This window comes from Centropristis striata, chromosome 7 (genome assembly GCF_030273125.1).
Source record: "Centropristis striata isolate RG_2023a ecotype Rhode Island chromosome 7, C.striata_1.0, whole genome shotgun sequence".
Taxonomy (NCBI): domain Eukaryota; kingdom Metazoa; phylum Chordata; class Actinopteri; order Perciformes; family Serranidae; genus Centropristis; species Centropristis striata.
Window position 1 is genome coordinate 38974959 of NC_081523.1, and position 72089 is coordinate 39047047.

Consider the following 72089-nt stretch of genomic DNA (forward strand, 5'->3'; position numbering starts at 1 on the left):
TGATGGCAGTATGTGCCTGCAGGTGACATGTACTGTTAACTCAGTGCCTGATGCAGATAGATTATGATTTATACACTCATTATTATGAAGGAAATCACTGAATTTCTCTCAGAAATGCTGTATTTTTCTGTTTTTCTTCTAAGTTTCCGTTGTTGGTAACACTTTAGATTAGGGAACACATATTCAACATTAATTAGTTGCTTATTAGCATGCAAATAAGTAACATATTGTCTCTTAATGAGTCATTATTAAGTAGTTATTAATGCCTTATTCTGCATGGCCTTATTATACAACCAGTAAGACATTAACTAAGAGTTTTCCCTCAATAACCTCAGAATTATTGATTATTAGTAGTAAGTGAGGAAGTTGTTGTATATGAATTATGATCTTAATATGCTTTACTTTGTATGGACTTTATAAGTCTCCATGGAAACGGCAAATAGCCACCTTCTCCAGACCTTTGACTGACTGGTGGCTCCTTTTGGATGATTGATGAGGATTGGTGGATTATAATGTCAATCATTACTCTATAAAGTGGCTCACTTTGTACCAATGTTAGTCTACCAGTGAACCACCCAAAAGGCCGTTTCCATGGTTTCGTTCACCGCTATGTAGAGATTATAAAGTCCATACAAAGTAAAGCATATTAAGATCATAACTCATATACAACAACTTCCTTACTTACTACTAATAATCAATAATTCTGAGGTTATTGAGGGAAAACTCTTAGTTAATGTCTTACTGGTTGTATAATAAGGCCATGCAGAATAAGGCATTAATAACTACTTAATAATGACTCATTAAGAGCCAATATGTTACTTATTTGCATGCTAATAAGCAACTAATTCATGTTGAATATGTGTTCCCTAATATAAAGTGTTACCTTGACTTTATAGAATACCTGCAGCTTATTTGTGCCTATTTATTGACAGTGTATCTTATGAGTGTGCCTATTTATGGATGTATTGTAGTTGCCGATGACGACCAGCTGGTGGCAGTATGTGCCTGCAGGTGACGTGTACTGTTAACTCAGTGCCTGATGCACATAGATTATGGTTTACACACTCATTATTATTAAGAAAATCACTGAATTTTGATCAGAAATGCTGTATTTTGTTTCTGTTTTTTTACAGCCAAAATGCCTTGTATCGCTGGACTCTAAAGCTATATTTCTTACTGCATATTAATGAGGAGATAAACTTCTCCACTTGTTTGTTAGTAGATCAGTTCATTATAATGTATCACTGTGATTCTGTGCTGCTGCTACCTCACTGATACTTTGCTGTGCTGGAATAAATGCTGTTTCCTTCCACACAACATGAAAGTCTCGGGCAATTATTGAACACAAAATATGTTTTTAGAGATATATTCATCACAATCATGCACAGGACAATATGCTATAAAATATATATGATGCATTAGGCAGAAGGTCAAACACTAAAAGTATAAGTAAGTCAAGTGGATATGCATTATGTTTAGGTGGAAGAATTGTTTAAAAACTTTATTTCAGCAAAAATAAAAGACATGTAAGACAGTTGTACCAGTGAGTAACTTGTTCTTAGTATCAAGAGTTAAAGTTTCTGTTTTTGTCCAAAGTTTAACAATATATTTTCAATTATTCATATTATATTTTTATATTGTTTATATAGATAAACACATTTTGGGGCTTTGTATTAAATATATGATGTTAGCCGACTATTGTTATTGATGCATTCAAATGTAAATCTGACGTCACGTTTTATGAGCATTTCAAGAACCTGCTTAAAAAATTGGACACAAAGAAAGAATGTATAGTTCTGGGCGATTTTAATTTAAATTGGACTGAAAAAGCAACCAGAAAGAAGCTAAAAGCACTTACAAATCAATTTGACACAACTAATAGATGGACGCACAAGAAAAACAAATGTCTCAAAAACACAAATTGATCTCATCTTTATAACAAGCCTGAGAGAATTACTAAATCTTATAATCTTCTCACTGGTTTGTCGGATCATAATATGACTCTTATTGCAAGGAAATTGACAAAAAACAGGGTTATCTACCAACAAGAGATAATTAAACACTCATATGGAATAAGGAAACAAGACATGGAGGCATTCAAGGAAGAACTAAGTCAAACTGTCTGGAGAGATGTTTTGCTCACAGATAATATAGAGGCCTCCTGTGAGTCTTTTATAAGCACAATAAACAGAACTAAAGAAAAATACATGAAAACATTTAAAAATGGACGGCGTAAAAATAACCTACCCTGGTTTAATGACCACCTGTGGGACTTGATGAAAAAACGTGATCTTGCTCTGAAAGTAGCACTGAAGTCTAAATCAATTGCAGACAGACACATTTTTACAAGCCTTCGCAATAAAGTAGTGAATGGATTAATGAAATGAATACAAAGTTTTAGTATCGATACTTTTTTGAGATTCAAAAGATCCTTCTCTCCTACAGACATCAGGCTGTCTCATTCTAACAGAGATTCTACCAGACTAACTGAATTTACCCTCAGGATAAATAAAGTCATTTAGATTTGCTTTGATTGATTTTGATTTGATTTGATTTTTTTGATTGTATCTGTGGTAAAATGACATGCAATAGCTCCTGACACCCTGAGGGCACCACAGTCCATAGACACTTTTAAAAAAGGACTAAAAACTTTCCTTTTTAGCAAAACCTTTGGTTCCTCCCATCTAGATGGTTTTTAGATTATGTATGTATGTTTTCTGTTTTTAGCTGTTTTTTCCCCCTTTTTTTATCCTTTTTATAATTAGACTGTTATGTTTTTAACCTGTAGCACTTTGAGATTTCCTGTAATGTAAAGTGCATTACAAATAAAATGTATTATTATTATTATTACCTCGGTTAAGTCATGGTCACCTCACATATATATATATATTTTTTTTAAAAAGTGTTTCTTTTTCTCTTCTTCTTTTCTTCTTTAACATATAGCACTCCTGTAGCAATGACAGTTAGCTCTTAAAGTTATGTACTTACTTGATTCCTGTGGTCTATGTCTAGTACCTTCAGGTTGAATGCACTTATTGTAAGTCGCTTTGGACAAAAGTGTCTGCTAAATGACATGTAATGTAATGTAATGTAATGTAATGCATACGTGAATATGATGAAATGACATGCTTTGTCTGTCGGGGCCAGTATTAAGATTATAAATTAGTGAAAGGTTGAATAGCATAGCATCAATCAACAGTTGGTACTGACTGAGCTCTCTGACTGGTGAAATGAACAGCATGGCTGATGGTTAAAGTGATTCCTGCAGCAGAGAAGAAGAAGACAGCTGCTGCTGCTGCATGAGTCAGCAGCGTGCTGAGCCGGCAGATGGCTGCCTCAGCCAACCTGCACCAGCTGCAGCAGCCAAACATGCTACCATGTTTACCACGCTCTGCAGGTTGTTCCTCTGGCTGGCAGTGAACTAAAGTCTTATTCACAGGAACCAGGAGATGGATACTTTATGTTGTGCCATTGTTGGCCCTGTAGATCCTGATAATGTAATAAATTTCCAGATAATGTAATAAAAATCTGCACTTGAGTCCATTGAAAATGTAATAAAACCTGATAATGTAATAACTTCCCGATAATGTAATAGAAATCTGCACTTGAGTCCATTGAAAATGTAATAAAATCTGATAATGTAATAATTTCCAGATAATGTAAGAAAAATCTGCACTCGAGTCCATTGAAAATGTAATAAAACCTGATAATGTAATAACTTCCCGATAATGTAATAACCCCGATAATGTAATAAAAATCTGCACTTGAGTCCATTGAAAATGTAATAAAACCTGATTATGTAATAACTTCCCGATAATGTAATAAAGTGCATTTCCCAATAATGAAATACACTTTTTACCAATAATGTAATAAAGTATAACACCAAGCACCTTTAGATTTCAAGAAGCTGTTGAATGCATTCGTGTTGTCATGGATACCTCGTTTGTGAAAAACGGATGAACGGGTCAAAAGTCAATAAACATCTCATAAACATTCAACTTTGACCTGTTGGTGGCGCTAGAGCTCTGGAGCTAGAGTTGATACACAGTATCACCACTTGAACCCAAGTAATGGGTGGTCTGCTGTTAAATTATTACAATATTGGGGAATTATTACATTATCAGGACTTGAGAAATGAAGGCTAACCTGATAATGTAATAACCTCCCATTAATGTTATACTTTATTACATTATTGGTTAAAAAAAAATGTATTACGTTATTGGGAAATGCACTTTATTACATTATCGGGAAGTTATAACATTATCAGGTTTTATTACATTTTCAGTGGACTCAAGTGCAGATTTTTATTACATTATCGGGAATTTATTACATCATCAGGTTCTACCGGTCCTTTATCAAAAAGCTCTTAAATCTCTCAAATGAAACAATCTCAGAATAAAAAAACTTTTTTGTTGAATTACTTACAATTCTAGGCAACTTTACTTTCAACCTCTGAAGTCCAGGAGATTTTGGTTCAAATTTATCAACTTCCTATGCATTATTTCTGTCTCTGTTTATCATCTTTCAGTCTATCCTTACATTACATGCATGGCTCCTTTTCTCCACACAAACTTGGCTATCAGTCAGATTTTTCATTTTTTCAAATTATAGTACAGTATAAAGCTGCCAGGAACCCAAAATACAAACAAAAGACACAGGTTTCTATGGAAATGTATCTTTTTTTCTTTACTTTAATTAAAATCTTTTATAATTGCTCATTTTTGCCAACCATCTGATTGTGGCTTTTTAAAATTTTTTTATCATAACCTTGGTCAATAAATAATGATGCTTTAGAAACATAATGAACGGTTCCAATTTAATATATTTTTCTTTTTTGTTAATGCATCCTGTTTATGTATGTGACCAAGCAATTTAATGCACCAAGAAATTATTGATTGGAACAAAAACACATGTATTAAAATCATTAAACAATATGAATTAGGTAAAATATAAAAGTTAGTTACATAAATGTGTCGTATAAATCTCAATTGTATTTGATTTAGTTACATAAATGATACTCTTTTGGTTGACTCAATGGGATGGGCATTTTCTATGTAAGTGAAATAAGTAAAGCTGACATAAATGTTTGAACATAATGAACGGATCCAATTAAATATATTTTTCTTTTTTGTTAATGCATCCTGTTAACGTATTCCTAGCACCACACGGTAATTCTACTCCTCAAAGAATTGTCACTAGCACTTATTGATGCACTAATTATTATTGCACTATACCTTGATTGTTTGTTTTTACTCTTCCTGTAAGTCGCTTTGGATAAAAGCGTCTGCTAAATGACTAAATGTAAATGTAAATGTGACCAAGCAATTTAATGCACCAAGAAATTATTGATTGGCCATAAGCCATAGTTACATAAATGTGTAATATAAATCTCAATTGTATTTGATTTAGTTACATAAATGATACTCTTTTGGTTGACCGAATGGGATGGGCATTTTCTATGTAAGTGAAATAAGTTAATCTGACATAAATGTTTGAACATAATGAACGGTTCCAATTTAATATATTTTTCTTTTTTGTTAATGCATTCTGTTAATGTATGTGACCAAGCAATTTAATGCAGTAGTTCTCAACCTTTTTGAGTCGCGACCCCCAATTTAACATGCATGTTGTCCGCGACCCCCACTCACTGAACACAATCTCACACGCACAGTTCAGATCACCCAAAAAAGAAACAAAATGACCACAAAAAGACACAAAATGACTAAAAAGACACAAAATGACCAAAAAAGACACAAAATGACCAAAAAAAGACACAAGATGACGCAGAAAAGAAACAAAATGACTAAAAAAAGACAAAAATTACTAAAAAAAAAAGACACAAAATGACTAGGAAAAGACACAAAGTGACCAAAAAAGGAAACAAAATGACCAAAAAAAACCCCACAAATTGACCACAAAATGATCAAAAAGACACAAAATGACCAAAAAAGACATTAAATGACCAAAAAGACTAAAACACATGAACACTTTAACACAGTGGAGACAGAGCTGACTTCCAAAATGATTTGGCGACCCCCAGAAATCATTTCACGACCCCAATTGGGGTCCCGACCCCAAGGTTGAGAACAGCTGATTCAATGCACCAAGAAATTATTGATTGGAACAAAAACACATGTATCACTTAACACCATGAATTAGTTAAAATCTAAAAAACATAGTTACATAAATGTGTAATATAAATCTCAATTTTATTTGATGTAGTTACATAAATGATACTCTTTTGGTTGACTCAATGGGATGGGCATTTTCTATGGAAGTGAAATGAGTAAACCTGATATAAATGTTTGAAGATAGTAAAGAGACAAAGTGTTTATTCCATCCTGCAGCGCTCTCCTCTCCTCTGCTCTGCTCTGCATAGACTTTCCATTTGTCTGTTATTTGTGAGCCTTCTGTTCCAGTCTATTCATTTCCCTCTCTGACTGAGTGGGAGTTTATGCTCTGGCCCAGAGCTCCGCTTTGTTCACAACACTCCCACCTCCTGCTGCATCTAGATTCTTCTGATCAGCACAAACACACTTCATACAGTCATCATAAAGCATTATATCATGTGACGCAGTAAACACTGGGGGGCCTGGAGGGTCTTTAAAGGCAACACAAACATATCTATGGACATAAATAATCAACAACAACAAAGTGACAGCTCTTCATCAGTCCACAGTGCTGCTGCTGCTGCTGCTGCTGCTGGCTCCGTGTGGGCGGAGCTACAGCTGATCACTCTGGTTTCTAAGACAACACATGAAACATGCATTTGCATTGTGGAGGCTTGTGTGAGCGCAGCGAGCTGCAGACGGGAGTTATCTGACAAGAGTTTGCAGCAGCGGGACTTCCTGCAGAGACCAGCACCAGCACCACCACCAGGACCACCAGGACCACCAGGATCTATGATGCACGGAGCCTCCGTCTGAAGCACAGCCAGCCGCGGACTGATCTATGTAAGACCCGCTTTGTTTCTTCTTCTGCTGGTAGAAAGTTGTGGAGGAATGTCAGGAAGTGTGTTGATGAAGCTGCTTTATGAAAAGAAAAACTGTGGGGACATTTGATATCTGCGCTGCGAGGTGATTGTACAGAGAGTAGAGATGATCAGCTGGATGTCTCCAACACACACTATCATCACAGTGCGCACTGGTGTCCAGTCTAGGGTCCGGCACCCCTCAGGGGTCCATGAAATGAACACCAGGGGTCATCAGCTACTGACATGCAGGAAAAGTAGGCATTTGAAAGTGAGATTATGGTTATTATTCAGTAAATTCATAAATGATGACATTGCCAAATCTGAGTTAATATGGGAGCAAAAATCACAATGTTTAACTGTTTTTTATTCTTACAGTAAACAAATCAGTACTGTAAACACAACTAAAAAAATCTGTTTATTTTTTATATTTTACAGTAAATTAACCAGTATTGTAAATAAAACTAAAATCAGTGTTTAATGTTTTTATTTTACAGTATAAAAACAGTACTGTAAGTAAAAATACAGTAGTTCTACTGTAAATAATAATTACAGTAAGTTAGTTGTTAATTGCAAGCTGTTCATCAGAACACTAACTTACAATCGGTTATTCAATGCAACATCCGGGGTCTCCCAAAAACATCATACATATATAAATACACCTGGTTTTTAGTGCAAATCACTTGATTTAGTCACAGTGCGCAGTGGTGTCCAGTCTATGGTCCGGCACCCCTCAGGGGTCCATGAAATGAACATCAGGGGTCATCAGCTGCTGACATGCAGGAAAAGTAGATATTTGAAAATATTAAGTATTGTAAGTATTGTAGAAACAAAATTCATATTTTAAAAATGGTCTAGAAACATAAATGGCATTTCAACTGGCTTTCTCAGCTTGTCTAGACAAGCTGATAACAGCTGTTATATAAATAAAGTTATTACTGTAAATAAAACATGCTCAGTATATTTTCCAGAGGGTTAAGAGGCATGTTGTATCTGGTGGTGTACCTACACTCAAAGGCATTTTGTCAGCTTTACTCATTTAGATTACACAGAAAATTTCCATCCAATTTAGTCAATAAGTAATAATAATATCAACCAAAAAGTATGTAATTAAATTAACTATAGCTAATGTAGTTGACCTGTCAAGAAGTGTGTTGATGAAGCTGCTTTATGAAAAGAAAAAGTGTCGGGAAATTTGATATCTGCGCTGCGAGGTGATTGTACAGAGAGTAGAGATGATCAGCTGGATGTCTCCAACACACACTATCATCACAGTGCGCACTGGTGTCCAGCCTAGGGTCCGGCACCCCTCAGGGGTCCGTGAAATGAACACCGGGGGTCATCAGCTGCTGACATGCAGGAAAAGTAGACATTTGAAAGTGAGATTATGGTTATTATTATTCAGTAAATTCATAAATGATGACATTGCCAAATCTGAGTTAACCCATTGACGCCTAAAACTTCCTGTAAAATCTCTGGGCGAATTTAAAATAAGCCCCTAAAACCTGAAGTTTTTCTGGAAATTCAACAGAAGTGTCAACGCTTCTACTAAATAATAGATTTTTCAGCCTCTGTAGCAGATAGAAATGAAATTCAAAAAGTCTTTGAGAGCTTTTACAAATATGACAAAATGACATATCCGCTTTCCAGGCTTCAATGGGCTAATGGGAGCAAGCTGTTCATCAGAACATTTACTTACAATCAGGTATTCAATGCAACATGGGTCTCCCAAAAACATCATACATATATAAATACACCTGGTTTTTAGTGCAAATCACTTGATTTAGTCACAGTGCGCACTGGTGTCCAGTCTATGGTCCGGCACCCCTCAGAGGTCCATGAAATGAACATCAGGAGTCATCAGCTGCTGACATGCAGGAAAAGTAGATATTTGAACGTGAGCAGCAGGGACAGGAAGTTTGTCTTTATGGTTATTATTATTATTCTGTAAATTCATAAATGATGACATTGCCAAATCTGAGTTAATATGGGAGCAAACTGTTCATCAGAACACTTACTTACAATCGATTATTCAAAACAACACGGAGGGGTCTCCCAAAAACATCATACATATATAAATACACCTGTTTTTTTAGTGCAAATCACTTGATTTAGTCACAGTGTGACCAGGGACCCTGAGGGCTGTCCTTATGGTTAATATTATTCTGAAAATTCATAAATGATGACATTGTTTAGTAATGCACCAGTTACAATTTTTTTCACTCATTACTAGAGGAAGATGGACTACAGTAAGACTACCCTAGGTTAACTAATGCTACCTATAGATCAGAAGACTTTGAAAAGATTTGGAAAAGACTCCTGAAAACTATCAGCTCACACCTGCTCACATCTAAAGACAGGTGTTTAGAGTTTTTAGTCTCACACTGAGATTTTAGACGGACTGTCAGTCTTGCAGGGAAACTATTTACAAGACTACAACTAGATTCTTTTAGCAGTTTTTACCTACAGTGTATTTTTTTCCTCATCATGTTCTTAGTAAAAACTTACAAATGGAGGAGAAGCAGCTTTTGGCTCCAGCTGCTCTAGTGTGTTCAGTGGTTTGTGTTAAAAACCAACAACAACAAAAATTAGAGGAGAAGACGCCACAAAATGCCCCTCACAAAGCTGAAAAAGGGTTTTCTGACATGAAAAGTTGACTATTTTACAGTAAAAATAGATATAAGGAAGAATAAAGGAAAGGAACATTTAGAAATTAATTCATGATATACATTTATGTCCTATTTAATTATAATTTAATTAATTGAATAATTATATTTATCAGCTATATCAACTTTCATTTAGTTAATCAAACATTAATTATCGATTATTTATTACTTACTTATGTAGGCCTTATATTTATTTATACATTTTAACTGGCTCTCCTTACTGTTCTCTTTACTAAGAAACATCTAAATATATGACATCACTATATTTTTATTGAGGCATTATTGTGATGTTCCTTTTCCTGTGGAAGTGGTTTTACTGGTTTTACTGGCTGGCTCATCTGTTGGTTGGTGATTGTGTTACGTCACTGAGACTTGAGATAATATCAAACATGTTTGATATGATCCAAACCCAAGACGAGGAAAAGACTGATATGAAACAGAGCAGATTGGTTTAATACTTTTTTTTCCCATGACTGTATTTTTGGTCATTGTGTGTCTTTTTTTTTTATCATTTTGCATCTATTTTTGGCAATTTTGTGTCTTTTTTGATCATTTTTACATCTATTTTTGGTCTTTTTTTTTCTCTTATTTGATCATTTTTACATCTATTTTTGGTCTTTTTTTTCTCTTATTTGATCATTTTTACATCTATTTTTGGTCAACTTGTGTCTATTTCGGGAAAAAAAATGTCATTTTTTGGTAATTTTTAGATCTACAGTCATGGAAACATTCTTGATAATAACCAAAATCATTATGAAGAAAACCATGTTGTGTTACGTCACTGTGACAAACCCAAGACCAGGAAAAGACTGATATGAAACAGAGCAGATTACTACCTTTTTTTTACTAAAGACTTAGCATTTAATCTGGGAATGGGGAAATGGTTTGGTGTAAGCCCAACATTAAGCTACTTAGAAAAAGTAGTGAAACTACTTCATAAAAAAATGATCAACTGGACGATATGTACATATACCTCAAAGCTAATAAGTTCAGAAAGTTTTTTTTAGCTTATTATCACACACAGCATATAAAGGAAAGTGTTGCATCATACTTGACTACAGATGCTGTTGTTGGAGTATATACTGATATAATATATTTTTTATACCTACAGCATGACATTTAATAGGTAGTTTACAATCTTTTCCCGCACATATTCATATCTTATGACACAAGTAACAATATCTCAAAGATGACTTTTTATAAAAACACAAAAAGATACAAAAGCCATGCATTTCCTCACCACAAACATTGCTGCTATGTGTTGCTGCCAGATTCAGCTGCATTACTGGGCTCCACCATTAGCAGTTTTCATGTTTATTTTCCCTTTCTTTATGTGTATTTTCCCACAAGACCCATTAACAACTAGACAAAAAGATTTTCAGATGTAAAGATTATAATGTTTTCCTTTATTCACAAGCTCACTTTTGAAAATAAAAGGCTTCAATCTGATAGCATTTGTGTAAACAAATCTGGCTTTGTATTATCTGACCACAACTAAAAGAGTTGAGAAGAAATATTTACCTGACCTACACTGCAAAAAAAGCCAACTTGTATTTTTTGGCCTAAAACAGTGATTTAAGTTGGTAAAACTTGGAAATATAAATTATTGACATTTAGGGCAATAATGTAAGTTAGCACAACAAAGGAAGCCAGTTGTCTGCTCAAAAACAAGTTGGTGAGTTGTTGTTACTTATATCTTTAAGTTGGGGTTCACAACAAGGGACAATAGTTCTGATAACTCTTATTTCTTTGTTGGGAAATGCGGGAAAGCGGTGACATTTGGTCATTAGCGAAAGCTAGCGGCTAACTGATGCTAGCGGCTAACTGACGCTAGCGGCTAACTGATGCTAGCGGCGCTGCTTTTTACAGCTACAAGAGTAGCCATTAGCGTATCAATGCTAACTCAAAAAAAAAATGTTAAGTTCAAAAATCTGAATTCAGAGTTGAGCAAACTCAAAAACAAACAAACAAACAAACAAACTTTGATAAAATTTTAAGTTGGACAATTTAACTAAATATTTTAAGTTTTGTTTTTGAGTTTGCTTAACTCTGAATTCTCAATTTACATTGTAATAACTTGTCAGCTAATGTTGTGACCACAATTTTGAGTTAGCATTGATACGCTAATGGCTACACTTGTAGCTGTAACAAGCAGCGCCGCTAGCATCAGTTAGCCGCTAGCATCAGATAGCCGCTAGCTTTCGCTAATGACCGCTTTCCCGCATTTCCCAACAAAGAAATAAGAGTTATCAGAACTATTGTCCCTTGTTGTGAACCCCAACTTAAAGATATAAGTAACAACAACTCACCAACTTGTTTTTGAGCAGACAACTGGCTTCCTTTGTTGTGCTAACTTACATTATTGCCCTAAATGTCAATAATTTATATTTCCAAGTTTTACCAACTTAAATCACTGTTTTAGGCCAAAAAACACAAGTTGGCTCTCTTGCAGTGCAGCTAAAGAGACAGATATTCAACCCAGGAGTTTGTGGAAAAAAGAAACAGCTAAAAGAGAGAGAATGTTACACTTCAATTCATCAGGCGAGCAAAGACACAGCTCCTAATGAAGGAATAATAATGTTGCTCTGTGTGCAAAGAGGGAAGTGATACATCAACAGCAACACGACAGAATGTGCTGAACAATTAATGCTGTTGGTAATTAGTGTTTAACCAACTGACAAATAGCAAACATGAGGCCAAATACACTCCAGTGGAGGAATACAGTTGGTGTCTGAGCTTAATTGTTGTGGGAATGTGTGTGTGTGTGTGTGTGTGTGTTTGGGTGGGTAGACTAATGGGTTAATCTGTCTCTTTAATTGCCACACACTGTAAATAATCGCTGTGAAATCAGTTACAGTTATTTACTGTATTATTCAGAGTTCATCACTGTGTTTGATTTTTACAGTAAAATGCTGTATAATTTACAATAAAAATTAGTCCTTGTGACAAAATTACAGTAGTTAAAACATTACTGTAGAAAAAACACAGAAGAAAGTGTAGTACTATGAAAAGTAAAGGAGACTAGTGTATTTTTCCATTTTTATCATAATTTTGATCAGAATAAGAAATATAGTCCCAAGAGATTCTACCAGACTAACTGAATTTCTCCTTGGGGATGAATAAAGTAATTTTGATTTTTGATTTTATACACTGTAGTAAATTATTATGTAGTCATTTCATTTTACGTAATATATTTGATAAAATGTATTAAATATAAATGTGTCCTTTATTTTGAGGCAGTTGTTTAAGTAACTTTAATATAAAAATGTTGATATGATAAATGTTAAATGATAGAATCTACTTATTTTGATGACATTAAATATAATCTTTATGTGTATGTAATTCTAAATCAAGAGAATTTTGAATTCATCCAACACAATAGAATTAGTCCGTTTTTAATTGACGCTTAACACTTCCTGTTAAGTTTTTTATTAACTCAACTTGTAACGTAGTTAGAATTAATTAATAATATTGCCTGCAATCTGTTGCCTCAATTTTATTGAGTCGTTATTATCTTTTATTACAGTGTACAAATGCTGTTTAAATAATTAACTTTAAGTAAGGTTTTTCATACAAAACACAGAATGGAAATCAATTGTAAAAGAGTAAATATATTAATATTATTTCCTTTAGTGTATAGAGTAATTACTTGCAATTACTAGTTATTTCTATAAAAAGTAATGATGAAATTATTATCAAATTAACAGCATTGTTTACTGTGCCATTTTGCCATGTACAATACCATTAAATATCACAATGTTTAACTGTTTTTTTACAGTAAACAAATCAGTACTGTAAACACAACTAAAAAAATCTGTGTTTATTTCATTTTATTTCATTTTACAGTAAATAAACCAGTAAAAAAAGACACAAAATGACCAAAAAATACACAGATTTACCAAAAAAAGACACAAAATTAGAAAAAAGACACAATATGACCAAAAAATACACAGATTTACCAAAAAAAAGTAATTAAAGGGACCTTAATTAATTCATATAAAACTCATGTTAAACTTTAATTTCAAGGTGAGGGCCACAAAATATTGCCACGAGGACCGCAATTGGCCCACGGGCCGCAAGTTTGAGACCCATGAACTAGAAGTGTTACTGCGGCAGACTTTGTGATGATGGCAAATATGTTATTGTTGTCCAATGAATTGATCTAATATCTAATATCATGATGAAACACGATTCCTGCCCCTAATCTTGACAGGAGATATTACGGCCCTCTCTCTAAACTTACTGTGACTTATTTGAAAGAAACTCCATGTGATGATGATCAGCCTTCGTGTCAGTTTGCAGTCTGTTTGTGTTGTTTTGTGTCTGTGCTGTTGCTCATGTTCTGTTGCATGTGTGTGGTTCCTCCTCAGTGTCTGCAGAGAGACCTCGGGTTTCTTCCACCATCCACAAGATGCATATGAATAGCTTATTAAATCAATGGAGTAAGTATTAACACATTTTGAATTCTTTTTCATATTGTTTACACTTCTGACAGTAAATACATACATTTCATGTATAACACTGTGTATTTACCCGACACCTACGTAGGTGACACACTAAAGATATCTGACACTGAAGTGAGAATCCTGTGTGTGTGTGTGTGTGTGTGTGTGTGTGATCTGTGCAGTGCTGCATCGCTTGTGTCTCACGTCCACAAGCAAATGCATGTGTTAGTGTGTCTTTGATGCAGTGAGGCTGGCAGCAGGTGAATCTGCTGTACAGTCATTGTGTTTATCTCAGCATCCTGCCTCTGAAGGTGTCAGAGCAGCGTCCTGTTACCCTCTGCAGCCCTCAGTGTTCACCACATCCTGCACAGGAAAAAGAGAGAATCTAGTAAATCTAAAGCAGTAGTTCTCAACCTGTTTGAGTCGCGACCCCCAATTGTTATTGAACAGAATCTCACATGCACAGTTCAGATCACCCAAAAAAGAAACAAAATGACCAAAAAAAGGAAACAAAATGACCAAAAAAGACACAAATTGACCACAAAATGATCAAAAAAGCTACAAAATGACCAAAAGAGACACAAAATTACCAGAAAAGACACAAAATTACCAAAAAAGACACAAAATTACCAAAAAAAAGAAACAAAATGACCAAAAAAGACACAAATTGACCACAAAATAATCAAAAAAGACACAAAATGACAAAAAAAAAAGACATTAAGTGACCAAAAAGACTGAAACACATGAACACTTTAACACAGTGGAGACAGAGCTGACTTCCAAAATGATTTGGTGACCCCCAGAAATCATCTCGCGACCCCACTTGGGGTCCCGACCCCAAGGTTGAGAATAGCTGATCTAAAGAAGTAATCAAAGCTGCCCCCACAGGTCACAAATAGGAGTTTGGATAGCTCACAAATCTCACGAGACAGATTTTTAATGTGACGAGAAATATCGTCGAGTTTAATCTCACAAGTTCTCGTGGCACGAGAGTCACACCCCTATAATTAACACAAAATATTTTTTACATTTTTCAAATTAACACAAATATTGTAAATATCAAGTTTTCTTTCATAATGTTATGATGACAGGTGTTGTCACTGCCCCATCACCTTTCAACCAATCATGTAGCTCCTGCATCTCTTAGCTATTTAAAAAAAACCACTACACGGTTCATGCTTGCTGTTGGCTGTGTAGGTTGCAACAGGTCTTTGAAAACAGCCTTGTCTCCCTCCGTCCCTCAGGAGTTATATGCAGACTTATTGGCATGTTAGTCTAGACGGAATTGTCCAAAAAGTGATAGTGAGGAGCATTTATTGGTACGTAAGTCGTAAGTCGGGAACCGGCCTACTTTACTTATTTCACGGGTGCAGAATCCAAAAAAAATGGTTCCCAAGCGAAATTTTTTATTTTTGACCTTCTCATTTGTATATCAAATGGCCACCAAATTGCCCATCTTGCTCAGTCGTTGGACCATTTCCCCTTAGTTTTTTTGTAAGTAGGCAATCAAGATGAGGAAATTAAGTTTCTGGACCTATAGTCTAGGGTCAGAGCAAGAATATAGTGGAGGCTCAGTGTCTTTTATATATATATATATATATATATATATATATATATATATATATATATATATATATATATGCAAAATACCAACTGGAACATTTAAAATAGTTAAAATCTCACCTTAAAAGTTGGTATTTTGCATATATATATATATATATATATATATATATATATATATATATATATATATGCATATGTATATAAACTTAATTTCCTCATCTTTGATTGCCTACTTACAATAAAACTTGGGGAAATGGTCCTACGACTGAGCAAGATGGGCAATTTGGCCGCCATATTGACTTGCATATGAGAGTCAAAAACTCTAAATTTAGCTTGGGAACCATTTTTTTGGGGATTCTTCACCCTTGAAATAAGTAAAGTAGGCCGGTTCCCGACTTGTACCCATAAATGCTCCTCACTTCTTATAGAAGTCCTTTTTTCTGAAATCCGTCAGGACTATGTGTGTTTTTTTACTTTGACATCACAGAAACTAAAACTCTAGTGGGCCTGGGACGGTACTACCTGCATTCAGCTGCTACTACACCACCGCTACCTGTCACTGATGATGTTGACTTGCTGCATTCGTAAATGTTGGTTGTCTTTCTTTATTTGGTGCATGGCCACTTTCTTCCTACATAAGCTGAACCTGACAAACAGTGAGAGTTGGCTCAAACACTGGAGGGGGTGTTGTACAAAGACAGCAGAAGGAACACAGATACCTTGTGTTGTGCTGTTTCCACATTTTGCTGCACAGTTTCTAGCCCACTCACTCACCCTTCTCTACAAGTGATGTTGTTCTTAAACAGTGTTTTTCTTCACAGAAGAATATAGAGTGACACATCTCCCTCTGCCAATGTTTCCACAAGCAGCCAGGGTGTCAAAAAATACCCCTGTAGACTGTCTGCCAGTGGATATATGAGTACAGTCAATCAGTCAATCCGGGTGTTAAAAAGCTTGTGGCAGACCTGAGCTAATGTCTTTTGAGTTATTCAATAATTCAAGAAGGGAACATGCATTTTTCACTTCATAAACATTCAACTTTAGGAGACATTATCAAGGGTTGTAAATGTTTAGTGAGGTGTAGTTGTGATCATATGACCAATGTCGCTGTGACTTTGACAGCTAGCAGCTCTCCTATTTCAACATGCCATATTTATATACAGTAGCTAGCCTCAGCATGTTATACTGCACCTGGTGCTGCTGTGGCTCAGCAAAAAGTTTAGTGCATGTCATGTTTTTGTTTTACTTAACCCTTTGATGCACAACATGGGTCTAAAGTGACCCGGCAGAGTTTTTATGTTCTATATCTTTGCAATAAATTATTTTCATCATTCAGTATTCCAGGTTTTCCTCAATTAGTTTGTTTTTGATCATCATACATCCTAATGTTAAGTTTTCCTTTATTATTTTTTTAATAAAATCCCTTTTCGTGTCACTACTCTTCTAATGCACAACATGGGTCAAATGACCCATATCCATTTTAGTAGCTTGCTAAGCTAACTACTTAGCTCACTTCTTGGCTAAGGATTTAGCTGAGTAGCTTGCTAAGCTAACTACTAAGCTAACTTCTTGGCTAAGTAGTTATCTTAGCTTTGTTTCTTCATAAAGTATGAGAGGCAAAATGGAAATAACGATCAGTTGTTATCAAAAACAAGACATTTAAAAAATATTTGGAGTATTCAATCAAAAAATAAGTTGATATCAAAACAGAGCGCAGAAACACACAGCAAGCATTAAATAACATGGAAAATGAATGTTGGACATTTTTTACCTAAAGAGGTGTTAATATGTTGATCAAAGGGGATCATCAAAGGGTTAAAGATCTGAAAATCACCTGCTAAGCATTAAAGCAGCCACATATTCCTGTAATTATGTTGATATACCTTCAGCTCATTTAGGAGAGACTAGAGAGTGAAGTAAATTTAAAATATAAACACGTGATGTGTGATCATTTCAACAGATCATATGACACAATTTGGTCTTGATAGAAAATTTTTGGTGCTTTAGAGCAGCTATTCTCAACCTTGGGGTCCCGACCCCAATTGGGGTCGCGAGATGATTTCTGGGGGTCGCCAAATCATTTTGGAAGGCAGCTCTGTCTCCACTGTGTTAAAGTGTTCATGTGTTCATGTGTTAATGTGTTTTGGTCATTTTGTGTCTTTTTTTGGTCATTTTGTGTGTTTTTTTTTGGTAATTTTGTGTCTTTTTTGGTCAATCTGTGTCTTTTTGTGGCCATTTTTTTTTTTCATTTTGTGGTCAATTTGAGTCCTTGTTTCCTTAATTTTATGTTATTTTTGGTCAATTTGTTTCTTTTTTGGGTAATTTTGTGTCTTTTCTGACAAATCCCAAAGTATCAAGTTGTTACTTTCCAAGGAGTCTCTGGCTTGAAGCTGACTGTTACACACTCAGGAGGTCAGAATGGACCTTTAAACTGATAGCAAAGGACTTAGATTTAAAGTAACAATAAAATATAAAAACTATATATATACAAGCACAGACAGAGAGATGTTTTAGTTGTTGTCTGCTTCATTATTTGTCCAAAATTCGTCGTATCAACTGAGTTTGTATGATCTGAACTGTGAGATTCTGAACTGTGAGCGAACAGACGGACAACATGCATTTAACATGCATTGACCAATTGACCATTGACAAATTGACCACAAAATGACCAAAAAGACACAAAATGACTAAAAAAAGACACAAAATTACCAAGAAAAGAAAACAAAATGACCAAAAAAGACACAAATTGACCACAAAATGATAAAAAAAGACACAAAATGACAAAGAAAAGACACAAATTGACCACAAAATGATCACAAAATGACCAAAAGAGACACAAAATGATCACAAAATGACCAAAAGAGACACAAAATGACCAGAAAAGACACAAAATGACCAAAAAGACACAAAATGACTAGAAAAAGACACAAAATTACCAAGAAAAGGAAACAAAATTAGCAAAAAAGACACAAAATTACCCAAGAAAAAAGACATTAAATGACCAAAAAGACTAAAACACATGAACACTTTAACACAGTGGAGACAGAGCTGACTTCCAAAATGATTTGGCGACCCCCAGAAATCATCTCGCGACCCCAATTGGGGTCCCGACCCCAAGGTTGAGAACTACTGCTTTAGAGCATAGAGATAACACAGGGACATGTGTAATCAAGGGGCATCTACCCTTGCTAGGGAAAAGTACATAACCTCCACCCCTCCCATGCATCACTGTGTCCACAGCTGTGACGTGGTCCCCGTTGGAGCCTGGTGTTATGGATGTAACAGTAACCACATGGTAATAGGAGTTGTACCACAAGCCACAGCAACTCAGAGCCATAATCCAATGACAGTTATCTATTGTAGCTCAGAATGTTTCCATCCTCATGGCCGTCACCACTTTGGTGTTGTGCAGTCGAAACAGTAAACATCGTACACAGTACTCTTCATCCTCTAAATCAGCTGTTCTCAACCTTGGGGTCGGGACCCCAATTGGGGTCGCGAGATGGTTTCTGGGGGTCGCCAAATCATTTTGGAAGTCAGCTCTGTCTCCACTGTGTTCATGTGTTAATGTGTTAATGTGTTTTAGTCTTTTAGGTCACTTAATGTCTTTTTTTGGTCATTATGGTTTGTTTTTTTGGGTCATTTTGTGTCTTCTTAGGCCATTTTGTGGTCAATTTGTGTCTTTTTTGGTAATTTTGTTTCCTTTTTTTGGACATTTTGTGCTTTTTTTGTCATGTTGTGTCTTTTTTTGGTAATTTTATTTCTTTTTGGGTCATTTTGTGTCTTTTTTGGTCATTTTGTGGTCAATTTGTGTCTTTTTTGGTCATTTTGTTTCCTTTTTTTGGTCATTTTGTGTCTTTTTTGGGTGATCTGAACTTCTGCGTGTGAGATTGTGTTCAGTGAGCGGGGGTCACGGACAACATGCATGTTAAATTGGGGGTCACGACTCAAAAAGATTGAGAACTACTACCCATTTGTTTGGTTTGGCACTTTAATGTAGCATACAGACAGACAGTACAGACAGAAAATAGAACATGCATCTAATTAGCTTCTGTGAAGTAAACAGTGAAACCTGAGTTAAAGCCCAGTAGATGAACACAGTGAATGAGGGCAGTGGAACGGAAAGACACAGAAGAAGAAATGTATAATGTATCATGACCTCAGTTTCCTGAGGATTGTTTAAAGGAAAGATCTCGAGGAGAGCATGTCTGTGAACATGTAAAAAAAAGAAGCAGAACAGAGCACAGTTCTTGTGCTGCAGAAGTTGCTTCTGAAACCTCACTACACTGAAAAAAAAAAAATTTTTTTTGGCCCTCTAATAATTATTTCAATCATATATATAAATTCTACAAAGAAATACGAATTCAGTGCTTTTACTTTAAAATATCAGTTTTTCATGTGGTGCATTACTTTGTGATTGTTTGTTATTATGTGTCCTCAGTTTTGTCTGTAAATTGAATCATTTGTTCCAAGTAATATTCACTAAACCAGTTAATTGGTTTAATTAGTTGATATTTCTAAGTAAAATGTAATTGAGGGACATCAGTGAATCTGCAATTTACTTGTGTATTTTCATAAAAAAAATTAGTGGTTCTATTAAATAAATATTACTTAGAAACAGCCTGAGTAAAGATTACAAACACTTTCTGTGTGGAAAAACTTGCCTTGCTTTTTTAAGTAAATGTCACTCCAATTCTTTTCAGTGTACGATAGTGAGGTTAACAGTGTGTATAACTGGATATTATTATGCCAGTGCAGTGGTTTGAAATGTTTGAAAGGCATCACAGCTGAATACAAAATGTAAAACTGAAGTGTTTAAAGGCTAAAGACAAAATTCATCTGAAGAATAACAAGTTGCATTTCATAAAACAATAACTTATAAGGCAATATATCACATCTTGAAAGAGTGAACAGTTTTTTATATTTGGCACACAGACAAAAGCTTGGTTGTTAAATAACACCAAAGAATTGTCCAAAATGAGGCATACAGTACAAAGTGTTGATAACCAGTTGGACTTGTATTACCTTTTTCATTTAACCCTTTGATGCACAACATGGGTCTAAAGTGACCCGACAGAGTTTTTATGTTCAATATCTTTGCAATAAATTATTTTCATCATTCTGTATTCCAGGTTTTCCTCAATTAGTTTGTTTTTGATCATCATACATCCTAATGTCAAGTTTTCCTTTATTCATTTTTGAATAAAATCCCTTTTTGTTTCACTACTCTTCTAATGCACAACATGGGTCAAAAATGAGCCATATCCATTTTAGTAGCTTGCTAAGCTAACTACTTAGCTAACTTCTTGGCTAAGTATTTAGCTAAGTAGCTTGTTAAGCTAACTACTAAGCTAACTTCTTGGCTAAGTATTTAGCTAAGTAGCTTGCTAAGCTAACTACCTAGCTAACTTCTTGGCTAAGTAGTTATCTTAGCTTTGTTTCTTCATAAAGTATGAGAGGCAAAATGGAAATAACGATCAGTTGTTATCAAAAAACAAGACATTTATAGAATATTTGGAACACACAGCAAGCATTAAATAACATGGGAAATGAATGTTGGTCATTTTTGACCCATGTTGTGCATTAGAAGGGGTGTTAATATGTTGTGCATCAAAGAGTTAAACAAGCATTTGACTGAGAAATAACTTTGACAATGATGGGTTCAGATTATTTAAAGTCATCATAAAGTCACTGAATTGATAAGTGGAACAGTGTATGTCTTTGACAATAATGTCTAATAAATCCACTGCAAGTAGCCAGGTTGACACAAAAATCTTAGCACCTCTTAAGCTCACTAACTAACTAACTCACATTATATCTTGTTGTTAGCCATGGCCTGTCTTAATCTAACATAGAGATAACAGGTACTATTACAGTGGTTATCAACTTTCTTTGTTAACGCAGGCTTTTTTCCTTTCCTAAGAATATACAAATATAACAGCCAAAGCAATACTCTTGTTGCAAATGAGACATGCAAATGATTTTAGAAGAAAAATACAAGTGTGAATTCATGAGTTAATGTATTTATTTTAGCCCTCCATGTACTGTCAATGACGACTGTTTATTTCTAACGTGACAGCTGCACATCACAGCTGTTACACTGTAAATCAGCACTGGTCTATATTGAAGGCTACATATATCTAAATATCTATTTTGTTTTTGGCTAGTTCAGAAATAAATGATTTAAGGCTGTTACTACGTTACTATCGAAAGACAATTTCTAATCAGTATTCTATTAAAAGTAATAGCAGCTGTTCAAAAGCATAGACCAAGCATAAAACATAATGCCGAATTTTGGAATTACACAACATTTTATATGCAAGTTAACATGGCTTACTGATTAATAATATAGTGAACTGTCCATATTATCTGATATGATAGAGGACTCAGTTCAGGAGGATGTGTGGGTAAATGTGTGGGTAAACTGCACGACTCCATTCAGTGGCATTAATGTAGCATTACGCCTCAACAACTTTACATTTATATCTTATTCCCTCAGCTGAGAATCTGTTTTGATCATAGAGTGCCTGGAACATCTGTAATAGGAGACACCCAGGAGGCATCCACACCAGATGCCCGAACCAGCTCAATGTGCTTTGAAGCCAACAGAACCACATCATCTGCAAAGAGCAGACATGCAATTCTGAGATCCCCAAACCAAACCCCCTCCTCCCCGATCCTGTCCTGGCTGAGGCCAACACCCACAGAGAACATGTTTGATGTTGTGCCAAGTATACAGACACAGCTCTTGCTTCGGATATATAAGGACCAGATAACAACGAGCCCGGTACCCCATACTCCACAGGACCCCCGAGGGAAACCCCAGTCTGCCAGTCCACAGACACTCTCTGACGCCCATGTGGCACTGAAGAGGCGGCAGCAAAGACATCCAAACAGCGTAGAGAGTCTTCCGACTCTCAGGGAGAATCTTATCCATCCCTGGCTCCTCGCTCATTTTTGTCCTCAGTCACCTCTGCCTGGGAGTCTAGCCCCGAGTCTCCAGACTTTTAGTTTGAGTTCCTCAAAGTACTCATTCCACCACCCAACAATAGCCTCAGTTTGGGTCACCATGTCTCCTCAACTGCTGAAAACAGCATGGGCCAAGCCATGCTTCCTCTTCCTGAGTTGTCTGATGGTTTGCCAGAACTTCCTTGAAACCATTCATTCATTCATTCATTCATTATCTTTAACCGCTTATCTGCACTTGGGTCATGGGGTCCTAGCTGACATTGGGCGAGAGGCAGGTCCACCCTGGACAGGTTGCCAGTCTATCACAGGGCTGACGGATACATACAGACAATCACGCTCTCATTCACACCTACGGGCACCAATTAAACCTAAGTGCATGTTTTTAGACTGTGGGAGGAAGCCGGAGTACCCGCAGAGCACCCACACTGAACACGAACATGCAAACTCCACACAGAAGAGCCGCAGGCGGGAGGCGAACTCTTACTGTGAAGCGAGAGTGCTAACCACTCCACCACCGTGTAGCAAAAATCAAATTGAAAAATGCAGCATTGGTTAGTGGGTAACATTTAATAATATTTAGTAAGAGTTGAAACGTTAAATCTGCAGTTTCTTCATCTTTGTCAGATATGTTGCATATTAGATTTCAGACTGTTCAGAGAGTTCAGAGTGTTCTAACTTAGTGTTCTAACTTATGAAATATGTAGCAGTGTATTATTTGTGCCCTGATGTGTAAATACATAGTTCATGTTCTCCAACAGTGGTGTAACTCATTATTACTGCGTCAACCACCAAGCGTGGTTGACGGAGGCAGTGCCTCGGAGCTGCTGTGGCTCTGAGATGAGCGTCATTTCATTTCACTTTGGAAAACCCATGAAGCAATTAACAGCTACTGTGGCTTGGATCAGGACAGTTTAAGTGCCTGGCTTTATTGCATGGCGCTTCAGCCAAAAATGTCATGACTGCAGGGCTGTTAAAGGCCTAATAATGGCTCCTGCTTACTGCCGTGGCACAGTTGCCCCCATCACACACATACTTCACGCCTGGAGTCACTGTGACTCAGAGGTTGCTGTTTTTCTATGTCATGCACCTGGAAATAACCCATCGTTCTGTGAGTGTGGGTGCATATTTTAAAGGGTCTCAGGCAGCATACTGGATGTTAGCTTTTCATTGAGTATATTAAAGGTGACATATTATGTAAAATGCACTTTTTTATGGCTTTTCAACACGTGTCCATGGTGTCGCAAAAGACCATCCTGCATCACACAGCAGAAAACGTGTGTACCAAAGAATCACCTCCAGCTAGGTGACCATCCCTGCCCACAAACCACCTGCTGGATCAACCTTGCTGTCTGCCTTTGTGATTTCCTTGCTATCTCCGTCCTGGCAACACAGCAGGAACAAAGAGGTTGTTGTTGGCTGCAAGAACCAACAAGTCTTCTTGTTCCCCATTATCTGAGTATGTGAAGACCCAGTGAAATAACTTTATCATCAACTGAAATGTCTCCACAAGACCTGGAAAACTATTTGTCTAAAGCAGCTATTCTCAACCTTGGGGTCGGGACCCCAATTGGGGTCACGAGATGATTTCTGGGGGTCACCAAATAATTTTGGAAGTCAGCTCTGTCTCCACTGTGTTAATGTGTTTTAGTCTTTTTGGTCATTAAATGTCTTTTTTTTTTCATTTTGTCTTCTTTTTTTAAAAGTCATTTTGTGGGTTTTTTTTGTAATTTTGTGGGTTATTTAAGTAATTTTGTTTCCTTTGGTAATTTTGTGTCTTTTTTCTGGTCATTTTGTGTCTTTTTTGATCATTTGGTTCCCTTTTTGGTCATTTTGTTTCTTTTTTCTGGTCATTTTGTGTCTTTTTTGATCATTTTGTTTCCTTTTTTGGTCATTTTGTTTCTTTTTTGGGTGATCTGAACTGTGCGTGTGAGATTCTGTTCAGTGAGCGGGGGTCGCGGACAACATGCATGTTAAATTGGGGGTCGCGACTCAAAAAGGTTGAGAACTACTGCTCTAAAGGAACAGTACACAGCACTCCAAAACTGAAGCTCAGGATGGATTGATACTTGCTGCCCAATGTCAAACATGGAAGCAGTAAGTTTGACCACCTTTTGCTTTGCTGTTTATTTTGCATATTTCTGTTAAAGTTTAATATAGCATGTTGCACGGCTAATGCGGCTAGCTTGATTGTAGGCCCACATGCTGGATTAGCGTAGGAGTATATACGTACATGTAAAAAATTGTGAAGTTTCACTTTACTGTCATATGTAGAAATATAATGGAATTTGGTGCAGTTTCTGCCTCACACAAAGGAAAAGGGAGCGTGTCTATGTTCCCCAGGTTCTATGTTCCCCTCTTTTAATGAGACTGGGGAACATAGGACCCTTTTTTCCCGCTTTTCCCAAAAAGGGTCCTATGTTCCCCGGTCTGTTACTTTTTCCACCATTACTGCCAAATTCGACGGCAAATAAGCCTAACCCTAACCTTAACTCTAACCCTAAAATGAAGTCCCATCTCTACTATAGATAGTATTTAAATCCCTGTAAATTGTGTGTTTTTTTTCTGAACTTAGAGCTAGTTTATGGCAAACAGGCTCATCCTGTTTTCATATTTGAATTAGGATTTTTGTAATTTTATGTGTAAGTTAATGAGTATCAGTTTATGAGTTGTTGCTTTGGCCTTTTGTCTCTTCAGAGTGGTAAATACCCAGATTACCTCTGTTATTGGTGCAATTGATTGGGAGTATCACACAGTTTTTTTTTGTTTTGTTCTGTTTGGACTGACCACCTAATGATGTGAATCATCCTGTTTAAGAGCTAACATGTGGCTGTTCAGAAGTCACTGGTCTAAGTGTATAAACAAACATAACACACACATTGCTTTGAGCAAACATCACATTCCTGTCTTGTCTTTTGGCCAATCCTGAAGGAAAATCCTGCTGTTGAGACACGGAGCTCTGTGGAAAGATCTCACTTGGGTGTGAACTGATTTTTACTCCGAGACTCCCACAAGTAGCATTCCTTATCATCTGGCCAGCCCTGATTCCCGTTGATGGTGTGTGTGTGGTCAGACGCAGGTCAAACTGACAGCAGGTTGTGATAACGGCCCTTTACCGTAGATGTTAAGGCAGACATATTTCCTGCATGCTGTTTGTGCAACCTCACCATCCCATCTTGCAAAAAATCCCACAAAGCTGGAGCTGTTGAAGAATCACTTCTTAGCTCACATTCAAGAAAAGAGTCAGAACTGACAACACCTCAGCCAAATGAACGCTTGTTTCTGGTACATACTGTTTAAAATCCTTCCTGTGGTGTCGAGCTGTTGATACATGCGACCAGATTCTTAGTAGGTTGAATCATGACCATGAGGACCATGACGGGCGGTAAACCCAAACTACAGGCTTCACAATGTTCAGAATGATATAACAGATGGGATATTCATGTTTGTCTACAGTTTGTGGTCAGAATGGCCTCTGTATGCTGGTTTGGATGAAGCCATCTGTGGATGGAAAAAAGAGAGAAAAGCAGAAATGGAAATGGAGAGTGAGAACCAGGAAAGGAGACACAAACTGCAGCAGGATGTGTGATGCTGTGCAAAAAAGAAGTTAAAATAAAATTAGGGACAGTGTTGTAAAGTTATTTTGAGATACATACATATATTTGATTTGTAGCTGCTGACAGTGGAACATTTAGCTGCAAAAGAGACTGGAAGAGACCAAAATCAGAGCTAAAAGGAGAGTTAATATTGGGCTGACATCATTCAACTCCAACTATTACTATTGTTGCTCTTCTGTTGGATTAGCAAATAGCTAACTTTTTGCTAGCACATAAGCCTTATCTACTTTGTAACTGGATAATGTTGTGTTTAAAAAAAAAAAAAATGAGATCGCTGTTCTGAATGAGCACTTTAGTTTCTTTTTTACACCTCAGCTGTATGGGGAGATTTGTAATCGAGGGGCATCTACCCTGCCCATCAGTGAGATAGCTGGAGTCCAGACACTAGGGCTGTTTCCACTTCCGGACAAAACCTGGAATGAGGCGGGTCTCACTCGCCAAAATGCCCCTAATTTGAATATGAGCAGTCTGGAGCGGACTTTTGTCAGGCCTTTTTTCTCCCCTGAAAGCAGCCTGGTTACTGATTGGATAGATCGCTAAGCGGGATGTGACATAGTACTCTACACGACAACAACACACGCCATTTGTAAAAGCCGGCGAAGTAGTGTTGCCAACTTAACGACTTTGTTGCTATAATTAGCAACTTTTCGGCTCTTCTTAACGAGCTGCGGAGGCCGGCGGATCGCTAAGAAGAGTAAGAATGAGTCAAAGCGGCACAGTCCTCCTGCAGCAGTCTCTCCCAGCTGCAGAGCCAAAGGGGATGTTAACCCCTTAGCGTCCAGTCTGCAAATTGCTCATAGGCTAACAGTTAGCTCTGTAGCAGTACAGTGTGTATGTGCTAACAGGCTAACAGTTAGCTCTGTAGCAGTACAGTGTGTATGTGCTAACAGGCTAACAGTTAGCTCTGTAGCAGTACAGTGTGTATGTGCTAACAGGCTAACAGTTAGCTCTGTAGCAGTACAGTGTGTATGTGCTAACAGGCTAACAGTTAGCTCTGTAGCAGTACAGTGTGTATGTGCTAACAGGCTAACAGTTAGCTCTGTAGCAGTACAGTGTGTATGTGCTGCTGCTGCAGGAGGTGTTCACTTCTCGATCACACTTCACGATCTCTGTTTGTTTACAACAAGCACCAGATACTCTGTGCACAGTAAGCGATGCCGTTAATTCACAATCACTATGTGTATGATCAGCGGAGAAGCTGTGCATAATTAGCCATGCTGCTTTGTTTTGATCAGCTGCTGACTTTGTGAACAGTTTGCGACTGCGGCCAAAGTTGCGAAAACCATACGTCACCTGCGGAGTCTCGTAAATCCGTCTGGAGGCTTTTCTGTAGTGGGGACATACTTTTGAGAGGGCGTGGCCTGAGACTTTCCCGGTCCCCCTAAAGGAAACATGGCTATAGTTTCTTTTTGACACCTCAGCTGTATGGGAGACTTGTAATCGAGGGGCATCAGTGAGCTAGCTGGAGTCCAGACACTGATGGTGGTAGAATAATGAGCTGATGAAGACTTGGCAGTGATGGGCAGGCGAATGGGCGAGGTGATAAGCTTACAAAGATTTAGATTAAGATTAGATTAGATTGAACACACACTCAAACAGCGAGCAGTGAATTTTTTGTCTGCATTCGCCCCATCCTTTTCACACCAGTGAACACACCATGTTTACGAACAGTGGGCAGCACATTTCTGCACCCGGGGAGCAGCCCTGACAGATCAGCTGGGAAGTACAGCTGTAATGTATGTGTCCGGTTGTGGAGGAAGAGAAAGGAAGAAGAGATGAAGGATGGAGACAGGAGAGAGCTGACAGATAGTGACAGCTAGATGACAGTGACAGGGCTGCACTGTAAGCGTTTCTCTGACGCTGGTGGAGCTGAAAGTATACTGATTGTTTAGTCTGAAGCCAAATGAACAAAAGCAGCATGAATAGACGGGGTTGATTCCCCGGCTCGATTGACAAAACCCTGCCAATTGTGTCAGCGTGTCAGTGTGTGCTTTCCACCGGCGTCATCGTAAAGGCCAGAGAGGCTGCTGCTGTTGTGGTCAAAACAAACTCTGACCTTCAGCTTTGTCACAGCAGTCCTGAACCAGGTCAGGGCTCCCCTCTTCATCACTGACTCACTGTGGGAAGTAACATAGAACATGCTGCAGCGTCTTGGAGACTCCCTGCAACGTTCCCAACATTTTAGAAATATTTGTTCAGTGCGTGCAGGCCAAATTATTCCTTGTGGGCAACACTTTCCTAATTGCAATGAGAATCTCAGGTGACAATTCATATATATTTTATATATACCGTATTTCCTCAGTTTAATGCCGGGCCCCTATTAATTTAGTAACCGGGTGTAAAAACAATTTTTAGTAAATAAAAGCCGGCCTCTTTTATAAGCCGGGTGTCTTACCGGTGTTATGTCAAAGTCTGTTCCCCCGTCGATATGTTTCCCCCTTACCTTAACCCAGTAGTTCTCAACCTTTTTGAGTTAAGACCCCCAATTTAACATGCATGTTGTCCGTGACCCCCGCTCACTGAACAGAATCTCACACGCACAGTTCAGATCACCCAAAAAGGAAACAAAATGACCAAAAAAGACACAAATTGACCACAAAATGACCAAAAAAGACACAAAATAAAGTCAGAGCTGCTCTGATTTTCTTTTTTTAATAAAAGCCTCCTTCAATTAATAGCCTGCCCCTATTATTAGCCAGGTCCCAAACTGATTTTTTATTAATAGAAGCCCCGGCTACTATTTGAGGAAATACGGTAAATACAAAGTTTTAATTCAGAATTTTTTACAATGCTCTGTGAACTGTAGCTACGCGATTAAAGACTTAAGACTACAGTAGTTTGTACTGTACTGTGAATATAATATAATGTGTGTTATGGATTCTGAAGAGAAATAATAAGGACACATCGTGCAAATATTAGAACAAAAGATAAATAATTACAAGCTCTGATGGCCTAACTGTACACATTTACTTGTCTTCCTGTACACACAGAGTGTGTGTTGTGTCAGAAATGAGATGATACGATCTGTTGAAGATAAACAGCTCTCTTGACCACAGTGTGTGTGTGTGTGTGTGTGTGTGTGTCCTGCCTCTATTTTAAGTCTCACATTATTCACCGTCTTTGTTTCTCTCTGTTAAGTGGAACCACTTTCTCTCACCCATGCAGCTAATAATTGGGAGTGAAATCAGACCTTTTGTGAGCCTCTCTTTCATCCACGCCTGCTTTCATACTGTTCACAGGATAAATTGCCCTTTGGATTGAAACAGTCTTTTATAATGGTGTGATCAGTTCAGCAGCTCTGCAATGTAATTATTTTAAATGCTGTTGGGCTCATATATCACTGTGTGTGTGTTTATGTACATATATTTATGTATATATGTAAATGTGTGTGTGTGTGTGTGTGTGTGTGTGTGTGTATATACAACATACATATGTATACACTGTAAAAAATGTTTGGAGAAATTACAGGAAAACACTGTCAAATTACATCAGAAATAGGACGTAAAATAAAAAATAGTATATCACCGTAGTAACACTTTTAATTACCGTAAATCAAAGAATAGCACAAAACTGGGAAACACTCAGTTTTGCTGTAAAAATATAACATTTTCATGTAAAGTTAATGGAGAAATACCCTGATACCACAATTGGGGTCGCGAAATGATTTCTGGCGGTCGCCAAATCATTTTGGAAGTCAGCTCTGTCTCCACTGTGTTGTCTTTTTGGTCATTTAATGTCTTTTTTTGTCATTTTGTGTCTTTTTTTTGGTAATTTTGTGTCTTTTTTGGGTAATTTTGTTTCCTTTTTTGGTCATTTTGTGTCTTTTCTGGTCATTTTGTGTCTTTTTTGATCATTTTGTGGTCAATTTGTGTCTTTTTTGGTAATTTTGTTTCCTTTTTTGGTAATTTTGTTTCTTTTTTGGGTCATTTTGTGTCTTTTCTTGTCATTTTGTTTCTTTTTTTGATCATCATATGGTCATTTTGCTTCTTTTTTGGGTGGTCTGAACTGTGAGTGTGAGATTCTGTTCAGTGAGTGGGGGTCGCGGACAACATGCATGTTAAATTGGGGGTCGCGGCTCAAAAAGGTTGAGAACTACTGATCTAACCTGTTGCACTTTTAATCACTTTGGTGGTTTTTGGATTCATCAACAAATAATACAGATGAAACTTTTTTTTTTTCAATGTTGGGGAATGTGAACTCCAGCAGGCAGCTGGATGAAGTTGCATGTTGGAGTGAAAATATTGTAATTCTGTGGTGGAGAGGTGGAGGCGCATATATAAAAACCCTCCTCTTTTCTCTTGCCTTCTATTAAAGTTTTTTCCTCCGGCAAGTGCTAGGGAATAGTGTCCCCTAGTAATCCCACAGTGCCTTAAGAAATATCCCATCTTCTTTTAATTTATTTTAAATTTAATTTTGCTTTGTTTTTGTTTTTGTTTTCTGTATTTTATTGCACTTTTATGTGAAGCACTTTGGTGCGGCTCAGCCGTCTGTAAATGCGCTATATAAATAAATTTGACTTTGTCTTTGACATATCAAGTGTGACCATTGAAGACTGACTAAAATTGAAAATATACTTTTATTGCAGCCTCATCCTAACCTGTGTCTGTGTGTCTGCTTTCCCAGCGGACATCCCCAGGATGTGTGATGTGGACGTGTCCCCAGAGCCCACCAGTCCTACTCTGTACGGTGAGTCTTCAGACAAGTACTACCATGTGGACCGCTGGCAGAAGCTCCGCACCGCCGTCCGCAAACTGGAGTTCTGGGAAAACTTTACAGCCGAGCTGATCGGGAGTGGCTTCTTCTCCAAAGTCTATAAGGTATTCCCTCTGTCCTCTCCTTGCTGTCCTCTCCTTGCTGTCCTCTCCTTGCTGTCCTCCTACATGTGAGCTGCCATCAAAGCTTGCTTTGTCTCAGCACTAATTGGGACATTCTTGCCATTCCGTGATTGGCCCACCAGTTTTGCAGAACACGGGGGCGCAATACTCATCCTCATCCTCAGCTGAGATCTTATATAACTCTCACTGTGGTAGCAGTGCTGGAGTGGAGCGACATACATTTATGCTTTGTCCCTGATGAAATGAGCTAGAAAGAGGCCACAGGACGGACGAGAGGTTGTATGAGAATGAGAAAGCAAGTTTTTCCTGCCACACGCTGGCCCTCATTTATCAAGCGAGCGTAGAAACGAGCAGATCTGATCGTATATTTGGTCTTACGACAGGGTTCACGTGTGATTTATCAAACGATCGTGTCTCTCCAATCACAGCGTGAGAATGATCTGCTGTTGATAAATGTGGCGGCTGGAAACATGCACCATTTAAATACCATGCCCTAATATATATAATATATATATATAATATATACCTGATTCAGATGACTCGCCTCCAGAGTTTTGGACATCAAAGAGCGCAATCCGGCCAAAAACATGATTTCTTTCCCCCTAAAGTCAGCTTTATTAGCAAAGTGCACCGTTACAAATAACAACAGGAGCAAAATACACATTTTATAGAAATACACAGCTACGGAGGTTTATGAAATAAAAGTAATTATAGTAACATACTGAAACAAGTTCACTGAATATTTTGCATTCAGAGCACAGACTTAAATGTTTTCACAGCTTTTTGGTTGAAGGAGAATGTTTTAAAGTAGGTTTTAATTTAAAAAAGACATTTTATATGCCTCTGCGCTTATTCTGATTAAAGAATTTCACGGTTGCAGGGTGTATTTTATTTTAAATTTTGTTTTAATGACAAATGATGTAGTCTAAACATGTTTTGCTTTGTCACCATTAGCTCCAGGCATCGATACTATAGTCTAAGATCAGTTCTCAGACTCAGACGTGTGGACTTCACGCTGACTCAAACCTGCGTACACGAGCTGAGAGCAGACTGAGATCTGATCGTACCCTCCACTCACGTCCACATTGATAAATGCCGAGGCTTGTAGAAATGATCGTACGCCCACTTTACGCTCACTTTCTGTCATACGCTCGTTTGATAAATGAGGGCCATTGTCTCTACTGTTAGTCTACTATCCTCCACACCCCTGCAGCTACACCTGTCACTGCCTCCACTGCAAAGAAGGTGTTTAGTCTAAAAACCAGATAAAAACACTAAATCTGAGGGAAATGATCTTGCTGCATGGACAGATTGAAAAGATTTCTTAAATTAAGATTATTAAATCTAGAAATAAGCATGTTGAACACTTAAAATAAGAAATTAACTCTATGGAGTCTTGGGCTATTTTGTCCATTTTTCTTTTTTTGGTCATTTATGTCTTTTTTTGGTAATTTTGTGTCTGTTGTTTTGTCTTTTTGTGTCTTTTTTGTGTCTTTTTTGGTAAGTTTGTGTCTGTTGTTTTGTCTTTTTTAGTTATTTTGTGTCTTTTTTGGTCATTTTGTGTCTTTTTTTTTCATTTTGTGTCTTCTGTGGGTTTTTTTTTAGTCATTTTGTGTCTTTTTTTTGTAATTTTGTGTCTGTTGTTTTGTCTTTTTTTAGTCATTTCGTGTCTTTTTTTTAGTCATTTCTTGTCTTTTTTTTTTTGTCATTTTGTGTCTTTTTTTCGTCTGCTTTGTTTTTACGTCTGGATGTGATGAAGAAGTCATGCTTTGGCACTTTTGGAGACTCCAGAGGGTTAACGCTCAAAACCAGATAAATTAAAGCTGCGAGCAGCGATGAACTGGCCCGAGCAGAGTGACCTGGCAATTATTTGTTTCTCACCAAGATAAAACAAGATAAATTACCCAACACTTCTAAATCTGAAGTTTTTTTAAGAGTTAATTTCTTATATTAAGTGAGTCTCTGTCCTTCAGGTGATGCACAGCACCAGTCGGAAGGTGATGGTGGTGAAGATCTACAAAAATGACGTGGACCAAGACAGCATCGTACGAGAGATCAGCCTGCTGCAGAAACTCTCCCACCCCAACATCGTCAGGTAACAATCCACTCGTCCACTGTGTTTAACTCAAAAAGAAAAGCAAAAAGCAAAAGAAACTGCACTGCAAAAAAAGAAAAGTTGGGTGAATTCAAAATTTCAAGGCAACAAACTTCGATAAAATTTTAAGTTGGACAATTAAACTAAATATTTTAAGTTTCGTTTTTGAGTTTGCTCAACTCTGAATTCAGATTTTTGTCAACTCAACTGTAAGTTGTACTAACTTATAATTTTGTATTGTAATAACTTTTAATCCTTACTTCTGCTAACTTCTGCAATGTGCTGAAGTGGCACGATTGTAACGCCGCTATGAAATGTCAGCTAATGTTGCAAACACAATTTTGAGTTAGCATTGATATGCTAATGGCTACTCTTGTAGCTGTAACAAGCAGCGCCGCTAGCATCAGTTAGCCGCTAGCATCCGTTAGCCGCTAGCTTTCGCTAATGACCAAATTTCACCGCTTTCCTGCGTTTCACAACAAAGAAATAAGAGTTATCAGAACTATTGTCCCTTGTTGTGAACCCCAACTTAAAGATATAAGTAACAACAACTCACCAACTTGTTTTTGAGCAGACAACTGGCTTCCTTTGTTGTGCTAACTTACATTATTGCCCTAAATGTCAATAATTTATATTTCCAAGTTTTACCAACTTAAATCTCTGTTTTAGGCCAAAAAATACAAGTTGGATTTTTTTGCAGTGTGGTGGAGGATTTCTCTAAACACGTTCAGTCTGTCTCTGCAGGCTCTACAACCTCCCACACATCTCACTCTCACTCTCACTCTTTTTGTCTCTCAACAGTTTGTAGTTAAGGCTGCCAGAATTACAAAGTGTAACGGCAAAACCTGTTTAATGGCTTTATACTTATTCTCTTGATATTTTTGTAACTGAAAGCAAGAAAACAGGACATATATGGACTAAATCCACACAACCCTCCAAATGTATTTCTATCAGAGCAAATATTTATATAAAGATTGAGACTTTAATCTGATTCATGGATATTTATAAATCTCTAGAAGGGACATATTTAATCATATCAGATTAACTTACTTTTGCTACAAACATGAATATGCTTTCAGATTAGCTGTAACATTAACCTTTATCTAGAATCATGTTAGTGCCAGTCCAGTATTCACTCTCTGTTAGCTCTGTTCCAACTCCTGAGGGAAATATCCTTCTCTTTAGCTGCTCCTTGGTTATTTATTGTTAAGGTTTATCTCTTATTTTTAAGAGATAACCCAAGTCTGTTTCAAACCACCAAGTTGCAATTTTAGCCTCAATCTGGCGGTATGAAACTAACTTGGTAGTAAATAAAAATACATATAAAACAAAACTCAAAGCATTGATGAGGTAACAATATGCAAGGGCCCCATCATCACGACCCCAGAATCACCATAATCTGGCAAAATATAGAATAAATTACAGTAATATACAGTTAATATCCTCAATACATCAATAACTAACTGTCATCAGGTGCATTTTCATGTACAGATGTGCAAACGCTCATAAAACTACAAAATGCAGCACTATGTCCAAACAAAACACATCAGTATCAGTATAATCTGGCAAAATTGACCCACTACATAGATAAAAAAAAATAAATAAATAATAATAATAATAATAATAATAATCTTTCTTGGCACTCAAGGACACCGTACAAAAAGAAAGAAAAAGATTGGGAAGGAAGTTTCCTCAATTTTCACAAAAAATAAGTAAACAACCACTTTCAAAGCATCCAATATTTATTTACCAACACCTATTCCCACCAGCACTAATGTATTGAATTGATGAACTGATAGAATCATCACAGAGGAAGACAAGACACAAACAAAAATCAAGAATCTAGAATCAAGTAGCATTTTGGTCCTCAGCTCATTTTAAACAGAAATCACCCTGAAATCAACTCAAAATTAATTTTTCTAATTAAATTCAAACGGCTCAGATGGACAGTTTAGGCCATGTGGTTAATCTGGCCTTGATCTCAACTATAGTGCTTCAGTCAGTCTCATATATCTCTCATAAAAACTGATCATGGAAAGCCAAAAAGCTTAAGCTGAGGGAGAAGAACACAAGATGGAGAGTGTGAAACATTTGCCAACTTTTTCCTGGCTAGTGTACACTCAGTTCTCAGAACATTTAAAGTGAAAACAAAGTTGATGAAAATGAGGTTCGTGAGAACAATGAGATTAAAGGAAAAAAAATAAAGTCTCCACAGAACTGAAGGGAGTTCTTTAGAGTCTGCAGAACTTTGATTCACCATTTCACATTAAAAATAGTCATGTGATCCATTAGTTATATATTAATATTTTTTTTAAACATATATTTATTGCACATTTTGTTAATTTACAAACGGTGAACAACATAGAACAAGAAGGCACATACAAGAAAAATAATAACAATAATGATAGCAATAATTATGATAAAAATGAAAAAATAAGTAAATAATTATATACATACATATATCTATACACGCACACAGATACATATACATGTCCTTAAAGCTCTAAATGTGTATGCTAAATCAAGATAAAATAAAAAGATAAATAAATCTTCAGTTCAGCTCATTATTCCAGCCATCTACTTCAATATCATTTTTCTCAAGGAAATTACAGAAAACCTTCCAGATTTTCCAAAACTTGTCAAGCTTTTTTTCGAGGTGTAGCTTATTTTTTCTAAAGCCAAGTAGAAAGACATTCCTGTTAGCCACTGTGAAGTAGTACAAGGTTTATCCCTTTTCCATGCGCAGGTTATACATCTTTTAGCTTCCAGAAAACAAATATTGAGTAAGGATTTTTCATTTTTGGAGGTCACAAAATTGTCCGGGTAAATATTCAGTAAATATAATTTGGTTTGAGAGGTATTTCTTTTTCGATGATTCGACTGGCAAGGTTCAACACTTTTCCCCAAAAAGAAAGTATAAGAGGGCATTCTCACATGCAATGGAATAAAGAACCTATTTGTTGCTTACATTTAATGCAAGTATCTGGAATATTTGGGTTGAAAAGGTGCAGCTTACTTGGGGTTATATACTGTCTGCTTATCCATTTATATTGTAATAATTTAGAGTTTGTATTCACTGTTTGAGTTTGAGGTGTTAAACAAGCTCTACCCCATTCTTCCTCTGTTAGATTTTCTTGCACATCGGATCTCCATGATTGTATACACTACTGGTCAAAAGTTTTAGAACACACCAACTTTTCCAGAATTTAATTGAAAATGATGCAGTTTAATGTCTCAGTGTACTCTGAAATTAATGCACATTTGCAACATTTATTATTATTATTATTATTTGCACAATTATTTATTGAGCATGATAGTGTTTTGAAAGTAAAAAAAAGATTCAAAATCACATTTTAAAGGACTAAAAAAAGACACAAAATGACCAAAAAAAGACACAAAATGACAAAAAAAAGACACAAAATGACAAAAAAAAAGGCACAAAATGACCAAAAAAGACACAAAATGACTTACAAAGACATGAAAAGAATTCAAAAATGGACAAAATAGTCCAAGACTCCATAGAGTTAAGTTGTTAACCCATTTCTTGTTCCCTGAAAAAGGCCTACTTGTATAATTCTGAAATGTACATTATTTTTCAGTTTTGGTTAAGCTTACCTTTTTTTATTTACCTCTGGCAGTTCACCACCTACCTTTGTACCCTTTCAAGCTGTTCATTTGACTTGAACTGCTTGAATTTCAATAAAAAAACTGGAAAAATTGGGGTGTTCTGAAACTTTTGACCGGTAGTGTATATTAATAATTGCTGTGGCTGACAGTCAGACTGATGTCATAACATGACGCTGCTCCTGACATCTACAGCAGTTTCATCAGGTGTGCAGCCAGGCACGCAATGTTTGTCCAAGCAATCTCAATTTAGCCATTTAGCAAGGTCACAGCGGTAAGGTTATCAGAGAGCAGCTTATCTGCTGAGGTTACAGTACAGCAGGCTGTGTGCACACCGTCCGTACCTGGTACACACCAGCCTGCTCACACTGTGTCATGTTCACACTGTTCCAAGGACCCAACATGTTATTCCACCCGTCCATTTTCTTCCTCTTATCTGGCTGCAGGTCCGGGTTGCAGGCGGCAGCAGACTAATGAATTTCAGGCGTCCCTCTCCAAAGCTAAACATTTCTTTGAAATATGAGCTTTGATAATAAACATGGGCAGTGGCGGTTCTAGACCAGTTTTACTGTGGGGGCCAAGGAGGGGCCAGTGTTTAATCAGAGGGGCCCAGTAGCACATTGAAAAATGGCAAAGATGATATTTAAGCATTCAAAATCTTTATTTTAGCTTATTTTAACATCTCATTTAAGTATATTTGGAAGATACAAATACATTGATTTAAATAATGAGACTCACCAACAATAACAGTTTTTTTTGTATGACGATGACATTTCTCATTTTTGTGCAGTCACTTTTTTATTTTGAAAGTGCAGTAAAAACAAAGCAGACCAAAAAAAAAGACACAGAATGACCAAAAAGACACAAATTCAAAAATGGGCAAAATAGCCCTATAAGACTCCATAGAGTTAAACTATTATATAATGTAACATTCTGGGTTTCTTTTGTGTACAATGAGATATTGTTTGAACAAAAAAAAGATTAGAATTGTTCCATTGTTCATCGTTATAAATGTATCATTTTATTATTAATTTGACACAGGGGCCACAGCAGGGGCCAAAGGGCTTCTTCACAGGGGCAGTGGCCCCTGGAGGCCCCTGTGTAGAACGCCACTGAACATGGGATAGAAAATATAAAGTACAAAACATAATATTAAAGATAAATATTTCTTGCATGCATGTTAATAAGTAAATTATTATGTTATTAATTATATCTGTACATCTCTCTGTGTATGCTGAATCATGGTTGTGAAGACAATAACTTAAGAATCTAAATCCTTAGTCAGCAGATTCTAGCTTTACACTGGCTGATTTAATGAAATATTTAATCATCTCTCTGTATGCATTTCGATTTTCTTAACACTTTTACAACTTGTGTCTTCTTAGCTCCTCATGAACAGTTTGTGTGATTTCCTATGGAAAGAATTGCACTGGTATTCGTAGGTATCCCCCAAATTTGATCGTTGACAACGAAATGTGATGATAATAGTAGGGATATACTGATCCAACTTTTTCAGTCCCAATACAGATTGTGATTTCATTTCATTTATCCTTTATTTATTTTCTCGAGGAATCATTGAGGGCAACCCCTCATTTACAATGATGTCCAGAGTACAGAGAAAACACAAAACAGAGAACAGAGAAAACACAAAACAGAGAACAGAGAAAACACAAACCAGAGTACAGAGAAAACACAAAACAGAGAAAACACAAAACACAGTACAGAGAAAACACAAAACAGAGAACAGAGAAAACACAAACCAGAGTACAGAGAAAACACAAAACCGAGAAAACACAAAACACAGTACAGAGAAAACACAAAACAGAGAACAGAGAAAACACAAACCAGAGAACAGAGAAAACACAAAACAGAGAACAGAGAAAACACAAAACAGAGAAAACACAAAACAGAGTACAGAGAAAACACAAAACAGAGTACAGAGAAAACACAAAACAGAGAAAACACAAAACAGAACAGAGAAAACACAAAACAGAGAACAGAGAAAACACAAAACAGAGAACAGAGAAAACACAAAACAGAGAACAGAGAAAACACAAAACAGAGTATAGAGAAAACACAAAACAGAGTACAGAGAAAACACAAAACAGAGAACAGAGAAAACACAAAACAGAGAACAGAGAAAACACAAAACAGAGTACAGAGAAAACACAAAACAGAGAACAGAGAAAACACAAAACAGAGAAAACACAAAACAGAGAACAGAGAAAACACAAAACAGAGTATAGAGAAAACACAAAACAGAGTACAGAGAAAACACAAAACAGAGAACAGAGAAAACACAAAACAGAGTATAGAGAAAACACAAAACAGAGTACAGAGAAAACACAAAACAGAGAACAGAGAAAACACAAAACAGAGAACAGAGAAAACACAAAACAGAGTATAGAGAAAACACAAAACAGAGAACAGAGAAAACACAAAACAGAGTATAGAGAAAACACATAAAGTGATACCTGTGCTTTGGATGTTGGCTGATACCAAAGTACTAACCAATATCAGTGTTTGATTAACAAACTGTACGCCTCCCTGTGTGGAAATGACTGGAACCATTATTTATGTGTAAAGCAACATCATTGCATAACTTTTTAAAACGAAAGTTACGGTAACACTTTACAATAACCAACTAAATGATGTTTATAGATGGTTTATAAACCAATTATTAACCAGGAGAAATGCTCACTAACACAGATTCAAACTAATTTGAATTTAAACAAAATTTAAGGGAAACAGGCCTTCTGTGTACATCGAAAATGTCTTGGATCTTTGATTTCACCTCATGAAAAATTGGCGCAAAAACAAAAGTGTTGCGTTTATATTTTTGTACAGTTTATATGTGTTACTGTTAAACATGGGACTAACAGGCTCCAGCCATGCTAACAGCTGCCTGGCTGTAAAGTATAATAAGTATAAGTATATATCTGGCATCCTTACCCTCTTAGTTTAATCAACTAAGCACTGGTGTGGAAGATGAAACAGTAATAAACATGTCCTTTTATTCTAGATATCTGGGAATCTGTGTCAAGGAAGACAAACTGTATCCAATCTTAGAGGTGAGTTCTACACCTTTTTTTTTTCTTTTTGCACCTTGTGAGTCATCGTTACTGTGCATATTCACAGAATGTCGGAAAACACATTACACTGATAGAGTTGATAATATCGGGTTGATAATGAAATGGTGAATGAGTTGAGTTGGGCATTTATTACGTAACCAGACCTGCGTTCATTCCTTCACAGTAATGTCATTAGTGTATGAAGTTCAACACATGAATTATTACAGTTTTACTGCTTCAATGAATGAATGTTTTTATCCTCCAAAGGGTTTTATTTTACTCTATTATCTTATACTTTACTCTCTCTAAGTCAGTTCAATTTAATTTTATGTATAAAGCCCATAAAATGAAATTTAAAAAAAATTCCCTTGCAGGGTTTTACAGTCTGATACAAGCATATGACCCTTGACCACAAGGAAAGACTCTACAAAATCAATACTTTATACACAACTATTACTACTAATACTAGTTCTACTACTAATGACACTAATAACAACACTTCTTTCAGGCCAGTTGTGCTCCTGTTAAAGACTGTTGCCACTTGGGGGCTAAATGGGATCTGGTTGTGAGAAAAGCTGTTTCTACTTTCCCTTCTACATTCTCGGTTTGGAGATATACAACAGAACCATAAGCCTGCTTTGAGACACAAAATGACCAAAAAAAAGACATAAATTGACCAAAAAAGACCAAAAATGACCAAAAAAAGAAACAAAATAACCCAAAAAAGAAAAAAAATTACCAAAAAAAGACGCAAAATGACTAAAAAAAGACACAAAATGACCAAAAAGGAAACAAAATGACCAAAAAAGACACAAATTGACCACAAAATGACAAAAACAAGACCCAAATGATGACATTCTACATTCTCGGTTTAGAGATATACAACAGAACCATAAGCCTGCTTTGAGGCATCACATAAGATATGGATTTCTCTTTGATGATGATGTGACAACTCTGCAGTTCGTAGGCAGTTGGTGTCCTCTCCGTCACAGTTATGATCAATAGGGAGTTTTTGTGGAGTGAACATGGCACAGCGGGGGAGGCTGGTGCTGCGAAAAATGGATGCACGCTACATCCGTATATGTCGGGCAGCTCCTCACATTTCAAGTCGCTCCTTAAGAATCTGAAGAGGGGCTGGTGGTAGTCTGACTGGATGAAACATGCTGTGTATGTCGCTGCTGATGGTGCTCCTGGAATCAGCCAGCAGGAAAGGGCTCAGTGTTGGTTCAGGGAGGAGGAGCAGATTTAGATTCTCAACCCTGAATTCAATGAGTTCCACCTAGTTCTTCCCATTGTGGGATATAGCAGCTGATGGCTCCTCACCTGGTTCCAACTTCTTGACATAGCCTGCCGGTACTAGTTTTTGAATCTCAGTGCGTACAGGAGCCGAGACCAGACGGGAGATTTGGACGTACCCTCCGCTCACGTCCACATTGATAAATGTCGAGCCTTGCGTGGAAATGATCGTACGTCCACTTTACGCTCACTTTCTGTCGTACGCTCGTTTGATAAATGAGGGCCATTTTGCGTGAGCCCTACAGAGAGCAGGCTGACTGACAGGAGAGGGACAGAAGCAGCACGGCTGGCGAAAATGTTGATGGTTTATGTAAACAACAATTATTGAGTCCACAAAAACTATCGTGTCCATTTTTATATATCCAACGGTAAGTCGATATAGTAATTATCGTGACAGGCCTAGCCTTGAAGAGACCATCCAACGACTGTTCTTTAAGGGACATCTTCTGATTCCCCTTTGAGGTCTAGCAGCTCAAGTCCTGTGTAGAGAAGGTTAGTACATTCTAATCCATCGTCCATCGAATTGCTATGCTTCTTTCTCCATTTCTCAGCACCACTTACTGGCTTTCAGCAGAACTTTTTGGCCCTCCAATGGCTTGGTCCTGGTGATGGGGGTCAGTAGGTTGGCGTCTGAAGATCTGAGGTTGCAGGTGGGGGAGTGACGTTGGAGGAGATCTTTGACGTATGGGGGTGCAGGTTATTGAGGGCTTTGTAGGTGATGAGCAGGATCTTGAAGTGGATTCGGTGCTGGATAGGGAGCCAGTGAAGGTGCTGAAGGATGGGTGTGATGTGTTCCCTGGAGCGGGAGTGGGTGAGCAATCAGGCAGCTGAGTTTTGGACAGATTGTAGTTTTTGAAGGTTGGTGGAGCGGAGGCTGTAGAGAATGCTGCTGCAATAGTCCGGTCTGGAGGTTATGAAAGCATGAATTAGTGTTTCGGCAGGATTGGACGAAGGCGTGCAATGTTGCGGAGGTGGAAGAAGGATGTTTTGGTGATGTTCTTGATGTGTGATTTGAAGGAGAGAGTTGGATCCAGGGTGACGGGGTAACTGTGTGTCCATCGATGTTCAGTGAGAGGTCCTGGGAAGAGGGGAGGCGGGATTTGGGGCCAATGGTGAATTGAAACAAATGTTTATGATAATGCATTGGTTCTACTTATAGCGCAGCTAACACTGCAGAGCCTCAATCGCTCATACATACGTTAGCTTAATTAGTATGACCAGCATTAGCCAACATTAGCAGAGCAGGGATTCACAAAAATGCGAGTGAAAATACAACCACATTAATAACATGAACCCAACGTGTGTTTCAGTATGTGAACGGTGGCTGTCTGGAGGAGCTCCTGGCCAGGAAAGATGTTGACCTGTGCTGGAGAGAGAAGGTGGAGCTGGCCTGCGATATTAGCAGAGGAATGATCTACCTGCATTACAAGAACATTTACCACAGAGACCTCAACTCCAAGGTAAGACCCTCAGTCTCTGTCCCACTCAGTCCTGTTCTGGCTTTAAGCTGCTGCTGCAGGCTAGCGTCCTGGCAGAGATCATTAAAGTTTCATCTAATCCGTCAGCAGCACAGAGGACAACCTGTCGCTGATACTTGTCCCCCATAGCTCCAATGCAAAATACAAGACTACTGGGACAGATTCAGACTATTTCAGTGTACCATTAGAGTCTCTACATAAACATTTAAAGATTTGTAACTTTAGTGGCCTGGAGGTTCAGGGGCCAACAATGAACCTTTGTTGCATGTTATCCCCCATCTCTTTCTCACCTCAGTTCTGAAAAAATCAAGCAAAAAAAAACGCCTGAAATGTGCAAGTGCAACTTTGCAAGATTCCAGCTGCTGTTAATGGATTATACATGAAGAGCTCTGAGGTAACGAGGAGAAGTGAGTGATACCGGAGATCCTGCATCCCCTCTCTACCTAAAAAGTAGAGATATTCTGTGTGTGTGTGTGTGTGTGTGTGTGTGTGTGTGTGTGTGTGTGTGCTAAACCTCAAGCATCAGCACAATGAATGATTTATAAAAACTCATATACATATCTTATTACACAAGTAACAATATCTAAAGATGACTTTTTATAAAAACGCAAAAAGATACAAAACAAAACAACATAAATGAATTACGTCATAAATGATTAAGTCTCAAGTTCAGGAACATATGACTGTTTTTGATAATGAAACCATTTCTTCCTGCTTTTTCGTGGAATGCTACGTTGTCCCTGAGTATTTGGAGTTGCCGTTCTTGGTCTAGAACACTAGAACAGTAGTTTGAAATAATGCTATGAGAGTGCTGACAGTGAACCAGAACCAGTAAAGTTCTGACTGGACAGATAAACATTAGCTGAAACTCTCTATCTACCCACTGACTGTGTGGATCGAGGTTTGTCACTGCTGTCTTGTTCTATTCGCATTACCATTTGATATTTGGTATCATAAAGATTTTAAATTACATTACATGTCATTTAGCAGACGCTTTTGTCCAAAGCGACTTACAATAAGTGCATTCAACCTGATGGTCCAAATATATTCATTTTGTAACAGGTTGTGTAAGGACCCAAATGCAGCACACAGGATACCAGGGACAGATGGTAATAACTTTTAATGAAAAAAGCTCAGCAGGTACAGGACAGTGCAAGTGATATGTACACGTTTATGGAAGTAAATCTGTGTCATCGGAGTTTGAAATAAAAAGACGTTAAATTTCTGAATATTTATGCATTTATGTATTGAAATTAAAACGTTAAAAATTCAACCTCAAAAAATTAAACCGCAAAAAATGTAAGTGCAAAAAATTCAAGCTCAAAAAATTAAACCGCAAAAAATTTAACCACAAAAAATTCAACGGTTGAATTGAAATTGTTGGTTGAAATTCAGCGGTTGAATTTTTAACATTGAAAAACATTCAGATACATAATATTCAGTGCTAGAAATTCAACATCTTTTTTATTTCAAACTCTGATGACACAGATTTACTTCCACACACGTTACAGTTTGAATATAAGAGAAAAGTCTCTCAAAGTCTCTGGCAGAGCAGCTGATACAACAGGCAGAACATCTCCAAGTCAGGAACAGAAACTAGTGAGTTTACCTGAGTCAGGCGAGATGGTAGATCAGAGGCAGGCAGGGTCGGCAACGGGAAATCAGTCTGAGGTGCTGGAAAGTCTGGCATCAAGTAGCAAAGAACAATCTGCGATGATTGTTTGAGAGGCTGGAGTTTTTATAGTGGCTTGATAAGTGATCAGAGGCAGCTGAGTGAAAACTATTTAGCTTGCTAAATAAATGTGATAAAATTACCCATATATATTTTCTTATTTTCCTGCTTGTGTGTGCTGTACAGCTCTACCCCCCTAGCTCTTCTTAGCTTGCTCATTTTTATCTTGCCCCAATGCTTTAAATTGCATTTTCCAAAGACACTGAATAATAAATAATTTGAATAAAATTTCATTGAACAAAAAAAATATATTAAATTTAAATGAAGTGACATATTTATACTCCTTTGAGACTTTTTTTCAATTTTTTTTTACTTTATTTATTATTTTTTCATATTGAAAACATTGACATCATTGGTTAAGCATTTTTTACAAAAGTTGTGAAACCCCCCCCATCCAGGTGGCATCCCCACAGACACATCCACTTAAACACTCACGTTTCAGACAGGCAGACAGAACATCAAAGGAAAACAAATATAATATAATAATAATAATAATAATAATAATAATAATAATAATAATAATAATAATAATATAAACCAAATAATTTAAAAAAAGAAAAAAAGACAACAAAAAAAAAATACTCAAACTACTCTGTGTAAATCCTTAAGGACATGACACCAACATTCTGGACCTCTGGCATAAAAAAAAAGGAAATTTTAAAAAAAGAGTCCCAACAATAAGAACATGGGCATTGTGAAGACTAGGACGGCAGCCATAAGAGAGTGAAAGAATAAAAATTAATTAATTATTTGATAAAAACTGGGAGTCAGGCAAAAGGCAGGCTCTTGACATGAGTTATGAACTCCTTTGAGACTTTTTGACAGCATTGTTAACTTAATCTGGGTATTTACTTATTGTGTGTGTGTGTGTGTGTCCTGGTTGCCAGGCTCCTCAGAGGAAACAGTCTGTACTGCAGAGAGACGAGGCAACATGACATTCTCTCTATTGTCATGTTAATAGATAGTTGCTGTTGCTGTTGCTCCACACATTTGTTGATTTGTGTGAGAAAGGGGGCCTCTCAGCACATACGTCACCCCGAGGCGACTCATTTGGCTCTGTCCCTGTTCGCTTTATTGACACGAAGGTCATAGCTGGTTTACGTCACGCTCTGGTCGCAGAAACCGGCCCGATCCATCCATAATGTTGGTGTCCGTGGTGACGGGTGATAATTGAATGACTAATCTTGCTTCACCATCAGAGCTCTGACAGTGAACCAGAACAGAGAAGCACACTGAGCTGAAACTCACGACAAAGCACTTTCACCTGGTCATTCTCCTTAGAACCACATTTCATATTTCTCTGTCGTTCTGTTTTCTTCACTGGTTTGATAAACCAGCTGTTCTCAACCTTGGGGGTTATTCCCAATTGGGGTCTCGAGATGATTTCTGGGGGTCGCCAAATCATTTTGGAAGTCAGCTCTGTCTCCACTGTGTTAAAGTGTTCATGTGTTTATGTGTTTTAGTCTTTTTGGTCATTTAATGTGGGTTTTTTTTGTCATTTTGTGTCTTTTTTGATTATTTTGTGGTCAATTTGTGTCTTTTTTGGTCATTTTGTTTCCTTTTTTTGGTAATTTTGCGTCTTTTTTGGTCATTTTGTGTCTTTTTTGGTCATTTTGTGTCTTTTCTGGTCATTTTGTGTCTCTTCTGGTCATTTTGTAGCTTTTTTGATCAATTTGTGTCTTTTTTGGTCATTTTGTTTCCTTTTTTTGGTCATTTTGTTTCTTTTTTGGGTGATCTGAACTGTGCGTGTGAGATTCTGTTCAGTGAGCGGGGGTCACCGACAACATGCATGTTAAATTGGGATTGCAAAGAGCATATGCAGTAAAAATATGAATCCTACATATTCAGTGTGTTGTACTCAGTTACCTCACTAAATACAGTAATGTGTAACTTTACTGTAGTTTTCTAATGGCTGTGTAAATAGTATATAGTCTGTCTGGAGCATTTTCAGGTAGCGTCACCAAGATCTGACTTTTTAGCATTGAAAACATTTCCAGAGTAAAGTGTCATAATGAAAACATGACAGAGACATTTGACTATCTTGTTCATAAACATGGTGTCAGCACTTTTCACATTATGCAAAGCATTATGCAAAGGAACAATCAGCCTTATTTCCAACAAACATGGCGTCCCTTTGGGTGGAGCTGTGACAGTCCAGAGTCTCAGTGTTGTAGAAATGGTCCTCACTATGTCCTGCTGGTTCATATATGTTGTAAAGTGTTTCTGGTTTATGGATTCAGCTCTGAGTGATTGTAGAGAAGTGACTTATCATTGGTTCAACTAATGCTTCACACAGCCTTCTCATCAGAGAACGCTGAGCTTCACCTCAGAGAAATTATTCAATTCTGGAGACATTTTCAGTAAAAAAATATAGATTTAAAAAAATGTATAAAAATTAGCTTGACATATTTTGACAACTAGCTCAATATTTTTGTATGTAATGACTCAAGCAATGAAATGAGGACTATTAGTTTAATATGGAATGACTATTCAGCATTCACAAGTATAGTTAAGTCTGACTGACATGACATAAGCAAATGATGTTATAAAACAGCAGAGAGTTGTATGAAATCACTTGGTGACTGTCCAAAAGCATTTGTAATGTGTTGTAAGGAGAAACTGCTACTATGATGAGCACAAATGACTAAATGTTGCAGAAGTTGAACTAAATGTTGTGCAAATGTTAATATTGATGTGAGAAATGCACCAAAGCCACAGAGACAAACTGTAATGACACAATCATCTGAACATTAAACATGGCTGCTGTCAAAACTGCCCGAATCAAATAGACTGAACTAAAAAGTGCCTAAATATAATTATTAACCCGTTTAAATCAACAATACCAACACTGCAAAAAAGCCAACTTGTATTTTTTGGCCTAAAACAGTGATTTAAGTTGGTAAAACTTGGAAATATAAATTATTGACATTTAGGGCAATAATGTAAGTTAGCACAACAAAGGAAGCCAGTTGTCTGCTCAAAAACAAGTTGGTGAGTTGTTGTTACTTATATCTTTAAGTTGGGGTTCAAAACAAGGGACAATAGTTCTGATAACTCTTATTTCTTTGTTGGGAAATTCAACAAAGATTATTAGCGAAAGCTAGCGGCTAGCTGATGCTAGCGGCTAACTGATGCTAGCGGCGCTGCTTGTTACAGCTACAAGAGTAGCCATTAGCGTATCAATGCTAACTCAAAATGGTGGTCACAACATTAGCTGACAGAGAAAATCAGAGTGCAAACTCAAAAACAACTTAAAATATTTAGTTTAATTGTCCAACTTAAAATTTTATCAAAGTTTGTTGCCTTGAAATTTTGAGTTCACCCAACTTTTCTTTTTTTGCAGTGAATATAATGAAATTAACAGATTAATAGGGTGTATTTGCTGGTCACAAAGGGAATTTATAACACAAAGTTTCACTGGGTTTTAAATCAGGTGTCTGGACATGTGAAGCTCCTGGTGCCAACATGTGAGGACATCCAAAAGGCAAATTAAATCCCAAAGCCCCCTGAACAAACGCAGTCATTGTGGATACGCCACAGTTACTCTGCAAGTGAACTCGAATCAGAGTTTAAGCTCCTGGAAAAGTTGAGGCCCCCTTTAATTAGCGCCTTCCTCTCTGTATCTGCTAACACTCTCCATTTTTGTTCCACAAACCGATGCCTTCCCTGGCAGAGAGGGCTAACGGGGATAAATTTAGACTTCAAGTGTGGGACTGAAGTTTTTCCCAGAGAGCCTCATAATGACAGGCTACTGTATGGAAAAGGGTTCTGCTGCAATGTGAGCCAGATGCTTAGACGTCACTTACACACACACACACACACACACACACACACACACACACACACACACACACACACACACACACACACACACAAAAACATGTTCTGGTCCTCACTATGTAGGAAGTACAAGAACACACACACACACACACACACACACACATTCTTGTACATCTATCTTTGTGAGGACCCTCATTGTAATAGTGAATTCCCTTGCAAGGTTGAAATAGTTTTGGATTTTTCATTAGTTTTAGTTTCATATTGTTGTGAATTTTTGTTTTCAAATCCAGTTAGTTTTAATGAGTTTTTAGAGTGAGTTGCTGGTTTTAGTTTAGTTTTTATTAGTTTTAGTTTTTTGTAATGGAGTATCTGTTGGGTGGGAGATTAAAAGAGGTCACAGTGAATTTAGCCTTTATTTCCTTTGTCTTATCCATCTTCATTACGTATGAAAAAAGTTGACAAAGACGAAAATTTCAGTTAATTATCATTATCATGTTACCTTTAACCCTTAAAACAAAGTAAAAATCTCAAAAAAGCCTTTAAAGAAGTGAGGACCGGCTGAAATGTCCTCACTTTGCAAAAATGTCCTCACTCTGTTGGTTAAAAACGTGTTCCGGTCCTCACTATGTAGGAAGTACAAGAACACACACACACACACACACACACACACACACACATTCTTGTACTTCTATCCTTGTGAGGACCCTTATTGTAATCGTGAATTCTCTTGCAAGGTTATAATAGTTTTGGACTTTTCATTAGTTTTATTTTTATTTTTAATTTCAGTTAGTTTTAATGAGTTTTTAGAGTGAGTTTGCTAGTTTTAGATTAGTATTTATTTTTGTGAAATGCTTAATTTTAGTTTAGTTTTTATTAGTTTTAGTTTTTTGTAATGGGGTATTTGTTGGGTGGGAGATTAAAAGAGGTCACAGTAAATGTTGCCTTTATTTCCTTTGTCTGATCCATCTTCATTATGTATGAAAAAAGTTGACAAAGACGAAAATGAAGGACATTTTCATTATAATTTTAGTTAGTTTTGTAACCACACAATACAGTTTCAGTTAATTATCATTATCATGTAACCTTTAACCCTTAACAAAGTCTGAAATCTAAAAAAAAAGCCTTTAAAGAAGTGAGGACCGGTTTAAATGTCCTCACTTTGCAAAAATGTCCTCACTCTGTTGGTTAAAAACATGTTCTGGTCCTCACTATGTAGGAAGTACAAGAACACACACACACACACACACACACACAAACAAATTACATCCATGCAGACCATGGTTATTTTAGTTAAAGAAAACTAACAAAATAACGAAAACTAGAATTGAAAAAACATTTTTGTGAACTGCAATAAAAATAAAAACTAGAGTTTTTAAAAAAACGATAACTAACTGAAACTGTATTGTGTGGTTACAAAACTAACTAAAACTAATAAAAATTGTAGTGAAAATGTCCTTCGTTTTCGTCTTTATCAACTTTTTTCATCCGTAAACCTTTTTGGTTGATATGAAATCTATTTCATCTATCTGGTTTTATGACTTAATAAACTTATTGGGGCTGAGATGGATCAGACAAAGGAAATAAAGGAAACATTTATTGTGACCTTATTGAATCTGGCACCCAACAAATACCCCATTACAAAAAAACTAAAACTTATAAAAACTAAACTAAAACTAAGCATTTTCCAAAAAATAAAAACGAATTAAAACTAGCAAACTCACTCTAAAAACTAATTAAAATTAACTGAATTTGAAAACAAAAAATCACAACATGAACTAATGAAAAATCCCAAACTATTATAACCTTGATGCAGACACACAAATACATTTTAAAATACATTTTTTACATTTGTATTTTTTTTATCACACACACACTGAATGTTTTGTGCACTCACCAGCACACAAACATGCAGATGGTCTGTTGATAAGTGAGCAGAATCACCAACAGCTGGATGCTTTTACATGCAGGAACACATGCTGACCATTTAAAATCAAGTTGCTGATGAAAGGGCATGTTGCTGCTGCTGCCTGCTCTTTCAGATATTAACCTTACACTGCCCCCTGTTGGCAAGACACACCAGTGCAGTTGTGTGAACCTGTGTTTTCACCCATAAGAACCCACGGTGACATGGTGTCACAAACATTTTAAATGTTCTATTAATGTTCATGTATGTTTTTTCAAGTACATAAGTGTGTGTTTTTTAGTGTTCTACAGCAACAGTAGCTTATTGAGAAGCCGTCCAATGAGGCAGTGTTATTTATATTAATTCATTATTGATTTATTATTTTTTTACTTAAAACAAATCTGACATGGAATTTATAGTCTAACAACACTATTAATGTCACAATTTTTATATATGTTGTGGAGATGCGAAGAAAAAGGCAAATTTGTGTTTTTGTAAGTCAAGCCAAGTCAAACTTTATTTATAGAGCACATTTAAAACAACCGGACTTGACCAAAGTGCTGTACAGATATCACAGTAAGCAGAAAAGGTGTCTAGTTTATTCATTAATATCATAAACATAAATTTCATAAACGCCCAATGTGACATATATGCCAGATCAAAGATATATGACATTTAAGGCTAGTATTTTTTTTTTTTTTTTAAACATCATAAATGTGTTCTATGTGGTGCACTTGGTCTGTTGTATATTCCCCATAATTTTCCTTTAAAGATTACTGGGTCTGGGTTCTTATGGGTTAAGGTTCTTTTACTGGTTTATAAATCTCTTACTGGTCTTAGTCCAGACTATTTATCTGATTTACTTTTATCCTCTGAACCCTCCAGGACCCTCAGGTCTTCTGGGAGCCTTTTAATAAAACCAAAAGTTAGAACTAAAACCCACAGTGAAGTGTCCACGTTTGTGGACCAGCCTCCTGAAGACCTGAGGGCCTCAGAGACTGTTCATATTTTTAAGAGCAAACTTAAGACTTATCTTTTTAACTTGGCTTTTACCTGAACCATTTTTAGAGATTTTTCTGCTCATGCATCTTAGCGTTATTACATCTTCTCTTTTATTTATTTATTTGCTACTATTTATTAGTCTATCTCTCTATATATATTTTATCATGCTCTAGTTATCTTAATTATTTATTTATTGTTTTATCTTTTTTTATCTAGCTTTTTATTTTATTATATTTATTTTATTATATATATATATATATATACATAATTTTTATTATTATTATTTATTATTATTATTATTATTATTATTATATATATCTTTTTATCTTATTTTATTTTAAGTTATCTTTCTCTCACTTTTATCTTTTTTTATCTAGCTTTTTATTTTATTATATTTATTTTATTATATATATATATATATATATATTATATTATATATATATTTTTATTATTATTATATATATCTTTTTATCTTATTTTATATTATTTTTTCTTACTTTATCCTTTACCTAATTAATTTCTAAGCTGCCTCCAGTGTTTCCTCACTGCTCCATGTTGAGATGGAGCTTCCTCAGTGCTTCAGTTTGTGTTTTTAATAGGATGGAGGGATGAAGGTGGGTGGGGTGGAGGGTGTTTGTTTCTATGTTTTGTTATCTTTTTATGATCATAAATTTCTCCTTTCTTTTTTATGTAGAGCCCTTTGTGTTGCATCTCGCTTGTATGAAAAGTGCTCTACAAATAAAGTCTGATTGATTGATTGATTCCTCTGTTTATCCTGTTTGTGTTTCTCCAGAACTGTCTGATCCGGGTGACGTCTCGGGGTCGGGAGGCCCTGGTGACTGACTTCGGCCTGGCCAGGGAGGTGGTGGAGCTGCCGGTCAAAGACCCGGGCAGGAAGCTGTCCCTGGTGGGCTCCGCCTTCTGGATGGCTCCTGAGATGCTGCGAGGAGAGCCGTACGACAGGAAGGTAACACACAGAGTCCTCTCTCTTCTCACACTCTCCTGCTTCAGCTGGGTACTTGCTGCAAACATGGAGGTCACATTTACATTAATCTGAAATATATCTTGGTGATGCAAATAGCGACTATTTGACATTCTCAATTCTCTACACTCAAAAAAATGTTTTGTTGAATGAACATCATTTTATTATGACAAGTGGTTGCATGAAATAATTTTATCTGAATCGAGATATTTTTATTATGTTTACTGGACTTTATAAGAAATTATATTATGTAATTCTTTCTCAATTATTTTGAGTTCATTTTACTCAAATTTTCTTAGTAAGTCCAATCAAACCCACTTTAAATTAACTTAAATAAATTGTTGTGTTTTTTAAATATATTGTACTCTTTTAAATCAATTAAAATGTTTAAATTGTAATTTTTTTTATTAAGTTGATTCAAATTAAATATTTTCTAGCGGTCATACATGACAGAGAACCACATGATGTATCTAAACTGACAAAAAAATTTGAAATTAGGATGAACTTAATTTTTTTGAGCTACATTTAATTAAATAAAATAAGATCGTCATAATTCTGACAATATATGTTGAAAAGACATGTATTTTATAAGTGGAGTTAAATAACACATCATTTCTATTAAAATATGCTTAAATAATATATGTAACATTTACTAAGGGTCAAAATCACTTTTTTCAGTGTACTGATTATCTTTTTAACATATTTATGTAAAGATCACCAGTACCGGCAGAGTAGAACCAAGTGCAATTAATCATCTGTGCAATAATTCAGACTCTGCTGCTAACTTTTAGGGTGCAATAATTCATGTACATATTGGATACCTTTATTTATATATATATATATATATACACATATACATGTTGAAGCCTACATGTCGAAGTATCCTTGAGCAAGATACTGAACCCCAAATTGCTCCCGATGCTGCATTCATCAGTGTGTGGATGAATTCCCAATGGTGGCAGGTGGCACCGTTTAGGGTAGCCTCTGCCACCAGTATGAATGTGTGGGTGAATGGGTGAATGAGTGCAGTCTGTAAAGTAAAACGCTATATAAGTGCAGTCCATTTACCATTTATATATTTACCACAAATGTAAATTAACTATAACTTCCCTAAAATAATATCTGTTATTTTATTATTATCTATGCAATGTTAACAGAAGATATATGTGAACATTTTAGTTGTTTCTCACAGTTTCTTCTTTAGTTTCCATCCACAGTAGGCTATTATTGGGCGTCTTGTTCTAACAGTGTAGGTTTGAGATTTGTTTGACATCATCCTCAATTATTGCATTATATCTGACTTGTTCCAGGTGGATGTTTTCTCTTTTGGCATCGTGCTGTGTGAAATCCTGGCCAGGATCCCCGCCGACCCAGAGATCCTCCCCAGAACCCAGGTAGAGCTCCATCAGCAGCATTCAGCTGTCAGATCACTGGTTGCTTAGTTACTAGACTGACTGATGACCTGAGGATAATTGTATGGTTTTTATTTATTTATTTATTTATTTATTTATTTATTTATTTATTTATTAATTAATTAATTAATTAGGATCCCCATTAGCCATCACTCCGTTGTGGGAGTAATGGCCATTCTATTTTTGATATGACACTATTTGTTTGATTATAATGTGTAGATATTGATTGTGGAGGTGATCACTTTACTAGTTGTCCAGGTTCCTTTAAACCTTCAAGGAATTCTTTGTCATAATTGTAAACAAGTTATCTGGTCCACACTCATGTCTGACTATACAGTTGTTAAACAAAAACGTAAAAATGTCATGATCATTTTAGTTTATGTCCAGCTAAAATAAACAAACACTTGGGGGCCGATTCTCAAAACGATTGCACAGCTTTTGAGGCCACTAAACGCACACAAATGAAGCACCCATAAAGGGTGGAGTGCACCTCCACCTGCTCTGCCAAGTGAACAGCTCCTTGGTGCACCTGTGCTATTTGCACATATTGAAAAGAGGTAATGTTAACATTTCTAACATTTGGAGCTAAATTAGCCCCTATCTGTGCAAATGAGCCTCATTGCCACACACTGTTACAGTGAAACTGTGATGGAGAGCTGGTGGTAACTCAGCACATTAATGAGCAATGTTCCCTCAAAGCCATGTAAAACAAAACAGCACGAGCCCAACCTGAATGGACCTCAGAGGACCCTATGTGTCACATATGAGTGTTCTGTTAATATGTATTGTTATCAACTCATCCCAAGCTGTGAAAAAGACACTTTTGATGTTGCAGTTCCTGCACGTCACATGGACGTGTTGAACCTGACACCTCCATCTTTGGTGAGCTGCAGTGACTGTTGGTGTCCCTGTGTTTCAGGACTATGGGCTGGATGTGGACGCGTTCAGGGAGCTGGTGAGTGACTGTCCTCAGCGGCTCCTGGAGTTAGCAGCCAGCTGTTGCATGGTAGGTGCATATTAAAATACTATAGTAATGCAAGAACAAGGCCACAGCATTTAGTCTTGTTGAACAAAAAATGTCAAGTTAAATCAAAAACTGCTGTTATTGTTGGGAGACAAGTGAAGCAAACTATGAGACATGAATAGCAGGTAGAGATGACGGTGTGTGGATGTACACTGGGAGAGTTCTCACCACTTTAGTAGAAACAGACACACTCAGTATGTTTACATGACACTTGAAAAAAAATAATTATTGCCTTAATCTGACTATATCTGGACAACTAAAGTGCATGTAAACGTGTTAGTCCGACTAAGACTTAAGACACCCAGATAATGCGACTGGAATTGGAATTTCGCCGGTATGTATTACAAGAAAACGCATGCTCCGACCCCCACGTTGGCATATGACCCCGGAACAAAAACATCCAAGAAAGTCAGTCACGTTAGCCGGTCGCGTTAGCCGGTCGTGTTAGCTGGTCACATTAGCCGGTCGCACATTAGCCGGTCATGTTGGCTGGTCGTGTTAGCCAGTCACATTAGCCAGTCGCATTAGCTAGTCACACATTAGCCGGTCACATTAGCCAGTAGCGATGGCACAAAGTGTCAAACTGAGGTCAACAGAAAGGGCGCCATATTAACCCGCTGAAATGATGCATATCGCTACCCAGTGTTGAGGAGGAGGACACGTTCCCGTCACTTATTCAGTTTTCTCTGTTGCATGTAAACTGGGACAAGGACAGAAGTCAGATTAGACGCCAAAATCGATTTTTAATCATAGCTCGATTAAACTGCATGCAAACACACTGAATCCATTGGGATCCATTAAAGATCACAGCAACTCTCCAGTGGAAGGGCAAGTGACCTGAAAATAGAGGAGAGTTCCTATTTCAAAATAAAACAGGAAATAACAAGACCAGAACACAAAATAAAACACCACCTCACCGTGGTGTGACAGAAAGTGTCCTTAAAGACACCGGGAACCGAATAATATACACTTGGGTTGTTTTGACTATGTGACTTACTGGAAATGTCTTGGAGGAATGTTTGGCATAAATACCACAATGTTTCAAAGTAAAAGACTGACATTATAAGAGTGTTTTGTCAAATATCTGCATGTTTTGAACACATTAGCAGCGATGGATGGAGGGCAACCTGCTGCAGTGCTGAGGTGTTCTGTGGGGTAATTGTACTGTAACTTTATACAAGTTGTACTCCACTACATTTCATTGGGAAATTATCTACTGTTTAACTCTACTGCAGTCAGTGTAGCACCTTCTTTTACAGATTAGGATTTCACACATGATGTGTTTAAAAAAGATGTATTTACAGTAGCACCATGTACACATTAAATGAAGAGTGAGCCATTCAGGAGAAAGTTTGTTGATCCTTTGTCTTCTATCCCTCTCACTCACGCTTTCACTTCATACACCCCTACCTACACAGACACACACACACACACACACACACACACTCCCCCGTCCTGACTGTGAGCCAGGACTGTGTACAACAGCACACACACACAACACTGGCAGACCGTCACAAAATATTCTGTATTGGATTAGAATCACTGATTAAAGCTTTAATGAATCAATCATAACAAGTCAATAATGTAACTATAATATAATAGTGTCTCACTTTTAATCCTTTAATCCATAAGAACCCATGGTGACATGGTGTCACAAACATTTTAAATGTTCTAGTAATGTTCATGTATGTTTTCTCAAGTACATAAGTCTGTTTTTCAGTGTTCTACAGTTACAGTAGCTTGTTGAGAAGCCGTCCAATGAGGCAGTGTTATTTATATTCATTTATTATTGATTTATTACATAAAACAAATCTGAAATGGAATTTCTTGTCTAACAGCACTACTAAAGTCACAATTATGATATATGTGATGGAGATGAAAACAAAAAGGCAAATGGTTATTTGTTTTATTTAATATTGATTTATTGTTTTGTTACTTAAAAAGAAATCTGAAAAATAATTTGTTGTTAAACAACACTATTAATGTCACACTTTTGATATATGTTGTGGAGATGCAGAGAAAAGGGACAATTTGTGTTTCTGTAAGCAGAAAATGTGTCTAGTTTATACATTTAAAATAAAAAATATCATAAACATAAATACCATAAACGCCCAATGTAACATATATATGTCGCATCACAGATCTTTGATTTGACATTAAGGTGTAGTGTTTTTTTTAAAACATCATAAATGTGTTCTGGTCCACTTGATCTGTTGTATATCCCCCATAATTTACCTTTAAGGATTACTGGGTCTGGGTTCTTATGGGTTAAGTCAGCGGTTCCCAAACTTTTTTAGCCGTGCACCCCCTTCTATGTCCCCACCAGGTTGACGCACCCCCAATCCCCCACACCTTCAAAAAAACAAAATGCAATAAGCTTTTTTATAGCCATATTAAAGGCGGCATGTTTAATCATGCTCAAATGTCCAGAACACACATATAATAAAATAATCACCACCACAACAATGCGCTCTCATATTTGAATTCATCTGAAACACAGTTTCAATATAATGCAATAAAGTTATGTGCAAGTTTCCACTTTTCAGAGGAAATGGAAGAAGATAACTTCTTCAACGCTTCATTATAAGATGAAGTGCATTTTGAAATTGACCAAAAATACATGTAAAAATGACACAAAACAACCAAAAATAGATGCAAAAATGACCAAAGATGACACAAAATGATCAAAATAGACACAAATTGACCAAAAAAACAAAAAATAGATGCAAAATGACCAAAATAGATGCAAAAATGAACAAAAAATGACACAAAATTGAATAGCCTGTATTTATTAATTAATTAATAACACGTCTTCATTGTGTGGGGGGAAAAAAATGTAATTGTGTAATTATCAGACCGCCATTACATTTTTCATCTCGCGCACCCCCTAGCAGCAGCTCACGCACCCCCAGGGGTCCACGCACCACACTTTGGGAATCCCTGCGTTAAGTTAAAGAGCCTCTCTCTTTTCCTCCAACCTAAGGTGGAGTGCTTCAGGCGGCCGGCGTTCACAGAGCTGCTGGATGAGATGGGAGAAGTGGCTGAGAGTCTGGAGCCGCCACCAAAATCTGATCTGACCACGAGCTGAGTCGGCCATCTTGGAACCCCACTTTTCCAGCATCAGCATCCGAGAGCCTGGACAGGAAGCTGGCCTGACCCTGTCTGTCTCCTCCAATGAACAACACATGACCACAACCGAGCTTGTCTGAACTGAGGTGGTGCAAATATGATAGATGTGTTTTGGAGGCTAGTGGAACCTGGACACTTTGCTTGGACACATTTTGTGTCCAGATGAACAGATGGACTGCTCTTCTCTTCCTCTCTACTGTGTGAGTGGTTTGTTTGCAAGCAGCACCACAAATGATCTTAAATCATAACAGATACATGACTAACCAATCAGCAGCTGAAGACATCTAAAGTTTTCTCGTGGAAAAGTTGAACAGAAACCTCAAAAATGCCAAGGTTCACAATTTATAGTCATGGTCATATCTACTGGTCTCATCTGTTATTATTTCCATAAAGTTATATTTGATTAAACTCCAATGTAACAGTATAAAATATTCAAGGCCTATATTCACTGTATGATTTTTGGTGTGGATTTTGAACCATAATCATATATTTCTCAACCTTAAAGTCACAAAAAATGGTTGTTTTCCATATGCACAATTTAATGTCCACGTCTGTTTTCACTTTGTCAGATTGTGTTGTTGTTTTTCAGAGTGTATTAAGTTACTTTGAACTGAACATGTGCGTGTAAATATTTAAGCTTTTTTCCTTTTTCTGGATTGAAAGGGTCCATGTTTCTTTAAGTTTATCAATATTTGCTACTTTGTGCTTTGTGTGTCTTCAGGCAGCTGCAATTCAAGAAGCCACATTAGGTTTATTTCCTATTAAACTGATTTTTACCTTTTTAGTTTAGAGATACACGTTTAGTTTTCTTGCACACACTTACAAACATACATGTGATAAAAGAGTCCAGCAGGCTTTGACATACAGATGATCTAGGAGTTTTGTCCATTCTCTGCTCAGAGTGACCACAAATATTCATCACTGGTTCACTTTTCATACTCCAACCTAATGGAAACATTTCATATAATCTCCTTAAATCATTTATATGAAATAAATACATTTCATATAAATACCTGTCTGTCATTTATTGTGAGATGCTAAATTAATAATAAAGCTGTAGTTTAAACCGAGGGAGCTGAGCAGAATCCATCCATCCATTATCTGACTCCAGGGTTTACCTGAAACATCACAGGGCCAGAAACCATTCAATGTTAGAGGCAACATTGACCTCACACCTTTTCTTTCTTGAACCAGAGAAAATAGTCAAAACAACAAGAAAAAAGTAAAACTGAGAAAAAAAAGTTGAAGCCACAAATTGTCAAAATAAGAAAGCAGTCGAAGTCACAAGAAAAAAGTCAAAATGAACAAAAAAAAGTCAAAATCATGAAAAAAAGGTCAAAATGAGATGAAAAAAGTCAGTCACGAAAAAATAGTCAAAATAATAAGAAAAGTTGAAATCAAGAGAAAAAAAGTCAAAATTAGAAAAAAAGTTGAAGCCACGAAGAAAAAGTCAAAATAACAAGAAAGACGTCGAAGTCGCGAGAAAAAAGTCAAAAAGTCAAAATCATGAAAAAAAAGCCAGATTACAGTTTGCAAATGCACACAGGGACAAAGACCGTAATTTTTGGAGACATGTCCTGTGGTCTGACAAAACTGTAATCTGGCTGTTTTATGTTTCTTTTGGAGTAATGGCTTCTTCCTGGCAGAGTGGCCTTTCAGCCCATGTCTCAGGACTCGTTTCACTCTGGATAATGACTCACTTTTACCAGCTTCAGCCAGCATCTTCACAAGGTCTTTTGCTTTTGTTCTTGGGTTGATATGCACATTTTGGACCAAAGGACACAGAGCCGGTCTCCTTCCTGAGTGGTATGATGGCTGGACATTCCCATGGTGTTTATACTTGGGTATAATTATTTGAACAGATGAATGTGGCACCTTCAGGCATCTGGAAATTGCGCCCAAGGATGAACCAGACTTGTGCAAGTCCACAATTCTCTTCCTGATATCTTGGTTGATTTCTTTTGACTTTCCCGTGATGTTACACAAAGAAGCAGTGTGTTTCAGGTGTGCCTTAAAATACATCCACAGGTGTGTCTCTAATTAACTCAAATGTTGTCAATAAACCTATCAGAAGCTTCCAAAGACATGATAGCATCATCTGGGCTTTCCCAAATTGTTTCAAGGCATAATAATGTTAGTGTATGTAAACTTCTGACTTTGAAGAAAGTAATAAAAAATTGTCTAAAAAAATCCTTCTCTCATAATTCTGGCATTTAGCAAATAGAAATAATTTTGGTCAGGAGGACTGTATTGGGCACGGGTACTATCGGGAGGATTGTGGCCCATACAAGCACTTGACAATAAGTTGATAATGTCCTCATTGGTCAGTGTTGCTGCCACAAGGTTCCCAGACGGACTCATGCTCACTTATTGCGGCAGCAAAATACAAGATGGCAGTGCCTTGATGACGTCAGTCAAGTTTCATTATATATATTCAAGGTTCATTCCATATATTCGAGAATTCATTCAATATATTCAAAGTTTCATTCCATATATTCAAGGTTCACTCCATATATTCAAGGTTGATTCCATATATTCAAGAATTCATTCAATATATTCAAAGTTTCATTCCATATATTCAGGAATTCATTCAATATATTCAAAGATTAATTTCCTGAACGGCATGCCATAATATATATATATATATATATATATATATTATATATATATATATATATATATATATGAGTGATATATATGACGTGTGAGAAGTAAAACTTATAAACTCCCACCCCATCTCCTTAAATATGATTAGTTAGTCCTTGTCTAAACATATTTATCTTTATTAGTAATGCATTGAAAAAAATACTTATTAAATACACGCACCAAAATCCCTTCCTGTCACTGTGTGTCACTAAACACACACAAGCTGTATGAGGTCACCTTTCTCAATAACACATCAACATGAATACACCTTTAGCACCCACTTTATACAGCCGGGGGTCATGGGTGTGGGCCTACCTTTGTTGTTCAACGTCTTCGGCACACGTCTTTGAAGCAAAGCCTTTTAGCATAACCATTGTGAAAATATAATAGAAAAAATTACAATTAATGCACCAAAGAGAGCCATCCCACACACACACAAACACAAAGGCACATCAAAAGATCATGAAAGATTCAGTGTTTCCTTTCAGGCTTTTCACACCATGCTCGTTCTGCCCTCCACCCCACCACATAAGAATATAAAGAATAGGCCTGATGAGGATAAATTATGAATTATGCAGACACTGTTTTGTCTGATGAGCAGGATGATGGCTGTTTAAGGTCACTCAGGGCAAAAAGAAGCAGAGGGTTTCAAATGGGAGCTGTTGGACGTTACCAATGATGTGTTCCAACCACACATGGCTCTCAAAACACTCGATCAATGGCTTTGTAACACAGTCTGACTACTTTGGTATTATTCGCCTCCAAAAATTACTTTCAACTGGTAAAAGGCCCCTGGGTCGACCAGAATACAATCGATAATGTGTCTCACTTTGCCCCCAAGAGGAGCTGGAAGTTATGGCTGGGGAGGGGGACGTCTGGAATACTTTGCTTAGTCTGCTGCCTCCGCGACCCGGCCCCTGATGGATTCATTGCTTTAATTATAGCTTGCAATAAAAAGTGGCAAAGCTATAATGTTGATTTTAAGATTTCTAATTTTACTGTCCACTCATTTTACAATGGAGGTTCCTCTTTGCCTCCATAGCTTAAAAAACAGAAAGGAGAAGCATCTATGTTCAAAATGCATTCATTTTCATTCATTATCCTTGACCGAGGGGGGGGGGGGCGGCTGGAGCCAGACAGTCACGCTCTCATTCACACCTACAGAGCTAAGTGCATGTTCTTCCGGTGAGAACCCACGCTGACAAGGGGAGAACATGCAAATACCAAATTCCTCATGATGTGAGGCAAGAGTGCTAACCACTACACCAGGGATGGGCAACTTAAATGCTGCAGAGGGCCACAATTTTTCATGTTCACTACCACAGGGCCACATATAGGAGCGTGCACTTAACCAGATGTGATGAAACTGTAATTTTAAATATGTTTACAGTGCAGTAACTTCACATATTTCATGCTCAAATGCATGTTTAACAGTATAAATAGGAATACAAAAGGTTTGAAGTAAATAAAAAATAACCACCTATTGCGATTTCTTTTTTCCCCCCAGTACAATAATGGCAGACCAACATTAATTGCAAGAAGTAATTTTGTGCATTTTTACACTGCACTTTTAAGATTTCATGCTCAAATGCATGTAGTTGTACTGAGGGCCACTTCAAGTGAGGGTGCCATATATATATACTCTGCACATATTTCATTGGGACCCTTTATTGTTTCAATATTTGCTTGAAATACATTCATACATCATTAATTACATTTTTAGAGCCATATAACTAAGAAATATGGTGTGATTAAATGGGTTAAAGTTAATAAATTAGCCAGAATGGCTGATTTTAGTTTTTTTGGTGTTCCAAAAGCAGCTCTTTGGTATTATCTAAGCAGCAGAAAAAATATGAAAATGTTAGCTAGCTATCTAGCTAACATAGCTGACGCAGCTGCTTCGAAGTGACACCTTTAATCGTTTTACAGTGCTAGTAGCTTCCCCAGGCCAAGGACAGTTTAATACCTCACTGGTATTGCACTTATCGTATTAAATGACTTACTACAGGTCATAAATGAGGTGCTAATGTGAATAAACTTAATATACTGCTAGAATGTGAGTTTCCTTCAATAAAGTCTCACGCTTTATTTATTGTTATTTGAATCTGCAAAGCGAGTAGTAACTAAAGTTATCAGTTTCTTTCAAACATTGCTAAAACCGCCCATTTTACTCACAAACGACATAAGTAGCAGGAAGCGTATTTCAGATTTAAACCATTAAGTTACAATTTTAACCGTTTATCTGTTACTTTTAGCTAATCATTTTAACTTATCCGTTATTTTAAGCGAATCAGTTCAGCTGTTTTTCCGTTACTTTTAGCTAACCATTTCAACTGTTTATCTGATAGTTTTAGCTAACCATTTCAATTGTTTATCTGCTAGTTTTAGCTAACCATTTCAACTGTTTATCTGCTAGTTTTAGCTAACCATTACAATTGTTTATCTGCTAGTTTTAGCTAACCATTTCAATTGTTTATCTGATAGTTTTAGCTAACCATTTCAACTGTTTATCTGATAGTTTTAGCTAACCATTTCAACTGTTTATCAGTTTCTTTTAGCTAGGGTTGCCAACTCCCCAAAAAATAAATAAGGGACACTTCATTGGCAGGGCCGGCCGACCCGATTGCCTTCACCCATCCTGGCGTGGTGAAATTTTTTAGCCCCTTTTTTGTAAGTAAAATGATTTTTTAACAATTTGACTTGAACCTGAATTGAATTAGATGCATATTTTTGTGTGACATGAATACATGGAAAACAAATGATTATCCAGCAATTCACTTTAACACAAAATAACAATTAGGCTCTGTTTTTCAAAGATGTAGTGGAGTTTGCTGATAACAATTTGATTCACTCCTTTTGTTGGCTTTTAAAATGCGGCAGAGTCGCAGTGTAAAACACTTCTCTGCCTTTCCTTTTGAGCAGTCATCCACCCAAAATCCCATAGAGACTGTGTCTGTCCCCCATCCTCCCAAAGTTAAGTTATTTAACTACTAACAGAAGAGGAGTTACCCAAAATAACCTAATAAAAATTGAAACTTCAACTGCAAATAAACAAAAACCCAAAATAATTAAATGTGGACTCTTAAACATTAGATCCTTATCATCTAAAGCTTTATTAGTAAATGAGTTAATATCAGATTGCAATATTGACTTACTTTGTCTAACTGAAACCTGGCTGCGTGATGAAGAATATGTCAGCCTAAATGAATCTACTCCTCCTAGTCATATTAATACTCATATCCCTCGTGGCACAGGCCGAGGAGGAGGAGTTGCAGCGATATATGAGTCAAACCTTCTAATTACCCCAAAACCTAAATTAAACTATAACTCATTTGAAAGCCTTGTTCTCAGTCTTTCACACCCAACCTGGAAAAACCAACAGCCAATCCTATTCGTCATAGTTTACCGGCCTCCCGGTCCATATTCAGAATTTTTTTCACAATTCTCTGAGTTTTTATCAAGCCTAGTACTAATTACAGATAAGGTAATTATTGTAGGTGATTTTAATATTCATGTTGACGTTGATAATGATAGCCTTAGTACTGCTTTTATCTCCTTACTAGAATCGATTGGCTTTAATCAGAAAGTTCATGAAGCCACTCACTCTTTTAACCACACCCTCGACCTTGTGTTGACGTATGGGATTGAAATTGCACATTTAATAGTTTTCCCACAAAATCCTGTGTTATCAGACCATTATTTAATAACTTTTGAAGTCCTGCTATTGGACTACTCGCTAATAAGCAAGAGTTTCTACACTAGATGTCTATCTGACAGTGCTGTAGCTAAGTTCAAGGAAGTGATTCCACCTGTCTTTAACTCTTTGTCGTGCTCCAACATAATAGAGGACTATGTTAACTTCAGAAAAAGTTAACTCCATGGTACAATTCTCAAACCCGTGAACTGAAGCAAATTTCACGAAAGCTCGAAAGGAAATGGCGTTCAACTAAGCTGGATGAATTTCTTTTAACCTGGCAGGACAGTCTTAAAACATATAAGAAAATCCTCCGTAAAGCCAGATTAGCCTATTATTCGTCATTAATTGAGAAAAATAAGAACAACCCAAGATTTCTTTTCAGCACTGTAGCCAGGCTGACAGAGAGTCACAGCTCTATTGAACCATGTATTCCTATTGCCCTCACTAGTAATGATTTTATGAGCTTTTTCAATGAGAAAATTATAACTATTAGAAATAAAATTCACTACCTCCTCCATTAACTGGTACTGAGGCATCCTTAAACCCTGGAGCCTTAGAAACGGGTACAAACCCTGATAAATATTTAGATCGCTTCGCTCCCATCACTTTCCAACAACTAACCTCAATGATTTCTTCATCTAACCGTCAACCTGTCACCTAGATCCCATACCAACAAGGCTGCTTAAAGAGGTTCTACCTTTAACGGGTACTTCTTTCTTAGATGCAATCAACCTGCCATTATTAACAGGCTATGTGCCACAATCATTTAAAGTAGCTGTAATTAAACCTCTTCTCAAAAAGGTTAATTTAGATCCTGGCGTTTTAGCAAACTATAGACCAATATCTAACCTCCCCTTCCTCTCTAAGATCCTGGAAAAAGCAGTCGCAAATCAGCTTTGTGATTTTCTTCAACACAATGGTCTATATGAGGACTTCCAGTCAGGATTTAGAACTCATCATAGCACAGAAACAGCATTGGTAAAAATTACAAATGACCTTTTAATTTCTTTTGATAATGGACTGGTCTCTGTCCTTGTCTTACTAGATCTGAGTGCTGCATTTGATACAATTGACCATCGTATCCTATTACAGAGACTGGAACATGTAATTGGCATTAGAGGAACGGCACTGGGCTGGTTTAAATCGTACTTATTAGACCGTTTCCAGTTTGTTCATGTGAACAACGAATCCTCCGTGCGCACTGATGTTAACCACGGTGTTCCACAGGGTTCTGTGCTTGGACCAATTTTATTCACCCTTTATATGCTCCCTCTAGGTAATATAATTAGAAAACATTCAATTAACTTTCATTGTTTTGCTGATGACACTCAGTTATATATATCAATCAAGCCAGGTGAAACTGATCAGCTAGCCAAACTAAATGCATGCCTTAAAGACATAAAAACCTGGATGGTCCACAACTTCCTAATGTTAAACTCGGAAAAAAACAGAAGTGATTGTCCTGGGACCCGAACACCTCCGAAACTCATTATCTAAAGACTTAATTAGCATCGATGGCATTACCCTGGCCTCCAATACCACCATAACGAATCTCGGAGTTATCTTTGATCAGGATCTGTCATTTAACTCCCATATAAAACAAACTTCAAGGACTGCATTTTTTCACCTACGTAATATTACAAAAATTAGACACATCCTGTCTCAAAAGGATGCAGAAAAATTAGTTCATGCTTTTGTTACTTGAAGGTTAGATTACTGTAATTCCTTACTGTCAGGCTCCTCCAATAAATCCCTTAAAACTCTTCAGTTAGTCCAAAATGCTGCGTGTACTAACAAGAACCAAGAAAAGAGATCATATTTCTCCTGTTCTAGCTTCGCTGCACTGGCTCCCTGTAAAATCCAGAATTGAGTTTAAAATCCTTCTTCTTACTTACAAAGCTCTAAATGGTCAGGCACCATCATATCTTAAAGACCTCATAATGTCATATTACCCTTCTAGAGCACTACGCCCCCAAAATTCTAGGTTACTTGTGGTTCCTAAAGTCCTTAAAACTAGACTGGGAGCCAGAGCCTTCAGTTATCAAGCTCCTCTCTTGTGGAATCATCTCCCAGTCTCAGTACGGGACGCAGACACCCTCTCTTTATTCAAGAGTAAACTTAAAACTTTCCTCTTTGACAAAGCCTATAGTTAGGGCTGGCCGAGGCCTGCCTTGGACCAGCCTGCATTTGTGATTTTGGGCTATATAAATAAAATTGATTTGATTTGATTTGATTTGGATATAACATTTGATACTGAATTTGAAAGTAGGGCTAGCCTGTGAGCTTACGTTTTTCTTTAGCTAAGAAAAGAAGTTACCCCAAGGCGCCATTTTTTTTTTTAAACAAGTGTGTTTATTAATTTTCAGAATAATCACACTACAACAAGATACTGTATAATACAGGTGCAAAACAAAACAATCACAATAAGGCTTATCGTCGATGTGAGTATCACAGGGCAGTAGCATAAGTAATTTGCACAGTCCAAAACAAAGATAAAAAATAATCTGTCTACTCCTTTAGAGGAAAGCATTACAAATAAATAAAAATAAAAAGAGCAAACAAACAGACGTATGATAAATACATGGTTATTTCATTTGTCGATGGTTTACATACAGGGATAACATGCCTCCAATGCTTACCTCCCCTCTAAGAACACCATAAAAGACCTCCATATACTGTCAAAAATTTGGTATTTACCCTTTAACGTGAAGGTGAGTTTTTCCAGTGCCAGCAAATCTGATAGCCCTGCAAGCCAGACACTAATACTCGGTTTAGTAGTGGATTTTTAGAAAGAGTAGAAATTACGAGAATAAAGTCGAGATGTCGAGAATAAAGTCGAGCGGATGGCAAAAAAACAATAAATAGTAAACAGCAGTATAAACTACAAATATAAGAGAGGTATTAGCAAATAAACAATAAAGCAAATACAATTAAGTATTAACAATTCCCAATATAAACAACTAGAAATATAAAAAGTATTAACAATTAAATCAAAAATAAAATAAAAACACTATAGGAACATTATATACAATGTAGACAGAGTCAGTAGTTGGATATGGAACATAGCACAGAGAATACTGCACATATAAATTAAATTATAGAAATATTGTACAATATTGAATGCTAAACATGACCGACTGTACATAAATGATCACTGTTAATATGTTTCTGTTTCTGTCTTGGCAGCTCTGCAGACTGTCCCTGAGGCCCTGAAGCAGCAGCTGCAGTTCACAGCATTAAAGGTTCAACGCTGCACAGCTGAAACACTTTTCTCAACAACATTATATGACCTATTGAATGTAATGTCTCAGTCTTAAAAAAAACTGTTTAACATGATCTAAAGACAAGGTAATGATGATGCATTTCCACAAGATTTCTAGAAATAACTTTCTTCTTTTCTAAAAAAAAGAGTTGTGGACGGTTCTTTGAATTTCATTTTAACTGTGCCATCTCAACAAGGCTCTGCTTGACTCACACGTTAAAAACAATCCAAGTCCTGATGCAGCAGTCACCAGACAGTTGACTCATTTATTCCCATAAGTAACAAAACATTGTCATCCTAACGTGAGGTCAAAGACTGAAGACACATTTCCTCCATGTTTAGTGAAATAAAAGAATGTTCCTTTCATATTATGTCATGAGTCAAAAAGAAAATATTTACATTACCTCAATAAATAAGTCAATTCTGAGACTATAATTTTGTAATCAACAGGAAAAATGTCTCTAACAAAAACGGTAAAGTTGGAAAGATATTCACAGATTTGTGTCAGTAAGTCACCAGAGGAACATTGTTCTCTATCCCAACAGTTACATACACTGCAAGCTGATTTTCATCAGTGTCATAAAATGAGCAATAGCTACAATATTTAATAGTGTAGTAGTTCCATTCATATTGTTTCATGAGTCAAAAAGAAAATATTTAAATTACCTCAATAAATAAGTCAATTCTAAGAATATCATTTTGTAATCAACACAAAAAATGTCTCTAACAAAAATGATTCCTGGAAAGAGTTTGAAAATCCCATTATAAAGTAAGAGAAACTAAAGGAATGATACCTTTCAACCTCTCATTTACTGTCAGTAAATATTCATCACATTACAGAAACAAGCCAGTGTGTTTTTTCTACCCTGTGCTTCCCAGGTTTGAACACCAGAGGGCAGTCAGACGACAGAAACATGGAGGTGACTTAACACCAGTCTGCTGCACAGTGAATGTTTGTTTGTCCCGTCCTCCTTTGTGCTTGATTTACTCTTTTTACTCGTCTCGAGTGTCCACATGGCTAAAGTGATGCCATACCGTCCTTTAAGAAAACTTTGAGGAGCTGGGCCTTGTTGTTCTTTATATTCTACAGCAGTGGTGGAAGAAGTGCTCAGTTCCCTTACTTAAGTAAAAGTACTAATACAACACTGCAGAATTACTCCACTACAAGTAAAAGTCCTGCATTCAAAACTTACTCAAGTAAAAGAACAAAAGTATCAGAAAATGTATCAAGTATCAAAAGTAAAAGTTCTCGTTCTGCAGAATGGACCCACTCATAGTATATTTTAGTTGGAAATATACTATATTAGATTATAATTTTTTATGTAATAAGTTTTACTCCTGTTAATGCAGGGGTTCATTTTAACTACATATTATACTTGTATGTGGTTTAATTTATAAACATGCATAATCACTTTAAATCGATCATGTTTTTATGTTAAATATCGAAGTGAAAAACAAGTAAAGCTGTCAGCTAAATGTAGTTAGTAGTAAAAAGTTACATTTTTGCCTCTTAAATGTAATGAAGTAGCAGTGTAAAGTTACAAATGTGGAGATATTCAAGTTAAAGTACCTAAAAATTGTACTTACGTACAGTACTTGAGTAAATGTACTTACTTCTACAGAAACATTCCCGACACATTGTGAACATATTCTGCATATACGGATATCTTTTTTTAGAGATTATATGTACAAAAACTAACACAACAATCTGAATGGAGCTCATACCAAGACAACAAGCCCTGTGAGCAAACACCCAATCAGAGTATTCTAAGTCATTGATTTGTTCAGTCTATGCAACAAGAAACAGAAACTAAACACTCAACACAACCCAGTTCAGTCAGGAAACACGGTTAAAAACTGCACAAAAGAAACAAACACTGGAGGACACTATGAACACTCAAAGACAGCAACAGCACCAAAACATTTGCAGAGTTTTCCTATTTTATACCTTATTTTGAAGAAATAAAGCTGTGACTCGATGTTAAATGACCAATCGGAGGCGAAAAGAAACTTAATCAGGACATAAGCTGCTGAATAAACGTCACATGGGGTTGTGTTTTAAGAGAGGAAAGTTGCTGTTCTGGTCACCTCAGTAAATATATATTTGTTTTTTGTTTTTTCAGTCTACCACATTTGAGAGGTCTTCTCCGATCTCCAGATGTGAAGCGTCCAGCAACCATCGGGACAAATTCTACTCCAACCTCTAACCTTTCATTTTATTTTATTTGCATTATTTCTTTTTATTGTTATTATTAATTATAACTATAATGACATGGCTCCCCTGCTGCAAAGAAGTTCTCTCAGTTGCCATTTTTATTTGTTTTTTATTTTATTTTTTCAAGAAGTCCTCATATATTTTACTGTAACAACACTCTGTTACAAGTTCTGGATTCAAGATTTCACTTCAGTAAATATTATGAACAACAAAATGTACCTAAAGTATCACAGTTATAGCAACTTGTTGGGCAGAGTTTTCTCTTTCAAATAGTTACATTTCAACTATTTTTATATACATATATATATATATATATATATATATATATATATATATATATATATATGGTTTACTCTATAGTAAAAAGAGCTTAATTGACAAGAAGGACCATGTTAGAAACAAATAAATCACTTTTTTAAAAATTTAAAAACAGGAGAACTTGCACGCTGTAGGACCAAATGTAAACAGCGCCTGCCTCTCATTCATTATTTTTGCATACTTTATTACATATTTACATGAAAAAGATGCTTTTTACTTTATTTTTTGCACCACTTTTTTGTTTTTGTGCATTAAGTTTCTTAATGTCACAGCCTGAACTGTGCCAACATACCATTCAAAATTAAAGTTAAAGTAACTTTCCTTTTTAAAAGAGTTTTCTGTCTGAGATTTCTGCCACTAACAGCTTCATACGTAAAAGCCTCCAGGCTCTAGTTTTATGATAAATCAATTTTTATTTTCATTTTTTATGTATTCCTTTAAGGTGCAGGGCAGATATCAGGGCACTATTAGTGCAAATAAGGTGAGTCAATATATCAATTTCATCACTTTTTGCAGTATTTTCTGGCATCTATATTATGAAAAACCTTATTTCAGAGTTGGTGTGAAAAAGTCATTCTCATACAACATGATGTCGATTTATTTTTTAATGTGTCACAAGCCTTAAAAGAACAAAAATCAGATGTGTTCACTGTTTTCTCCATGTTCACTGTCAGTTATCTATCTTAAAGAAAGAGAAGTCAACGTTGCTCGAGTGTCAGAGAAGTTTAATGTCTGAAGATGATGTTTACATTGAAGAGAAGCCAGTAGCTTCAACAGGAAGTTGTTGGCAGGAAATGCAACAATGCAGGTTTAAGTCTCTTCTCATGACATCACTTATCAAGTTGAAATGTTAAATCTGCAGCAAATACAAAGTGAACAGGATAAAGGAAATACATTGCAGCAAGTTTCATTTAAACATTCAATTTGCAAAACTCAAGTGACTTTTACAGTTTCACTGTTGAAATAGAAGTCACAAAACACAAAGAACTTTTTTTATGGTCGACTTTAGAGCTCTACCATAACTTGATTTTGAATCCAGAGCCAAGCACAGAAAAGCCGATCTCTCGACCGATGGAGACGCCTGTTCCCAGAACCTTTGCCTCAACACCTGACGGACCCACGCCCACGCCGGTGTCTGCTGACAGGCCGAGCGTGGCTGTCGCCGGACCAACAGAGACTTTGGCTCCTTCTTTACCAGGGAATTGGACTCCCATGCCGGCACTGGGCCCATTGATACCTGACATCTTCAGGATCAATCGCTCTGAAGTATCAAGTCAAGAAGATCTGTGGGGAAAAAAAATGATATATAAATATATATATATATATATGTGTGTGTGTGTGTGTGTGTGTGTGTGTGTGTGTGTTAAATTACTTCACAGATCGATCTGAACCTCATCAACCCGGGATTTAAAAGCATGCTTTGTTTTTTAAAAAATCACTTTATGGGGCGTTCCCGGTGGCACACCTGGTAGAGCGCGTACCACAGAGGCCCAGTCCTCGTGAGCGGGCGGCCCGGGTTCGAATCCGGCTCGGAGCCTTTTCCCGCATGTCTTCCCCTCTGTCTCCCCCTTTCACTCTCTGTACTGTCAATAAAAGCTACAATTGCCCCAAAAATATCTTAAAAAAAAAAAAATCACTTTATTCTACATGTGTCATTTAAAATGGCAGCAAAAATTCTATAAAGACCCAGGGTTTTTTTCCAATATTCATGATACTCGTGGTGTTGTATATATAAATTCTATATTATTCCTTTTATATATATATACATATATATATATATATATATATATATATATATATATATATATATATATATATATATATATGTATATATATATATATATATATATTTCTAAATAGATTTCTAAATTCATATTTTATGTACAAAAAGTGTTAAAAGCTTATAAAACATGATACATTGATACAGCTACAGAAGCTGGAAACCGTGTAAAACAAATACAAATAGCTCAGAGTGCATATAAAGAAAAAAAAGTCTGTTTTAAGATAAAATTATAGAAATTTACTGTAATATTTTACTTTTAATATAAGACTTACAATCATAATCAAGTAAAAAAAAACAAAAAAAAAACCTTTAGTTATTCCACAGATATTTTACTGTATATTATATGTCTTTTTAAAGAACTGATCTGTAAAATAAGTTAAGGTTGTTTACTGTAACTTGACAGGAAGTGGCAGTTAAAAGTAGCTCCACCCCAACCAGCTGCAACAGTGAAAATATGCTGTGATGGCTTTTTTTTTTTTAAACGTTATTGTGTTTGGAGGGGTTTTCAGTGCAGGTTCTTTCTTGATGCCGTTATCTTTTTTTACTTTTGCTTTCTGTTGATTTTTCACCACATCCTG

General features: G+C 36.6%; 1 protein-coding gene, 1 long non-coding RNA gene and 1 pseudogene across 3 annotated transcripts; all 3 read left to right on the forward strand.

Annotated features, from left to right (window-relative positions):
* Positions 1-6862: 6862 nt before the first annotated feature.
* Positions 6863-57798, forward strand: zgc:162952 (PKc_LIMK_like_unk domain-containing protein). Of its 2 annotated transcripts, XM_059336842.1 has the most exons (10): positions 6863-6953; positions 14007-14078; positions 30851-31044; positions 33036-33157; positions 39804-39852; positions 42459-42608; positions 51837-52010; positions 53336-53419; positions 54357-54443; positions 57445-57798. In XM_059336842.1, the coding sequence occupies exons 2-10, from the start codon at positions 14048-14050 to the stop codon at positions 57547-57549; spliced, it is 996 nt and encodes a 331-aa protein (XP_059192825.1). In that variant the 5' UTR covers positions 6863-6953; positions 14007-14047; the 3' UTR covers positions 57550-57798. The 2 variants fall into 2 exon arrangements, with proteins under 2 accessions (XP_059192825.1, XP_059192826.1); XM_059336843.1 differs by lacking the exon at positions 14007-14078 and having other exon boundaries at positions 6889-6953.
* Positions 57799-63107: 5309 nt separating this feature from the next.
* Positions 63108-66086, forward strand: LOC131974952 (uncharacterized; annotated as a pseudogene).
* A 780-nt stretch (positions 66087-66866) lies between these two features.
* On the forward strand, positions 66867-69709 carry LOC131974515 (uncharacterized). Its single transcript, XR_009394666.1, has 3 exons — positions 66867-67175; positions 68075-68115; positions 69319-69709. It is a non-coding gene; the product is annotated as an uncharacterized LOC131974515 (long non-coding RNA).
* The last annotated feature ends 2380 nt before the right edge of the window (positions 69710-72089 follow it).

Bases quoted from the DNA above. Each gene is read 5' to 3' on its own strand.
- zgc:162952 (XM_059336842.1), top strand. From the start codon at position 14,048: ATGCATATGAATAGCTTATTAAATCAATGGA. The intron at 33,158-39,803 runs GTAACAATCCAC...CTTTTATTCTAG, and splicing joins TCCCACCCCAACATCGTCAG to ATATCTGGGAATCTGTGTCA. The intron at 52,011-53,335 runs GTAACACACAGA...GACTTGTTCCAG, and splicing joins GAGAGCCGTACGACAGGAAG to GTGGATGTTTTCTCTTTTGG.